At 35.4% G+C, this 72089-nt stretch overlaps 4 protein-coding genes and 1 pseudogene across 4 annotated transcripts in view; 4 read left to right on the forward strand and 1 right to left on the reverse strand.

Annotated features, from left to right (window-relative positions):
- Positions 1–30875: 30875 nt before the first annotated feature.
- Positions 30876–31777, reverse strand: LOC150036866 (uncharacterized; annotated as a pseudogene).
- A 1769-nt stretch (positions 31778–33546) lies between these two features.
- LOC120075504 (oligomeric golgi complex subunit-like protein) lies at positions 33547–53037 on the forward strand. The gene is made up of 12 exons (XM_039028954.2): positions 33547–34257; positions 35041–35247; positions 40562–40898; positions 41293–41454; positions 49585–49684; positions 49773–49988; positions 50085–50190; positions 50391–50591; positions 50715–50819; positions 51358–51483; positions 51567–51701; positions 52685–53037. The coding sequence occupies exons 1-12, from the start codon at positions 33802–33804 to the stop codon at positions 52796–52798; spliced, it is 2265 nt and encodes a 754-aa protein (XP_038884882.2). The 5' UTR covers positions 33547–33801; the 3' UTR covers positions 52799–53037.
- Positions 53038–54717: 1680 nt separating this feature from the next.
- On the forward strand, positions 54718–57290 carry LOC120075505 (elongation factor 1-delta 2-like). The gene is made up of 8 exons (XM_039028955.2): positions 54718–54880; positions 55346–55453; positions 55532–55648; positions 55770–55839; positions 55988–56105; positions 56200–56313; positions 56736–56897; positions 57043–57290. Coding segments are annotated over exons 2-8 (669 nt in total). The 5' UTR covers positions 54718–54880; positions 55346–55367; the 3' UTR covers positions 57045–57290.
- Positions 57291–60402: 3112 nt separating this feature from the next.
- On the forward strand, positions 60403–64316 carry LOC120075506 (DNA-directed RNA polymerase II subunit 4). Its single transcript, XM_039028957.2, has 7 exons — positions 60403–60751; positions 61713–61787; positions 63114–63222; positions 63331–63408; positions 63749–63782; positions 63861–63929; positions 64228–64316. The coding sequence occupies exons 2-7, from the start codon at positions 61739–61741 to the stop codon at positions 64303–64305; spliced, it is 417 nt and encodes a 138-aa protein (XP_038884885.1). The 5' UTR covers positions 60403–60751; positions 61713–61738; the 3' UTR covers positions 64306–64316.
- Positions 64317–72036: 7720 nt separating this feature from the next.
- Positions 72037–72089, forward strand: part of LOC120075389 (uncharacterized) — a 5063-nt gene continuing 5010 nt past the window's right edge. The window contains exon 1 of the mRNA XM_039028737.2: positions 72037–72089. This exon is cut by the window's right edge and continues 189 nt beyond it. The gene's annotated coding sequence lies outside the window, so the exon portion shown is untranslated.

The raw sequence follows: 72089 nt of genomic DNA on the forward strand, positions 1-72089 counted from the left end.
GAGCCACCCTCAAGTGCTACCTAAGCACGCGCAATGCGGAATCTGATGGAACACAAGACATACGCAGCGGAATTAGGATCTAATTATACTCTAATTGCTTTTGAACAGAAGGAAATAAGCATGCAAATCAATGGAAAAACAGTAAATAAAAGTGGATAGCAAACAACCTTTGTAGCTTCCGAACAACGCTTTTCCTCATCGAATCTCGATCCAAACTTTTCTGGACCACCACTAGAGTTGACCTACTATACTCTGGACTCAGAATCGGGTTGTGGGACCCGGTGGATGAAAAACCCCGAGAGAGAGAAAAGAGATGGAAAAAAAAGGAATGAATTTGGATTTTGGTTTGGGTTTTCTTTTTGAACTCCACACAAAGAAAAGAGGTTTTTTTCCAGCCCAAATTAGCAAACAAAATTGGCAAATTGTCAAAAAATTTTAATTTAAATTCAAAAGCCCATTTTATAGAAAAAACCATGCAACAATTGCATGAACCAAATCCATAAAAACCCAACACCTATAATCCACTATCTTAGTGGGCTCAATGTCTTCACTATAAGCTAACACCTAGCCCACTATTTTGTTAGTAGAATTATCTAACAAAAGTTTGGATTTTCCCACCAACTTTAGTCAAATGGCAAAATAGTCTTTTGGTCAAAGTCAAAATTTGACCAAAAAGTCAACATTTTGACATTTTATGATTTTTTTCTATGTTGACTAATTTTGACCTCCCGAACATGAATCCGCATTCATTTTCTCGAAATTCAAATCAAATTTGGATATAAGGTCGGTCAAAGTTTGACTTTTCAAAGTCAAAAGTCAACTCTTTGACTTTTTATATCTTTGGCCATTTCCATTATTTTCGAGCTTCCAAATATGAACATATTCATATTCTTGATATTTAAATCACATTTAAATATTAAAGTTGTATCTCTCAATTGAAAAATCGACCACTATATCACATATACTTAGTTTCTCTCTCTTCACCTAATTCAAACAATTTGAATTATTCTATCATACTGTTCTAAGTTTATTCCATATGAGCTAGTAGGAGAACCTAATGGACCTATAGATCATGGGCTCCAACGATCCGAGATTAGCTAGCTAAACTCTTTAGACGGAGCTAATCAACATTCGTTAACTAATGGGTCAGTCCACTATAGCCATGTAGTTGCATTCCCCTTACTATAGATATATTTGTGTCTATTTGATATAACCATGATTAGTAAGTTAATCCTTCACAGGTTGTTCGTAATCTCGGCTGGGTCATAAAAACCGTTTTACCCACAAGACTACATCTTGTTCCTTAAGTTCCACTGATCCTCTAATGAACAATTGGTTTAAGATGCAACCTATAAACCGAATCCCTCTCGGGCCAAGGAAAGGGTGGGGCCCTTTGTTCAAGACTTGGATTCGGTACTAAAGGGAACAACCTATCTACTATCCCTATAACGGATAGGAGTGAATTCCGTCTTGCACCCTATGTTCCCAACTATCCACCCGATCTTACCCCTTAAATGGGAGGCTTATTGGGCCAGCGATGATGAGCTGCCCTTATCTATGCAGATCTAAGGATAATTCCGAGTAAACAGGAGTTCATAGTTAGCTCAGGATTAAGATTAAGTTACCTAGGTCATCAATTAACGAAATAGTCAGTTTTATACATAAAATGGCATTTAGAACGTAAAAATTGACTATTTCATGGTTCAGTCTTATGCAAACTCATTGCATAGGATGCCCACACTCACATATCTCAATATGAACGATTCAAGATCACATCATTTGTACTAACTACAAAGTGGGCCGCATCCATAGTGTCCCCATAATAAGATGCCCAACCTTATTCATATACTATAGACCATTTTGGCTATATATTTGAACTTGATCCACATTTATGTCACTACATAAAGTTCAAACTACATTAACTAGCCTTAGGAACTTAGTTTATTGGATCAAGATTACTATTTCAATAACAACTTTATCGAAAAACAAAACAGAATATGCTTATTAATTTACAAACTACGAGTTTGAGGACATAAAATCCAATAGAATCTCTGTCTTGCATGTGTTGGCCCAAAGTCGTGTTGGTCGTACAATCATTCCCATAGTAAATCAACATTGGAGGTTTTCGTCCATACACAATTTGAAAAGGGGCCAAGCTAGTAGAAGCATTATTGTCACACCCCATCCCAGACCACCCTCTAGGAAAGGGCATGACTGCAACAGTTATCAACCCTTTTGTTAACACTTACTGCCTTATAACTCTTGTGAAATAACTCTGATACCAATATACAAATTCATACACAGCGGATCGATTAAGTCAAGGAGGCAAACTACAACGATCTAAGTATGCCCATTTTATTACAATGATATAATGTTTACTACAACTTCAAGACTTAACAACAAATTTACAAGAACAACTGTAAAACCCTCTGGAAGTGTAACTGTGGCATGTGGAGACTTTGACCTTAGCAGCACCCTGGAACTCCTCACCTTCTACTACTTGGGAAGAAAAAGAAAAACATTTGGAAAGCATGAGCTATAAAGCCTATTGAGTGACCAGAAAACTGATTTTTATCAAAAGAGCTACCCCACACTTGGGTACTTTTGCTCAGATACCTTCTCAACTGTGTCCTTCAGTATCAAGCTATTCAGATACCTTCTCAAATGTCCTTCGGTATCGAGTTTCAAGTAAAACTAGTCATATAAGGACTTTCTTTAATAAAACTTAAAAAACGTGTCTTTATCTGAAAGATCTTTCTTTAGCACATGGTTTCCTTAAAACATTGTAAATATTTTAGTAAAACATTTTAGTCACTCACCTTGATCGTTTAAGAACCTTTCTCTCTAGAAGTTCCTTTGTCACCTCGGGCTCCCTTTTGAACCCTAAAATCCAGATTCAATTTAAAGCTCAGATTACTCATAGTTATAGGATTTATCTAGAGATACTTCATTCTACACATATGCTCTAAAATATCTCAGAAATATTACCCTAAAATCTTAACTCAGAAATCCTCGTGGTTTTGCCGGAATCATCAAAACATCAAGACTGGCCCAGCTTACCCGATAGCTCGACCCTTCTGTATTTTCCTCATTCTCCAGCTCGATTCCTTGGAGCTTATTCTCTGGCAGCCCCACCATGAAAACTAGACTCTCATATCTTTCATATGGCTTTGGAATCACTCCAAACTCACGAGTAAATTGGGAGCAATTCTCGTCCCAAGTTGATGCTGTTTTCCAAACTTCACTGTCCAATGCGTCCTCTTTGAAGCTCTATGATCAACGCATGGATTTTGCTCTCAACGCAAGGTTTACTCAACTTTCCAGCTTTTTAAGATCTTTTTGAATTGTGATCTAAAAATTAATTCTTTTGGCCCTATTTATAGGCGTCCAAACCTTCTCCAAATTCGACACCTCCTACTTGGCTGCATGTCCAAGTGTTTCTCCCTCATACTACCAACATATCTTTTTGATCAACGCAATCTAAGTATCTTTCTCCTATGTAACCAACACATGAGCTTCAAATTTCATGTCCTCTGATGCAACCACCTTAAATGCTTAAGGCTTAAGGCTTCCTTTCAAGAAGACACATGGTTTGATGACATTTTTTAGGTGATCTCATCCTTTATATGCGTCCAACTCTTGGATGTTCAACGCATAGTCCACTACTCAACGCCTAGCAACCCAACTTAGCCATCGCAATCCAACTTAGCCATCGAAAGAGCCAGACATCACCAATGCATAGGATGGCCACTCATCCTCGACACATGGCTTGCTAGGTAATACCGCACGGCTTGCTCGGCATGGGCGCATGGTGTTTGGCATAGGCGCTGGCCACCGACGCATGGGCTTGCTGCATAGGCGCTGACCATCACTCGATGCATGGGCGTACTGCATAGGCGCTGGCTATCGCTCGATGCATGGGCGTACTGCATAGGCATTGACCATCGCTCGACGCATGGGCATGTTGCATAGGCGCTGGCCATCGCTCGACGCATGGGCATGGGCATTTGGTTGGCCGCTCGACGCATTGGGCTGCCTTCCAACGCATCACTTCACTTCCTTCAGCCGCATTGGTCCCTTCCAATGCATCATTTCACTTCCTTCAGCCGCATGGATGCATACCATCCTTCCAACGCATCCAACGCATCCAATGCATCCATCATATAGGTTTATACTTAGCCAATTTTCCAATTTTTCCCCATAAGTCAAGCTTCCAAATTCACACTTTTTCTTCTCCCTTTGCCCAAGTAATCTCTCCAATATCTTATGGCCAACGCATGGCAATGCCTAGTCCAACACTTAGTCAATTTTTCATCAATGAAAGCTTAACTCAAACTACTCAAGGAAAATCTATTCAACACCTAGAAATTTCCTTTACTTCAACATAGGATTTAACTTTTACTTAGTTAATTTCCTTAACCACCTGCTTAAGTAGGAATAATGGAAATCCGGGTTTCACAATTATATGTAGTGTCACTCTAATAGTTCGCGCAATGCTACCAATTCATCCATTCTTTCGATCGCTCACCACAGCAGCACCTCCCATTCATTTCCACGCTGCGATTCACCACCTCTGTTTGACCATCTGACTAAGGTTAAGAAACTGAGTTGTGATGGAGTTTGGTACCTGACAGTCGGAACGACTCTTGCCAAAAGTGATTCACAAACTCTTTGTCTTGGTCTGAGACAATGGACTTCGGCACCTCCACAGATCGATACACTTCCACAGTCGTTTCTTGTTTAGAAGTCACGAATTTTCCACAGATCAATCCCTTTCTTAAAGATCGGAATCGAGCCATCATTTTTTTTTAAGGCTTCCCAATCTTCGAACGGCTCTCTGCCTACCTTCAACCGGTACCAGTCTAATGCGATGCTGTCGAAATTCACAACTACCTCGGTCATTTTCTCAGATTCAGCCAACTTATGAACTTGAAAATCGCGGTCTGCTCTGTATAGCCACGCGACTGGATCACTTCCGCTAAACATTAGCATTTCCACTTTCTTAAACTCACTCCGGTCGCCATTCTCTTCTTCACCGGGTGCTTTCACCGAACTATTTGTTCTGTATACCTTTTTGGCATTCGATCCTTCTGCCTCTTCCGTCACCTTTGTTTTTTCTTTGGCCATTCCCGTAACATAAAAATCGAACATTTCTTGATGCTTCTCTGCTTGCAATTCCAATCTTTCAATGCTCTTAACTATCAATGCCAACTTCTCCTTTATGGTTGACACCTTCTGTATTCAAAGATTTCTTGTTCTAGTAACTCCAGTTTCTCTTCAAAAAGTTTTCGAACCATGTTTGCTCAAGTGATTGCTCTGATACCAATTTGTTAGGATACTGATTCTTGAGATTCTTTATTTTCGTAACGGGTTAGTACAATCTACCGGAATAGGAACTAGACGATGAACAACTTCTTTATTAAACGATAGGAATCAAACAAGACTAAATGGTCCCTTATAGTAGATACTCGATCGCTTACCAAATGCTTAAACATCGTTTAGAAGTTCTACATGATCGCTCAGTGTTACTAAACGATAGTTTACAAATTATTCCATGATCTCTCACAAACTCCTACACGAATGCATACAATTTATTACACGAACACTTACCAATTTTTAGACAATCGCTTACCAATTACTATACGATCGCTTACCCGATGCTACATGATCACTGAGCTCTACTACACGATTGCCTAGTGGAAGTAGATGATGAGTGGCGTACTGCGATGGCTTCTCCACGACAGCGTCTTCCGAACTCCCACTCTCGAGAGCTTCTCTTCCTCATTCCTCATAATTCACTACCTCCCTTTCTGTTTCCTCCTTTTAAACCTCAATTTCTCCCAATGGAATTGGAAGTCATCCTTAATCGATTCAACCACCTCTCCTTTATTCTTTCTTTTTTGATATTGCCACATAATTGGGGTCCTATCACACTCGTTGGAGACTAGGTTGGAATCAACAAAAAATTTCTAAGAATATAATGGAGCGAATAAGTAAAGGATGGAAATCTTGAAAACAAAGAATTTCTACCTTGATCTTGCTAAACTTTCTTCTTTAAGAAAAAGATGAGGAAGATGAAAAGGACAAGAAAACGGCTATAAATGGTTAGTTTCCAATGGCTACAAACAATTAGTTTCCAATGGTTATAAATGGCTAGTTTCCAACGGCTATAAAGAACTGGTTTCCAACGGTCATAAATGACTAGTTTTCCTACTTTTGTTTTTGCTATAGGACTTGGCCTAAAGTCATTTCCAACAATCCCAAGTGATTAATATAGCAAAGCAACAAGAGAAAAAACTTAAAAACCTTGAAAACTTTAAAAATGTTTTTGAGCAAAGATAGAGAACAAACTTGAGCATTAATATCTTACGATTTGAATTGATGCATAGTTAAGTAGGGCAATAACTTTATTAGAGAAAGTGAGTTACCTCTTGTACTTTCAATAACTATGGTTGAGACCCCACAACATGTTTACTCCTGAAATTTCTATCGATTTCGCGATAAAAGCATATTATTTAAGGCCATGCACATAGAATCTTGGGTCAACGTGAAAGCTCTGAAAAAATACCCTTAAACTTTTTCATAGAAAGCGACCACCCTGATGGAATACACAAGCAAGCAGTGGAAGGAAACAGAATCAATAAGCACTCTAATTACATGTAATTTGAGTTCTAAAGCATGCTTTTGTAGAAGATTGAGACGGTTTCAATTTGAACATACCTTTGATGAATTTTCCCAAATTCAAGGTACTCTTTACATGAATTCAGCTCCAAATTGATAGTGAACCACCAAAAGATATTTTCTACTATTCTTAGCCTTGAATTTGATGGGTGGAACTCAGATTTTGAGTGAATTTAGTGAAGGAAGATGTGGGTTTGTGTGAGGAAGAAGATGAATACAGCTGAAAGATTTTTCAACAATCAATCCTCCCTTCATCAGTCAAATTGATCAAGTTTTTATCATCCTCAACATGCAGGCTATCTTGAAGAATGCATAATCCACCTCAACCTTGAAGCTTAAGTGGGATATATGTGTTGATTTAGAAGGACACACTTTCTACTAAAAGAAAAGTGGGGTGTTTCCATTAAATCAACTATTTTCCATTTTTTTATTTTTTTCTTTAATTAATTCAGAATTAATTTTTTAAAAAAATCTTAATTTCAATTTTTGAAATTGAAATAAAATGAAAAATTAATTTGATTTTTAATTAATTAAATTTAATTAATTTAATATCAAATATCAAATTAATCACACATCTAATTTCCAACATGAATCTTATTTGTGTAATTAATATTTAAATCAATATTTAAACACTATAAACTCTCCAATTTTGTTTTCAACAAATTAAACGTTAATTATATAAAATATAATTAAACAAATTCTAATTTGATTTTGAACTTATTCAAATTCAAACAATTTCAATTTGAACATATTCAAATTATCATTCCAAATTCACTCAATTTAATAATTCAAGGTGTTCATATTTTACGAGCCAGTAGAGAGACCATATGGACCGACAGATCATGAGCTCCAACAATTAAGACCCCTGATATTACGTCTTGTTCCTTAAGTTCCCATTAATCCTCTAATGAACAATTTTTTTATGATCCAATCACTAAATCGGATCCCTCTCGGGCCAGTGAGAGGGTGGGCCCCTTCTTCAATACCTGGATTCAGTACTTAAGAAAAGAATGTTTCTCTTATCCCTAAATCGAGTAGGCATGAATTTCGTCTTACATCCTATGTCCCAGTTATCTACCTGATCTTACCCATGAAATGGGAGACTTATTGAGTCTGCGCTATTGAGCCAACCCTCACTCATGCAAATCTAAGGATAACCCCGAATTGACAGGAGTTCATAGTTAGCTCAGGATTAAGATCAAGTTACCTAGGTCATCTAAGCGAAATAGTCAGTCTTAAACAGTAAACAACATTATATATTCAGAGTAATTTATTTCTTGGTCCGATCTTATGTAAACTCATTGCATAAGACGCCCTACTTCTCATGTCAATTCATGGATGAATTGGATCACCTCCTTTGTAGTATCTTTACAACAACTTGTAACAACTATGGAGTAGGCCGCATCCAATAGTGTTACCAGAATAAGGTACCCAACCTTAATCATATACTATAGATCGTTTTGGCTATTTACTCGAACTTGATCCATTTTTATGTCTCTACATAAAGTTCAAGTATTCATATAATAGCCATGGATCTTAGTTTATTGGATTTAGATTTTATGAATACAATTAATAGATTCAATAACAACTTTATTGAAGAAATGTTGAATAACATCTTTATTGATAATAGAATATATTTAGGACATACAACCCAACAAATACCTTCACAATCACGTTAATTGCTTCATCAAATCTATCGCAATACACCACTAAATAACTGAACTATGAAGACTTCACATCTAGTCCATACCAGGACCAACTTCATGAAGTCTGTCAAAGATAAACCACTAAAAAACTGAGTTATGAAGATTTTACAATTATTCATCAAGTTCATTCCAGGACCACCCAAAAGGAAGACTGGAATTTTTAAAGGTTTTAGTTATATACATCCAATCTATACTAGGACAACCCAAATGAAAGACTGTGGACTTCTAAGTCTATTACTCTCCCTGTTAGGCATTTAGTGAGAGGATCTGCAAAATTCCTCTCAAACCTTGCAATGAAATAATCCTCTTTCTTTAATTATTTCACAGCTCCATGCCTGAGGTGTATATGTTGAACAAAATCAGACATGAGGATTTCCATGAGCAGCGGAATGATCGTTCCAAATTCCATTCGAAATTGAACACTAACAATTACAGTCAAGAAACAGACACTTATAGGTCATGCACAATACGAAATTACAAAATGCTTTAGATAATCAAAGGACAATAAATACATACCTTTGAAGACTCATTCTTCAAACTTCCTCGATCACGAATGCTCGTTCAGTCTCTAAGACAGCAACACAAGAATGATCGAACACAACGACCGCAACATAGCACGATCAACAGCAACCACCACGTGAACACTGCAAACACATAACGAACGGACTCCAAAACCTCGAACTCAATCGAGTTGAGTGAGGACACCACCACAAAAGTTACCCTGGTATTCTCAGTATGAGAATCCAGAAATGTGGGCTCTGTGTGGACTTGGTTAGTGGAAGAGACAGGAAGAATAACAATCGTGTAGACGATTGAGCAAGTGGGAGATGAGAAGTGTCTATCATATAAACGAATGCTCAATCGTTTAGAAGAAGGCAACCTATCATATAGAAAATGCCTTACGATCGTTGAGCTACGACCAACTAAGTGAACTATCGTATAGTAACACTCCACGATCGTTTAGTCTCTCCTTCAACTATTGTTTAGTAAAACAATTTCACTTGACAACATTCCATGAGTTCTTTTTCGAGAAAAGCAACTCTACAAATTTAGGAAAACCTTTTTCCTTTTATCTCATGGTTACCATAAAACCACCAATAACCTTCCACTCAATTGATTATTAGAGAAAAAGAGATAATCCATATTAATATTATTATAAATATATATGATAACCAACTTACCATATTATATTTATAACCTATAGTTTTAATATTTCATCTCATGAAACACATGAATCATAGTTCTTTTTCTATTTTATGGTACTTAATGTAAATCACATTTACATTAATCCTCCACTTGATGTATCTCATACATCATACCGATCATATCATATATAATCGAATTTCCTCTTGTCAATTTGAATATTTCAAATCAACACCAAGAACTGATTCTAAACTTGAATCCATTGAGCTATCGAGGGGAACTTATGAACCTGTAACTTAAAGCTCCAATAGTACGTGAATAACTGTCGGGCACTCCACTAAAAACTGACAACTGCACTCTCCTTACTACAAATATATTTTGTGTCCATATCAATCAATCAACAGTGTGATAACCCTTCATAGTTCGCTCGTAAGTACAACTAGGCCAATAACCGTTATGCCCCTGTAGTTACATCTAACTTCTTAAGTACCACTGATCCCTCTAATGAATATATGTCATAGTCTTATTATGACTGAATCCTTTCTTCCAAAGAGAAGTTGTGGCTACTATGTTCAAGACCTGAAATCAGTCCGTAACGGAGCAATCTATCTACTTACCCTTGATTTGGGGAAGGAGTGAGTTCCATCTTGTGTAACTAAGTTCCCAACTCTCAAATCAAACAAATCCCAAAAAAGGTAGGCTTGTTGAGGCCACTTTCACCCATACTAATCAAAGGCTCGCCCTCAAAGGCAGGAGTTACAAAACACTCAGGATTGAGGTCATGTCACCTATGGTCGTTTAGGTGAGATGTAAGTCTTAAGTATCAACGACGTTATAAAAGAGACTATTCATCTCGTGGTCCGGTCTTATACAAACTCTTTATATAGGACACCTCCGCTCGCATGTCTCCACGTGAATGGTCAGGATTTACCATCTGTAGTAGTTCACAACACTTATAAACCTTTACGAAGTGGGTCGTATCCATAGTGTCACCAGGATTAGGTATCCCTCCTTAATCCTTATATTACAGACCTTTTTTAGGTTATCACTTAATACATGATCCACTTGTATATCTCATATACATGCTTAAGTTTACATATAATTGTTGGGATTGGTGTCCTAATTCTCCCGGAGTCTCGTTGTTTGTAATTATACAAATTGTTTTATGAATAAAATAACTATTATTTCATTCTGACATTTACTCATATCCAATAAACAAAGCTCCATGGTTATCTTATGTAAACTTAATCATGTATATGTGATATACAAGTGGATCATGCCTTAAGTGATAACCTAAATAGGTCTGTAGTATAAGGATTAAGGTGGAATACTTGATCCCGGTGACAATACGGATACGACCTACTTTGTAGAGGTTTGCAAGTGTTGTAAACTACTACAGATGGTAGATCATGACCATTCATGTAGAGATATGCGAGTGGGGGTGTCCTATACAAAGAGTTTGTATAAGATCGGACCACGAGATGACTAGACTCTGTATATAACTAAAGGAACTCTTAAATAAGAGCATCTATGAGTGCGTTCAGATCTTTCTTATTTCATTCTAACCGAATTACCACACACACATTCTAACGAACAGATATGCAATTTTACACTAATTAATGGCATGTTTTGATAAATTAAATACAATAGATTGAGTATACGCACCAGTTGAAGACTCTCTTCACTTCGAACTCGACTCAACAAAAGCAAACCTCTACGTTCTTTATCGCCCAGTAAACAGTCGACTACCAGCAGCACGATCGTCTACATGAACGGCAGCGCACGAACAAGCAAGAGCGGGGACGACACCACCACTTAGAGCCCTTGATATTCTCGAAGTGAGAATCCAAAGTGTGGTCTTTGTTGGAATTGGTAGAGGAAGAAGGAATGGGATGATTGTGTAGAACGATAAGCAAGTGGGATAAGGCTATCGTATATCGGATGCTTATCGTTTAGAGAAAACTACATGATCGTGTACGTTTTACTAAGCGATCGTTTAGAAAAGTTTAGCGATCGTTTAGAGAATTCGTGCGATCGTTTAGACGTGGGGTGTGTGATCGTTTAAGCGATAGGGCGCTATCGTATAGACTCTCAGCTAAACGATCGATACGTTTTCACACATTTTACGATTTTTTTCAAACTTTTTGCAAAAATCAAACCAATTTTCATTTTATTCTTCAGTTACAATAACCAAATAAGATTTTCCCACTAACGCATGATTGAGGAGAAGTTTTCGGCCAATTATCACATAATTAACCAATTAATTAATAAAGGAATATAATCATATTATATTTTTAACCTATAGTTTGATATCATATATCTACTATAGTAATTTCTCCCCCACTTTATATAAATCATATTTATATCTAATTTCCTCCAAAATAATGTATCTCATAATTCAGTCAATTATATCATATATAATTAACCAGTTCAAGTATATCATATATAATCGAACTCCCTCTTGTCAATTTGAACATTTCAAACTGACCTAAAAACTGACTATTGACTTTATCCAAGCTACCTAGGGGACCTTATGGACCTGTGACTCGAAGCTCCAACGGTATATGAATAGCTAACTAAACTCTCATAATTATAATAAGTTGCAATGGATAGGAGGATGTGAATCGACTTTAACATGGCAACAGGTGCAAAAGTCTCCTCATAGTCGACCCCTCTACCTGGGTATAACCATTTGCACAAGTCGAGCCTTGAAGGTCTCTACCATCCCATCAGCACCCCGTTTGCGCTTGTCGATCCATTTACAACCTATAGGTCTTGCCCCATCAGGTTGATCTACAAGATCCCATACTGAGTGAAGTATATCGACTCCATCTTGAGATCCATGGCCTTGACCCATTCATCTCGGTCAACATCCTTCATTGCCTTCTGATAAGACAACGGATCCTCAACGTTGCCATCTGCTACCATAGCAAGGATTTTCGTGAAACTCAGATAGCGAACGGGCGGGTTCGCAACCCTCCCAATACGTCGAGGTTCCCTCAACTCTTGAGGTGGAACGACCTACTAGATGAACTCCCATCAACAACTCTTGTTGATGTAGCAGGCTCTTCAACAACTCTTGTTGAAGTTTCAGTAGTTTCATTGGAAAGCTCACGCAACACTACTTTACTTTGTGGACTGTGCTCCCATATATGATCCTTCTCTAAGAAAGTAGCATTCGTGGAAATAAACACCATATTTTCCGATCGATCATAAAAAGAACCTTCTCGTGTACCTTTGGGGTAGCCTACAAAGAGGCATAACCTCGACCGTGCTTCCAACTTCTTGGGATTTTCCTCAAGCGCATGTGCAGGGCAACCCCAAATGCAGAAGTAACATAAACTAGCTTTACGCCCATTCCACAACTTTAGAGGTGTTCTTGCAAAACTCTTGGAAGAAAAACAGTTGAGTATGTATACCGTAGTCTACACTGCGAAAACTCTAAAACGAGTCTAGTAAAGAAGCGTAACTCATCATCAAACGAACCATGTCCAACAAGGTTCTATTTCTCCTCTCCACTACACCATTTTACTAAGGTGTACCCAGTGCTGAGAGTTTGAAATGATTCCATATTCTATCAAATAATCCTGGAATCCCAAGTCCAAAAATTCTCCACCTCGATCCGATCAAAGTGTTTTAATCTGTCTATCCAATGCATTTTCAACTTCAGCCTTGAACTCTTTGAAATTTTCAAAGGATTTAGACTTCCGTTGTATAAGATAAACATACCCATACCTAGAGTAATCATCAGTGAAACTGATAAAATACTCATAGTTACCTCGGGCTTGCACATTCATAGGACCACAAAGGTCAGACTGTACTAACTCGAGAGGCTCTTTGGCTCGATAACCTTTCCCAGTAAAAGGTCGTTTAGTCATCTTACCTTCAAGGCAATATTCGTACACCGGTAAAGAATTTTCTACTAAATCACTTAAAAGTCCATTATTCACCAATCTCTCAATCTTATTGAGATTGATGTGCCCTAATCGAAGATATCAAAGATGGGCATTTTCTTTTGGAGAAATACGTCGACGTTTAGTTTGAGTTACGACAGTTATAAACAATTCTGTGTTATAGAGGGAATTAATAGCTAACGGTCTTAGCACATACAAATTACTTTCCATATAAGCTGCACAAATATTAACACAATTTTTATGAATAAACGTTTTATCTACATTGAAAGAAACAATGTATTTACATTGTAACAAGCACTTTACAGAAATGAGGTTCCTCTTAAGTTTAGGAACAATATATACATCATTCAAAACTAGAAACCTATTCTGTAAAGCTAACTGGAGCCCTCCCACTGCCACAGTTGAGATGACGTGCCCGGTGCCTACTCGCATCGTCATCTCACCAGCCTCCAATTGTCGATAGGATCTAATCCCCTGAAAAGAAGAACAATCGTGATTAGTGGCGCCCAAATCAATTATCCAGGCAGAATCATCATTCTCCACTAAACAAGTTTCAAGTACAAGAAAATCATATTTACCTTTATCAGCCTTGGCGGCCTTTCTTTCCTTCAGCCAGCGAGGAGAGTTCCTCTTCTAGTGTCCATCTTGGTTGTAGTGGAAACACTTTCCTTTTTTAACCGGTGGTGGATGCCTTATTGGGGTGACAGACGGCGGGTTAGCAGGCACCTTCCCTATTCCCTTACCACCCTTCTTCTTCTTCCCGTTTGCAGAGTTAAAAGTAAAAGGTGCACACTTCGTTCCTGAGGTTGAACCTCTATGGAATGTCCTAGAAGATGAAGCAACATTTGCCTCTCCCTTTTTCCTCTCTTTACTTTTCAGTAAAGATTGGTAGGTTTACAACTTGTTAAGGAGAGTTGTAAGGTTATATTTCACTTTGTTAAGAATCACATTGCTAACAAAGTGCAGGAAGCTCTCGGGAAAAGAATGCAGGATTATGCTAACCTGGCTGCCTTCATCGATGGTAGACCCATTCTACTCTACCACATTAAAGTGGACCATCATGTTAAACACATTTTCACGAACAAAGGTGCCTTCTTCCATTTTGGAGTTGAATATATACTTAAGAGCCTCGTGCATAAGTTGTTTAAACGGTTGTCCAAACATCTCCCGCAGGGACTCCATGATCTCACACGCTGAGAACGTAGGCTCATGTTTCTTGGCCAAGACTTCAGAAAGACTTTCCAAGATATAAGCTCGGGCCTTCTTATTCGTCCATGTCCATCACATGCCTCCCGAACATGTTGAGTGGCATTGGGAGCTGGAATAGAAGGACAGGCCTCTGTAAGGGCAAATATGAGATCCTCGATGATTAGTATCGTCGTGATCATGTGTTTCCATGTTGAAAAGTTATCTCCAGTTAACATTTTGGTGCTTAGCAAAGCTAAAGTGGTTGTGGCCATTTTGAAAAGATTGTTGCTGAAAAACGAACAAAAATCTTATTAGATTTTGCTAAACCACAATTTTAACCAATTAATTTTGCAAAACAGTTTCAAGTATCCTAAGTGAAAGATTTCTATTTTGCAATGATGCCCTAGTGAGGTAGGACAAATGTCACCGGTGGGGTGATCAGATGCCCCTTCGCTGAAATGAGACATTCTCAACCATTAGGCTCCTGGAACTCAACCTAACAGCCACCATTTATTTGGTCCAGAACTACTAACCTTTAACAATTTTGCGTAAGTATGACCCCTCGTTTTCGGTGCCAAAGTCCCGCCCTAATGAGCCCACCATAGGAAGAAGCAGATTAGGACAAGAGACTAAGTAACCTTATCCTTTTACAGGAAATCAAATAAAGAAATGCGCAAAACTGCCATCCTTTAGGGGGACACTCCCAGGGTGCCTCGAGGCAATGCACACTAACTTTATTCAATCCAAAGAGGGAGACCGAGGGATATGCTGACGCACTTCCCGCTCTCACTTACTATGAACACTCTCTCCATCCACCTTGATATTGACCTACCCAAATACCATCTGTTAGGGGGACACGCCAAAAGTGCCTCGAGGCCGAGGGTAGATCTCACAGTGTGAACTATATAGGAGAAACATGAAATGTTTAAGTGAAGCATCTTATGCCTCAAGTACCTCCCATTGAATGTTCTACCTAGGGGTTCATTAACCTAGACAATCCAGTTACTGATTTTAGTCTAAGTCATCTTTTTAAGTCCGCTCATAAACAACTTTTGTCTATGAAATATGAACAAGTTCAAATAGTCAAACTTAAACACTTTAATGGACTGTCCTTAACGTGCATGCATGCATCAAATTTATCTAATTCACTTTTCCAGGTAAGTTCCCTGGTAGGGTTGTTACGTTTCCGTCAACTTAAATACCCCAGCCTAGACAAAACCCGCCTTAGACAAAAGGTCTCTTATAGATAGATTTGCTACACTTTAACCTTTTATTAGTCAATTTAATCCAATTAAACTGATCAAAAGATTAAAGTCTTAGGGTTGCTAATCATATTAGAACCGTGATCTTAGGTTTACGTTATCCAAGTTTTAAACATTTTAAAACCGTGAATTAAACCTAAGTGAGCATGCATGTCTTTCTTATTGCTTTTAGTTCTAATTTCTCTTTAACCTTTAAAAAGAAACAACTAAAATACATCGCGCACAACTAGGTGTTTATAACGCTTATAAAGTAACTTATGTATCATACTTCATGCAATGTCTGGTCATTACTATACATAACTTTTATATACGCGTAATAACCAAGCATACATGCTTTCCATACACCCTTATACTATAACAATTATAATATAAAGATGATGCATGTCAATGCTTTTTATGTATGCATAAATATAACTCTTATATTATATGATGCATGAGCATGCTCTTACATAATTAAATCATGCTTCTCTTAATTATAACATTTACAATAAAGAGACGATGCATGTTTACTATATGTGCATAGCATATGACATATAAAAACCATACATCGCATGTAATAAACCAAGGATTAATGGACCGGGATGAACCTTTACAAGAAACCGGAATAAAATAACTCTATCTATTACATTTTTCATCGAGCAAACCGGTTCACAGGCGAACCGGGTCTTAAACCACCAGGAGGTCTCCATCGTGTAGTAAACTCCAGTAGGTAGACGATCGTTTAGCGCACACTAGATGATAGGAGCATAATTAAACGATCGCATAGACGACGACGAAGCTGCGAAGCTTGATGTTTATGTAATCGCGTAGCGCAACGAAGAGTAAACGATTTACTGTGCATTATTAAGTGATCGTTTAGTTAGTTACTAAGCGATGAAGCTTGCTGACCTAAACGATCGTCTAGTGTGCTTGGGTTAAACGATACGCAACCATCTCATCGTCTACATGACCTGATACTCTGTGATCGTGTACCCAATCGTCAAAACGATACGATCAACTCTTGATCGCATACCCTATCGTTTAACAGATGCGTTCAACTAGGTAAACCATTTACCTTGCGTTACTAATTGATCGTTTAGAAGAGACGAAGCTTGCTGACCTAAACGATCGTCCAGTGCGTGTGCAGATTAAACGATCCGCGAGCATCTCATCGTCTACATAACCCGATACTCCGCGATCGGGTACCCGATCGTCAACACGAACGATCAACTCTTGATCGTATACCCCATCGTTTAACTGATGCGTTCAACAGCGATCACGTACTCCGTCGTCTTTACGATGCAATCAACAGCTATCGCGTACCACATCTTCTGCACGATGTGATCAACCCTAGATCGCCTCCTTCCTTGAAGAACCGCAACGCTTGCCCAGAACTTCTTCGAACGACTCAAAACTTCAAACAAACTTCGAATACAGTCTCGATAACGATTATTAATGCCCATAACCGCAGGGGCCTTTAGAAATAATCACAAATATAAAAGGATGTAAATCAAACCGAGCTAATCATCCTGAAAACATCCATTAATCTGCACATCCACAGCAAATTTAACCATTAAATCAGTGTAGAAATGCACCCACCAAGAACTAAATGTCATTTCGTTGTAACAGATGAATCGGAGTATCAGAACCTGACTCTGATATCAATTGAACGATCTCTTATCGAAGAGTTCCATGAGCGTGTTCGGATCGTTCTGATCTTACCGTGATTGAAATACACATTATACATTCAAAACATACAGTTATACAAACAAAAAGTAATTATCGGCATGCTAAGAACAAGATATAACAAGGGAGAGAGTGTCATACCAGTTGAAGACAATCTTCAATCTTTGGAACTTAACGTAGCGTAAGCCTCCACCCGATCGTCAATGTAGTAGCACGCACAACCGAAAACTCACGACCGCAACAAGGATGACACCACCAGAAAAGAGCCCCGGGTATTCTCGGAGTGAGAACCTAAAGCGTGGTCTTTGGTGAATTCGATAGCGGAAGGAGGAAACACGGATCGTGTAGTCGATGAGCAAGTGGGAGGGAAAAAGACGTTATCGCATAGCAACATGCATATCGTTTAGGAGAAGCTACATGATCGTGTAGGTTTTACTGAACGGTTTTTTAGGAAATGGTATACGATCATTTAACAAAATCAGCACACTATACGATCGTTTAGAGAAGCTATGCGATCATGTAAAAAATAGTGTGTAATTATTTAGGCGCGAGGTGGACGATCGTTTAGGCGGAGAGAAGTTATCGTATAGGCTCTCGAAATGCTTAAGTGATTTTTTAGGATTCTACCAACTCACGCTCACTCTTTCTTTTGGACGATCTGAACCAACTATTCAAAATGAAATAATTTCATTTTTATTTCATCGGTTACAATAACCGTTGCTGCCCCACTAACCCACGTCCAAACGTGATTTTTTGGCTTAATTATCATATAATTAACCAATTAAAATATTAATAAATATAATCATATTATATTTTTACCCTATAGTTTGATATCACATATCTACTATAGTATTTTCTCCTCTTCTTGATATAAATCATATTTATATCTAATTTCCTCCAAAATAATGTATCTCATACATTTAGCCAATTATATCATATATATAATTAACCAGTCCAATTATATCATATATAATTGAACTTTCTCTTGTCAATTTGAACATTTCAAATTAACCCAAACACTGGTTCTCGACTTTATCCAAGCTACCCAGGGGACCTAATTGACTAAACTCTTTAGCCACGAGATCCACCATCCGTTAACTGTCAGGCATTCCACTAAAGACCAACAGTTGAATTCTTTTTACCCAAGATATATTTCTGTGTCCATCAGATATAACCAATTATGAGTACAATGAGCCTTCACAGATGCTCGTAAGTACAGCTGGGCCAAATTACCATTTTGCCCCTGTAGTTACATCTCACTCTTTAAGTACCATTAATTCCTCTAATGAACAATACAACATAGTTTAACTATGTGTGAACACCACTCGGGCCAAGACATTTCCTGGTTCATGGCTTTAACCCATTCATCTTTGTCAACATCCTCCATTGCTTTCTTAAAAGACAATGGATCCTCGTCCCCAGCATTCGTAATGATGTTTTGGGCTTCAGTCAAATCCATGTAGCGATTTGGTGGGTTCATAACCCTCCCACTACGTCGAGGTAGTCTTAACTCTTGAGCTGGTTGACTAGACGTTCTGACCTCAACAACTCTTGTTGATTTGTCGGCTTGTTCAAAAACTCTTGTTGAACCCTCAATAGTCTCAGTCTCACTAGAGATCTCACACAAAACGAGCTTACTCCATGGCTTATGATCCCTCGCGTGGTCTTCTTCCAAAAAGATAACATTTGAAGAAACAAACACTTTGTTCTCACTCAGATCATAGAAATATCCACGTATCGTTTCCTTGGGGTAGCCTACAAAGAGGCAAACCTTCGAACGTGGTTCCAACTTCTTTGGGTTAATGACTAGCACATGTGCCGGACAGCCCCAAATTCTGAAGTGGCGTAAAATACCTTTACGAGCTCTTTATAACTCAAAAGGTGTTTCAGAAACACTTTTCGAGGGAATGTTATGCAGGATATAACATGCAGTCTCCACTGCAAAACCCCAAAACGAGTCTGGAAGATGAGCATAACTCATCATAGACCGAACTATGTCCAACAAGGTTTTGTTTCTCCTTTCTGATACACCATTTTGTTGAGGTGTACCAGGGGCTGAGAGTTGGGACGCAATCCCATGTTCTATCATATAGTTATGGAATTGGATGTCCATATACTCTCCACCACGATTAGATCGTAGTATATTTATCTTCTTACCTAACAAGTTTTCAATTTCAGCCTTATACTCCTTGAACTCGTCAAGGGCTTCAGACTTACATTGCATTAGGTAGAGATACCCAAACTTTGAATAATCATCTATGAAAGAGATGAAATATTCATACCCACCTCGAGCTTTAACATTCATCGGACCACATAGGTCTGAATGTACAAGCTCCAAGGCTTCCTTGGCTTTGTAACCTTTTCCAATAAAAGGTTGTTTGGTCATGTTGCCTTCGAGGCACGATTCACATACCGGCAATAAGTTTTCTTCTAAACTCTTTAAAAGTCCATTTTTCACTAACTTCTCAATCCTATTGAGGTTGGTGTGACCTAACCTCAGATGCCAAAGATGGTCGTTTTCCTTAGGAGAAACCTTTGGTCTTTTAGCTATTGTTGCGGTACTGAACATTTCGGTGTTAAACAAGGCTTTTATGACTAACGGCCTTAGTACATATAAGTTATTTTCCATTTAACCATAACCAATCTCCATTCCATTCTTAAAAATAAACATTGTATTCTCAGAAAAGGAGACGGTATAGCCTTGTTCAATGAGAAAAGAAACCGAGATTAAGTTCTTTTTAATATGAAGAACTACAAAAACATTATCCAGTAAGAAATAACATTTCTTGTCAACAAATAACTTCAGCCTGCCTACAACAACAGCTGAAACAACCTCACCAGTACCAACTCAAAGAGCCATCTCTCCCTGTGGCAACGTTTGCTAGGAACTGAATCCTTGGTAAGAGAAATTAACATGATTGGTAGCACCTGAATCAAGGATCCAAGCAGAATCATCATTCTTTACCAAACACGTCTCCAAGACCAATAAATCAGATTTACTATTTTATCTACTCTTGTGGAGAGTAGTGGGATCGAGGTCGTTTGCCACGAAAGACGTTTCACGCGATTCTTTCCACTGTAAGTAATCGGTCATTTTAAAAGCTTTAAATGAAAATACTAACGAGTTGCTAAAAAGAAAAACACATTGACCTACGTTAGGTTTTAAGCAAATACCCATTGTAAAACAAAAACACCATCCAATAAGGTTTTAACAAAACTAATATGAACCCCGTGTGACATCTAGTTTCGTAATGACGCTTCAAAGGTTTAGGACAAAAGCCGCCGAATGGAGGTCAATTATCCCTCCTCTGAATTGAGAAGTTCTCAACCAGTCATTAATACTAGAACAACTCTTGCTCCTATAATGACTAGCCATCATTGATTTAGCCAAGAGATCATTAACTTACTTAACAATCTCCCGTAAGTGTGACCCGCCATTTTAGGCCCTAGGGAAAAAAATCCAATTGGGGCTAAACCTAAAGCGACCCTATCTATTTTTGGAGTTCACCTTGATCTTGACCAACTGCACATAAACCATCTGAAGGGGGATGCTCCCAGGGTGCCACAAGGGAGTACAAAATGATCTCATGGTGTGAACCAATGACAGAGACCGTAGGACATTTTGACACACACCCTTCACCCACTTACTACTCTTTGTCCATGTTGATATTGACTCATGCAAACACCATCCGAAGAGGGATGCTCCCAGGGCACCATGAGGCCAAGCATGAATATCACGGTGTAAATATTCAGGGAGAAACGTGAGTGGAATCATAGACATATTAGATACGCCTTCTCCTCTCACTGAGTATTTTATAACCTAGGGTTTAGCTTACTTAGAAAAAACATGACTAAGGATTTTAACTAAGTGACTTTTAGGTTTGCCCAAGAGTAACTTTTACCTTTGATAGTTAAACAACTTTTGATCATCATCCATTGAACTCTTTAACGGAGTCATTGACCAAATTATCGAATGCTTGTTGAAAATCTATCTAATTCACCTTTCCAGGTAGGTTCCCCGGTAGAGGTATCCGTCAACTTAAGAACCCCAGCCTAGCCAGAACCTGCCTTAGACAAAAGGTCTCTTATAGATAGGTTTACAACAAATTTAATCTTTTATTCCAACCAATTTAATCCTATTAACCCGATTTTAAAAGATTAATCTAGGTATCTAAACTCTTTAGAACCATTTGAACTTAGATCTATCTCAATCCAATCTTTAAAACCCTTTCAAAAAACTTGAGTTTATCCTAAGTCCACACGAAACTCTTTCTATTAATTTTAGGTATGATTTCCTTTATAACACTTATAAACGGAAACCACCAATGCTAAGCTAACACATGCAAGACATTCATAACGCTTATAAACAACCAAAGTGTCATGCTCAATGCATTTTCCATTCATTGCTACTTCTTTTATATAACACTTATACAAAATAACAATGAAACAAGCAAAACATGCTTCCATTTACCCTTAGACTAAAGCACTTATAATAAAAGGATGATGCATGATAATGCTCACTGCATGCAAAATATAACTCTTATATTTCATGATGCATGCACATGCTTTCAAGTAATTTTTCCATGCTCGATTATAACATTTATAATACATGATGCATGAATAATTGCACAACCTAATGTGAGTTTTAAACGATATGTAAAAAACTTTGGCATATAAGCATCATACATTCCAGTATAATAAATAAAGTAGATGAACTGGGTAAAATTGCCTTAAAAACACAAAATTAAAGCTAACTATTACAAATCAAGGAGTCTTTGGTTCAAATAGTCGAACCGGGTCTTGAACCACTCGGGAAAAGCATCGCGTCTCCAACCATCGTGTACTAAACTCCTCGCAATTATCTACACGATAAAACAAACACTTTGCTCTATCGCTTACCAACGCTCCCAGAACTAAACGATCGTTGAGCAATTACTACACGATCGTGTACCTTTTACTAAGCGATGAAGCTTGAGGTACACGATCGCTTAGCGTGCTTCGCACAACGCCCGCCTTCTGCAATCGTCTAAACGACTACGATGTCATAAAGCACCATCGTCTAAACAATCGCTTAGCTAGCACCTTCGTATCGTATACATGCAATCGTGTAGGTAGTAACTAAGAGATGAGGCTTGCTAACTACACGATCATCTAGCGCACGCGTTTTACTAAACGATGAGCATCACATGCTCCCACGACGATCGTCTACCTTCAGCGCCTACGCGATTGGGCAACCAACGCTACGCGATAGAGTAAACAATTTACCCCATCGCTTAGCATTAGCTAAACGATTGTTTAGTAAATACTACACAGTCGTTTAGAAAAATACAAACGATCGCTTAGTTAAATCCCAACGATCATTTACCTGAGGCTACACGATACCACTAGCGCTTGGTCTTCTTCTTCGTTGAGAACCGCATCTCCACGCTTCAAAACTTCATCACGAACGACTCGACTAACTCAAACTCTTTGAATTACAGATTTGATTGCAAAGTTAATTATGCCTAAAAAAACACAGGGGCCCTTACAATTAACACTTTGTAATTACATAAAGCTTTAACTAAAGGCAGTTAAACTCGAAACATTCATCAACTCCATCCACAAATGCACTTAACGATTAAACACAAATGCAGAAACCCACCATGACTATCAAATGAAGTTCAAAACAGAGTTGTAATTTGGAATATCAGAACAACCTGGCTCTAATACTAATTGAAAGAAATCGAACATGAGGATTTCCACGAGCAACATAATAGATCATTCCAAATTACAATCATGTATGAACATTACAAATTACAGACATACACAAAAACAAATGGTTATGCATTCATTACAGAAATTACAACATGATACAACAAGAAATCAAGGAGAAAACTCTACGCACGTTTGTAGACTCGTCTCCACGCTCCTTGATCACGAACGCTCGAACACAACAACCTCGAATGCTCAAACAACACGACCGCTACACAGCACGAACACTATACACTCTTCCTCTACGATCACCTCGGTCACGAACTCCTCAACAACACGAACAACCTCCACAAAACCTTGACGGTGTCGAGTTGAGTATGACACCACCAAGAAGGCTACCTTGGTATTCTTGGTGTGAGACTCCAGAGGGTGGACTCTGTATGGACTTGGTATGAGGCAGATGAAGAAGGATACAACAATCGTGTAAACGATTGAGCAAGTGGGAGAAGACTGGACCTATAGTATAGGTCGACGGCCAATTGTTTAGTAAAAGCTAAGCAATCGTCTAGCAAAAACTAAGTGATCGTTTAGCTCATCGCTTAGTTCTGTGTCTGTCGCTTACAAAACACTACACGATCGTCTAGCTCACTCAAGCTATCATTTAGTAAATCGTATTTACTTGACAACTTCTTTTCCGAGAGATAATTCACAAATTCAACATTTGCTAAACTTACTAAAATTAGGAAAACCATTTTCCTTTTATCTCACGATTACCATGAACTACCAATAACCTCCCACTCAATTGGTTATTAGAGAAAAAGATTTAATTATCCAATAATTATTATTATTATAAATATAAATGACAACCAACTTATCATACTATATTTGTAACTTATAGTTTTAATATTTCATCTCATGAAACATATAAACCATAGTTTTTTTTCTATTCCATGGCACTTAATGCAAATCTCATTTACATTAATCCTCCACTAGATGTATCTCATACATTATACCGATCATATCATATATAATCAAAATACCTTTTGTCAATTTGAACATTTCAAATCAACACCAAAAACTGATCCTCAACTGAATCCATTGAGCTACCAAGGGGACCTTATGGACCTATAGCTTGAAGCTTCAACGGTATGTGAATAACTGACTAAACTCTTTAGGGATCCACCATTCGTTAACTGCCAGGCACTCCACTAAAGACCGACAACTAAACTCTCCTTACCACAGATATATTATGTGTCCATCTTAACCAATCAGCAGTGCAACAACCCTTCATAGATCCCTCGTAAGTACAGCTAAGCCAATAACCGTTATGCCTCTATAGTTACATCTAACTTCTTAAGTACCACTGATCCCTCCAATGAACAAAAGTCATAGCCCTACTATGACTGAGTCATCTCTTCCAAAGAGAAGTTGTGGCCACTATGTTCAAACCCTGGAATCAGCCCTTAAGGGAGCAATTTCTCTACTTATCCCTGCTTTGGGAAAGGAGTGAATTCCATCTTGTGGATTGGGTTCCCAACTCTCAGATCAGACAAGTCCCAAAAAGGTAGACATGTTGAGTTGGAAATCTGGCCACTCTCACCCATACTAATCAAAAGATCGCCCTCAAAGACATGAGTTCTCAGAACATTCAAGATTAAGATCGTGTCACCTATGGTCATTTAGGTGAGATGCAAGTCTCTAGTATCAACGGCGTTATATACAGAGTCTAGTCATTTCATAGTCCAAGTCTTATACAAACTCTTTGTATAGGATACCCTCGCTCGCACGTCTCCACATGAATGGTCAGGATCTACCATCTGTAATAGTTAACAACAGTTGCAAACCTCTACAAAGTGGGCAGTATCCGTAGTGTCACCAGGATCAGGATCCCACCTTAATCCTTATATTACAAACCTATTTAGCTTATCATTTAAGGCATGATCCAGTTGTATATCACATATACATGCTTTAGTTCACATAAGATAACCATGGAGCTTTGTTTATTGGATATGAGTAAATGTCATTATGAAATAACATTTATTTTATTCTTCAAACAATGTGTATCTTTACAAACAACGGGACTCTGGGAGAATTAGGACACTAATCCCAACACATAGTCGGAATGATTCAAATGTTTATATCTCTTTATGACTCTTTCTGTAAATGTCTTGTTTTCTATTAGCATCGCTCTTGCTAATCTCGCTATTTAGCAACGTTAGATAACGTTTTATAACTCTTTATGACTCTTTCTTTAAATGTCTCGCTCTCTCTTAGTATCCCTCTCGTTATCCTCACTCTCTAATAATACTACTTAACATGTTTATATCTCTTTATGACTCGTTCTGTAAATGTCTCGCTAATCTTGTTCTCGTAATGTTACTTAACATGTTTATATCTCTTATGACTTGTTATGTAAATGTCTCGCTATCTATGGTAACGTTACTTAACATGTTTATATCTCTTTATGTCTTGTTCTGTAAATGTCTTACTCTCTCTTAGTGTTGCTCTCGTTAATCTCGCTCTCTCTAGTAACGTTACTTAACATATTTATATCTCTTTATGACGTGTTTTGTAAATGCCTCACTCTCTCTTAATGTCATTCTCACTAGTAACGTTACTTATCATGTTTATATCTCTTTATGACTTGTTCTGTAAATGTCTCCCCCTCCCTTATTGTCGCTCTCACTAATCTCGCTCTCTCTAGTAACGTTACTTAACATGTTTATATCTCTTTATCATCATTTCTGTAAATGTCTTGCTCTTCCTTAGTGTCGCTCTCGCTAATCTCGCTCTCTCTTACTCAACATGTCAGTAAAACTACACTGACAAAAAATCGAGTATCGTCTTTCGAACATGTGACAACCTTTCCTTTAACAAAGAAGCTAATTGAGTCCGCTCTCTACTTCTTCACTTCCCTCAACAACATATGGTGGATACGTGGGCCGTTGAATATGAGGTCAGTGTCTAAAAATCGCCCAAAAACTGTTCCCTTGAGCATTTCTAACTGCCCTTTGGTAAGCTTCTTCTTCACTATTTTGTTGGCATTCGCAATGTAGGCCAGACTCATTACTTGCTCGAGAAACCTATCAACTTCATGTATTTTCAAAGCTTTTGACATCTTAAATTACTCCTACATGATATGAACATTCAATCTATCAGTTAACAGGTTCTAAAAAAAAAAACCCCCAGTAACAATACATATTGTTAAAGTCTCGCTATAATTACTCTTGCTTGTCTCGCTCTCACCTATGATTCTCTCGTCGATCTCACTCTAGCTTGTCTCACTCTCACATATATCGCTCTTGCCCATCTCGCTCGCACTGATCTAGCTCTCCCTAGTGTCCATCTCACTGATCTCACTCTCGCAAAACTTGCTCTCACCTTATCTGGCTCTAACTATATCTTCTTTGTCCTCAACCCACACAGAACACATTGAAACCCAAAACAAAAACAGATGTAATCGATTACTAAACCCCGAAACCCACAGAATGTGCCAACCGATTCAACCCAACAAAATCTAAACAGACACAATACAACATGCATGACAAAGATTAAATTCACTTGTCCAAGAACTTCGATTGCGATAATAGATGGACGATAATTTTGCAAAGCGAGATCTGTTAGCATAAATACTCTATATCTATATTGAATAGATAAACCCTAGAATCATTCATGTCAAATTGTCAAGAATATATACATACCAGATTCCATTGAAAGATTTATGATGACTCTAAAGTGGTGGCTATTATCTTCCTCAACCAAAGCTCCAAATGCCCTAAGTGGGATCTCTCTTTAGATGGGATTCAAGAAAGACTGAGTGCTTATTGTTTTGGTATTTTGGGGACCATAGCCTAAGGTCTCTTTATATACTAGTTCAATTAGGGTTCTCATTAAACCCTAATTAATTAGGAATGAGCTTCTACCCATTAAGTCCATACTCAATTAGGAATCTAGGGCTTTAATTAATTAGATCACATAATTGGGCCCAATCTAATAAAATAACCCAATGTGATAAATTATTAATCCACATACATAGCCCATACTTTAATTAAACATATTATTATTTAAATATGTCTAATAATCTCCCACTTGGGCTATGTCTATGTACCTAACATAATTAAATCACATAAACCTTAAGTGCGCATAAACAGGTTATTTCAATAATAGAATTCCCTTTTAGTTTAATCTGGTCCATCTCCTGTATTAGCACGGAATCAAGGCGACTTTTGTCACTACCCTTGTAATTAAACCTTCCTTGATCACCAATTCCAATACATTCAATGACATAGATCAAGTATGGATGGATAGCATGGAAACTGCATGCAAAGTGATCTAGATCATGCCTGTTTCCAACTGGTCCAAATTCCTTAATGAGATCATTCTAAAAAACTTTATGCTAAACTGCATGCATGATAAACAAGTTCAGATAATAAAATATAAACCATCAACTTTATTCTATATAAAAAATAAACAAAATAAGGTCAAAGAAATCCTCAATAACAAACTTCCACTAAACCATGGAATCAGAAAAGTGACTAACACCCATGTGAGCAACATGCTCATGAAAAACTTTAGGTGGTAAACCTTTAGTCAATGGATCTGCCACCATAGAGTTTGTTCCTATGTGTTCTATCGAAATTTGACCATTTTGAACTCTTTCTTTAACAACCAGAAACTTCATGTCTACATGCTTTGACTTCGTATTGCTTCTGTTGTTGTTGGAATACATCACAGCCGGCTTATTGTCACAAAATAATTTTAGTGGTCTTTCTATGCCAACCACTATTCGTAGCCCAGTGACAAAATTTCGCAACCATATTCCATGATCGAATGCCTCATAACATGCTATAAACTCTGTAGCCATGGTAGAAGAAGCCATAAGTGTTTGTTTAATACTTTTCCAGGATACAGCTCCTCCAACCAACATGAAGATATAGCCTGAAGTGGATTGCAAAGTGTCTTGACATCTAGCATAATCAGAACCAGAATACCCAATGATCTCCAAAACTTTTGATCTTTGATAAGTGAGCATATAATCTTTTGTTCTCTATAAATACCTCATAACCCGTTTGGCTGCTTTCCAATGATCCATCCTTGGGTTACTCAAATATCTGCCTAACACTTTAACTATAAATGCAATATCTGGACCCGTACATACCTGGGCATACATTAGACTTCCAATGGCCAATGCATAGGGAACCTTCTGCATCTCCTTAGTCTTGAGTGTGGTCTTGGGGCATTGACCATTGACCTAAATGAAATTTATCACCTTTAGCGATCAGGGTATCTCCTGGCGCACAATCTTTCATGCCAAATCTACTCAAGATCTTTTCAATGTAGTTCTTTTGTTACAATCTCAAAATACCTTGAGAACGATCTCGTAGTATTTCAATTCTTAATACAAAAGAAGCATCACCAAGATCCTTCATCTCAAAATTTCTTTTGAGAAATCTCTTAGTGTCATGCAATAAACCTACATCATTACTAACTATGAGTATGTCATCGACATATAACACCAGAAAGATTGATTTACTCCCACTGAACTTGTGATATACACAATCTTCCACAATGTTCACCTTAAAACCAAATGAGGTTATCACTTCATGGAATTTGTGATACCATTGACGAGAGGCTTGCTTGAGACCGTAGATGGATTTCTTTAATTTGCATACCATAGACTTTGAATTACCAGACACAAAGTTTTCTGGTTGCACCATATAAATCGTCTCATCAATGTTCCCATTGAGAAACGTGGTTTTTACATCCTCTGGTGTAGCTCTAAATCAAAGTGAGCTACTAGTGCCATGATTACCCTAAAAGAGTCTTTCGATGAAACCGGAGAGAAAGTCTCTTTGTAATCAATGCCTTCCTTTTGAGTAAAACCCTTTGCAACAAAACGAGCCTTATATCTTTCGATATTGCCATGTGAATCCCTTTTGGTTTTAAATATTCATTTACAACCTATGGGTTTCACTCCTGATGGCAGTTCGACAAGTTCCCAAACGTCATTGTCTTTCATGGATTTTATTTCCTCTTCCATAGCACTTATCCACTTTTGAGAGTTAGAACTTTGTAAAGCTTGTTGGAAGTTGATTGGATCATCTTCCATTACGCCTACATCATCCTGTTGTTCTTGAAGAAACACAATATAATCATCTAAAATTACACTTCTTCTCTCTTTAGTAGATCTTCTTAATGGCATTTCTTGAGGTTATTGAGTTTGAACTTCAGGTTCAACAACGGGGACTTCAATGTTGTCTTGTTCTATAATTGGTTCGACAATGAAGTCAAGAATTGAAGCCTGAACAACATTTATAATCACTTGAGGAAAAGAAACCAATTCCTCTTCAAAGACAACTTTCCTTATATTATCTTCCCCCCCCACCCCCCCCTCCCCCAAACTCAACATCCTCAAGGAATCTAGCATTTTCTGTCTCAAACAATGATCTAGAAGTGGGAGCATAAAACTTGAAACCTCAAGAGTGCTCAGAATACCCAACAAAATAGCAGCTAATAGTTCTTGAGTCTAATTTTCTTTCATTAGGCCTATAAGGTCTAGCCTCAGCTGGACAACCCCAGATGTGAAGATGCCTAATACTAGGCTTCTTTCCTGTCCATAGCTCATAAGGGGTTTTAACTATTGCTTTACTAGGTACCCTATTAAGGATATATACTCAGTCTTTAGTGCCTCACACCAGAGGGATTCTGGTAGAGAAGAATGACTAATCATACTTCTTACCATATCCTTAAGTTTTCTATTTTGCCTCTCCGCTACACCATTCATGCTGAGTTTGCCCGGCATAGTGTATTGCGGGACGATTCCACATTCCTCTAGGTATTTGGCAAAGGGCCCTGAACGTTGTTCACCTGATCCATCATATCTACCGTAATATTCACCACCACGATCAGATTTGACAACCTTAATTTTCTTTCCAAGTTGAAGTTCGACTTCAGCTTTGAAAGACTTGAAAACGTCTAAGGATTTAGACTTCTCATGAATTAAATATAGGTATCCATATCTTGAATAGTCGTCTATGAACGTAATAAAATATTGTTGTCCATTCCAGGAGGCCGTAGGGAATAGACCACAAATGTCTGTATGTATTAGTTCTAAGACGTCTGAGCATCTGTTGGCACCTAATTTTCTTATGTTTGTCTGTTTTCCCTTAATACATTTCACACAAACGTTGAAGTTACTTAAATCAAGGGAATCAAGAATTCCATCTGACACAAGTCTCTGAATTCTCTGTTTAGAGATGTGACCTAAACGCTTGTGCCATAACATAGCGGAATTCTCATTTAATTTACGCTTTGTACCACATGAATTAGATAACAAGATCTTGTTAAATGAAGCAAAAGAATCAAGCATATATAGATTATCAATTAAAGAACCGGTACCAATAAGCTTAGAATCTTGAAAAAGACTAACTTTATTATTTTCAAAAGAACAAGAAAAACCAAATTTGTCCAAACTGAAAATAGAAACTAAATTTCGTCTAAATGATGGTACAACAAAAGTCTCATTCAGATCCAAATAACAACCATTTTTTAAAAGTAGTCTAAAATTTCCAATAGCTTCAACTGGAACTGCTTTGCCATCGCCCACATAGATGAATCTTTCATCATCACTTGGCGGCCGGCTCCACAGGCAACCCTGCATTGATATACTTATGTGAGTAATAGCACCAGAATCTACCCACTAAGTATCTGTAGGTACAAAAGCTAAATTAATTTCAGAACAAACCAAAGTAAGAAGTTTACCTTTCTTTACACGCCACTTGGCGTATTTGAGACAATCTTTTTTGAAGTGATCTTTCCTTTTGCATAAAAAACAAGGATTTTCAGTAGCTTGTTTCTTATTTTTATTCTGCTGAGATGTCCTTTCTGCAGCATCCACAATTTTCCTTTTCTTCTTATTACGAGAGCATGTTGCCAAATGAGTACTTTCTGTCCTCTCTCTTTTAATCCTATCTTTTTCTTGCACACATTGTGAGATAAGCTCATTAATATTCCATTTATCCTTCTAAGTATTATAGCTTATCTTAAACTGAGTGAATTGTGCAAGAAGAGAGATTAGTACCAGATGCACGAGTAAATTTTCATTTATCTTAATATAAAGTGCCTTTAATTTACCTACGAGATTGAACATTTCCATAATGTACTCCCTTATGTTTCCATTGCCCTTATACCTCATAGAAGTTAAAGAAGTCAAAAGATTACTTGCTTCCCCTTTCTCATTTTTAGTAAAATATTTCTCAATTTGAGCAAGAAACTTATTAGCATTTTCACTTTCTGTGATAGAGCCCCGAAAAAATTCCGAAATGGAGTGCCTAATGATCATCAGACACATGCGATTTGACCGTTCTCACTTCTCTATATTAGCCGTATTTGGCTGTTCTTCAGTAGAAGTAGGTTTATCGGTCCTTGATGCAAGGTCCAAATCCATACACCCGAGAAGTATCTCTAAGCTTTCCTTCCAAATCTTAAAGTTTGATCCATTCAACTTAGGGATTGAACTCAGATTTCCAGATATTTGAGTAAGACCAATTGAAACAATAAACAACAAAACATATGCTCACAATTAAAATATAACAAAATAATTTCACATATGTGGTGGGCCCCTTTAATAAGATACCTAACACAACATTGATGTCCAGCCTTTGGGCAAAAACACCAACTGTAAATGGTACTGTCAACGTAGTGATCAAAGTACTAACAATTAACTCTGTCAAAAAATATCCTTTCTTTGGACCGACTATTTTTCACATGAGCAATCCTTATATTGTCATATACTATTGCCACATGCATACTCACAATTTGGCCAAATAATTATCTTTCTTTGGGCCGATAATTATCCGCATAAATTTATGAATATGCACATCTTATATTTTAGAATTAAATTAATTTAGATAACAGAGGCTATTTTGGTAACATATTATTTTGACCAACTCAATCTAAAATATAAGACACAATAATATAATAATATTATTGTACAAAAATAAAAGAGGAAGACACCATATAGTCTTTACTAATATTCAATTAATAATTGCATACACATAATATAATTAAAGTAACACAAATATAAGAATATCGTCAAATATTATCAATCATATTTAAACTTAATCCACAACATGATTAATCAAATTTAACCTTAAATCATCAATATGCTAATTTAAATTAGATCTACTAATGACTATTCAGATACCCATTAAATTGTAAGTGGATGCAATAAATCAAACTAATTATTAAACGCAAATTCATAATTTTAACTTCAGATCAAGTAGTAGTCACCAAAACCATACTGAAAGCAAAATAGTTATAACATTGAGTTGTAGTAAGGAAACAAGAAATTACTTGGACTTCTGAAATCGGCAAGAACAATTAATTAAAAAAAACTTTCAGACCACCCAATTCCTTGAATTAAAAAAGCTATTGGCAAGCGACAATTGTTATGAAACCCACGCACGCACAGCTGACAAAACCAAAAATACTTTAAATCTTTGAATTCTTTAGACCAAAAATACTTTATCCCGCCGATGAAACCAAGATTTAAAGAATTAAAGATTCTATAAGTTCTTTACTGAAACCAAAATTATTAAAAAAAAATAAACCAATGGAAAATAAATTTAAGCCAACAATCCAACATGAAATTCAGGCTCTGATACCACTTGTTAACATAAATACTCTATATCTATATTGAATAGATAAACCCTAATTAACTAAAAATGGGCTTCTACCCATTAAGTCCATACTCGGAATCTAGGACCTTAATTAATTAGATCACATAATAGGGCTCAATCTAATAAAATAACCCAATGTGATAAATTATTGATCTACATACATAGCTCATACTTTAATTAAACATATTATTATTTAAATATGTCTAACAAGATCAAGCGACACTTCCAAACAAGAATTTCGAGCCTATGGGAGACAAAAGGAGGGACAATTTTGTGATTCTATATGTGATGACGTCAGCCGAAGGTCAATTGACATTTTTTTTAAAAAAAGGGGGTCATTTGGCATTATGGGCCTAGATTTTAAGTCATTGGCCCAAATTTCCTCACGACCTTCTCCGCCCACTGTCGTCAGTCACACCTCCGTCCGCCTCCCATCCATCTGCACCACCGCTTCGATCGCCAGTCATTGACGTGCAGCTGCTGAGTTGCCGTCGACTTCTCTCTCTTTAAAGTTTTGCTCTCTGCCTCGCATATCGTAAAAAAAAAAAAAATCAAATCAAATCAGATTGAACCAAAAATCGAACTAGTTCGGTTCGAACTGGTTCGGTCCGGCCGTATTCTCCGAAGAACGAACTCATTTTTCTATCCTCCTCAGAAAAAGGATGATTCTGTACTTGTAGTGACGGTAGTTGACGGTTTAAATTCCAGTCTCCTGCATGAACAAATCTTCTATCATCTTCAAAAATTGGTACATCGATCTGTGATCTCAGGCTGACGTCTCCATTTTCATTGTTCATAGTTCTTTTCTGATTGTTCCGGACGTTCACCACTATTCAAAGCGACCGGAGAACTACTAGGAAAGCCAAATACCATGGCGGATCTGATTCCACCACCACATAGATCAGCCAACGACTTCTTTTCCGATCCACTCGATTCTCATCCTCTCTGGTTCAAGCCCGACCTATTTCTCTCCCCGAATTTTGATTCCGAGTCCTACGTATCTGATCTCCGAACATTTGTCCCATTTGACACCCTCCGATCTCAGCTCCACTCTCATCTTTCCGCTCTGAACCGCGAGCTCATTGACCTGATCAATCGTGACTATACCGATTTTGTCAACTTGAGCACAAAGCTTGTCGATGTGGAAGCGGCAGTCGTGCGAATGCGAGCTCCTTTGGTTGAACTCAGGGAGAAAATTGAGCAATTCAGGGGTTCGGTGGAGTTTTCTCTCTCAGCTTTGCAGAATGGATTGCGGCAGAGATCAGAGGCAGCATCGGCCAGAGAAGTCTTGGAATTGTTGCTCGATACATTTCACGTCGTGTCGAAGGTAGTGTGTGTTTTCAAATTTCATTTTGATGGTAAATGGTATCCATGACTAGGGTAGAGTGCATTTCAGTTGGTATTTCGAATTCCAAAATGTCGAGAAGTTTTTAGAGAGTTGCACGGACTGGAATGTAGAGTGTCGACTACCAATTCAGTTCCTAGTTCTCCCGAATGTCGGAAACAAGTTTGTTTAGACTAGTAGTATTAATCGTGACCCGTGTATACACAAATAGGCCGTGTATGAGTTTTGCAGAAGGGAAGGTGTGCAAAAATTGGTAAAGTTTTAAAATATAATTCCCATATTTTTCTGGAATTTGATATGTATCAATGCTTCTCATGAACTTTGATGAAATTTTGTTGTGCATTTTGATGTCATCATTGTATGTGTTGTATAAATTCCAGACTTTCTAGGATTGGCCCCTTCTGGAGAATAGAATAGCAAGAGAATTGTTTAACATTTATAAAATTGTCTTGCGCCATTGTTGAAAGAGAACTTCACCCTAGAGAAAAGGCTGGATAAGAAAAGTGAAATTTCACAGGAAGTTTGTCTAACCTCTCTCACTCTCTGTTGATATGCTTATATAGTACATTCAGGTTAAGTAGGAAGATTGTGCTGTAAAATTCCATTTATGGCTATACTCATCTTGACCATTGTTAAGATTATTCGTTTGTGCCTTTATAAAGCTTTGATTCAATATAAGTTGATCTTGTTTTCCTAGATCTTTGTGCAGGTAGCTTCATACTTATTTTCTATCTGTCATACTCAGTTGGATCTTGATGGATGCAGGTTGAAAAACTGATCAAGGAGCTTCCAAGTGCACCTGCTGATGGCTCAAATGGAACCACGAATTTAACAGATAAAAGTGCATTAAGTAATGGTGCTTCTTTACCACACATGGAGAATGGAACAAATCTTAGAGAAACACAAAGCATGCTGTTGGAAAGAATCTCCAGTGAAATGAATCGGCTGAAATTTTACATCGCTCATGCACAGGTCTTGTCCTACACTCCTCATAGAACTCTCATGCCATCAAAGTGTACATTCTTGGAAAGATTTAGTGATAAATTGGTGCAAACCAAAGCTCTAATTTTGAATCAATATCAATTCTTTCTTTAAATGAGAGAGGTGTTTTATTTATAGGAAAATGGTTACAAGTAGGCAATAACAACTAACTAACAAGTAACTAACTGCTTACTAACTAACTTTTATTCTAACTTCTTTACATTGATTCTTGGTACACCATATTCCACCCCCCTAAAATTCAGACTCAATCTTGAGGCTATCAAGAAGCTACCCTGAATTCATCAGGGGCTTTCAAATTTGCTACATTGAATATTGGATTGATGTGAAGGTCAACCGATAGCTCAATGCGATAAGATTGGAACCATATCTTTGTAGGATTTTAAAAGGCCCCAATTGTCTATCTTTTAGCTTGTTGTAAGCTCCAGTTGAGAATCTTGTCTTATGTAGGTGGATCATTACAAGGTCTCCTTCTTTGAAATTGACCTCTCTTCTTGATTTGTCATTAGTTTCGTTGTAAGGCTGTGTGGTCTTCTCTAAATGGTCATGAACTTCTCGGTGCAATACTTCTATTCTTTCAATCATACTTCCAGCTTCAAGACTAACATCCACAGAAGAAGGTAAGTTGGCAAGATCAAATGTAAGTCTAGGAGGTTGAGTGTATACTACTTCGAAGGGACATCTTCCCGTTGATCTATTCTTCATGTTATTGAAAGCAAACTCTGTTTGAGTAAGGGATAAATCCCATTGCTTTGGTCATGAACCACTTAAACATCGTATAAGATTTCCCAGCATTCTATTAGTGATTTTTGTTTGATCGTCAGTTTGTGGATGTGAAGTGGTGTTGAACATCAAACTAGTGCCAATCTTCTTCTATAAGGTACGCCAAAAATGACTTAAGAATTTCACGTCCCTATTTGAGACAATTGATTTACGTACTCTATGAAGTCGAACTACCTCTCTAAAGAAGAGGTTAGCAATATAGACTGCATCACTTGTTCTCTTGCATGCTAGAAAATGACCCATTTTGCTGAAACAATCCACAACCACCATGACTGCATCATATCCCCTTCGTGTTCTGGGTAGACCAAGAACAAAATCAACATATAGGTTTTCCTTAATGGTTGTGGGGATCGGTAATGGAGTATATAATCTGGCATTTGTAGAAGTTTCGTCGGTTTTTTGACAAACAGCACACCTTCCGACAAAATTATTAACATTTTTTCGAAGTTGTGGCCAATAGAATTGATTGGATACTAATTCAAATGTTTTGTCTTGGCCAAAGTGTCTTGTTAAACCTCCGGAGTGAGCTTCTTTTAGGAGGGCTCCTCGCAGAGATGTATAAGGAATACACAATTGCTCTCCTTTGAATATGAAACCATCCATAATATGGAAGTCTTCAACATTCAAGAAATTAGTACACTTGTACCAAATATCAGGAAAGTCTCGATCATTTTCATATAATTCTGTTAGGTGAGAAAATGCACTTACTTCTGTAGCTAATGTAGTTAGAATCAGCCCTTTTTGACTAAGAACAGGAGCAACCATATTCTCCTTGCCTGATTGATGCTTGATCACGAATTCAAATCTTTGTATAAATGAAATCCACCGCGCATACATACTTGTATTCTTTTGAGATGGTAAGTATTTGAGTGAAAAGTGGTCTGTAATTAGGAGAAACTCCTTGGATAGAAGATAATGCTCCCATTGTTTGAGAGCACGAACAAGAGTATATAGTTCTTTCTCATATGTACTCCATTTCTGCCTTGAAGGACTGAGTTTTTCACTAAAATACTCAAGCAGGTGGCCTTGTTGAGACAGGACAGCTCCAATAGCAGAGGTACAAGCATCCACACCTACTTCAAAAGGTGAAGAGAAGTCTGGTAGCTTCAAAACAGGGCTGCTGCTCAGCTTGTTCTTGGTGTTTTCAAAGCTGATATTGTTTTTGGTGTTTTCAAAGCTGATATTGTTTTGGGCCCCAAGTAAAGCTCCCTTTCTTTAGACAATCAGTCAAGGGTGTTGTCATAGAGCTTAAGTTCTTGATAAATTTCCTATAAAAGGAGGACAAGCTAAGGAATGCTTGGACATTTTTCACAGAACAGGAGGTAGGCCATTGAGTGACAACGTCAATTTTCTTCGGATCGATTCTAATTTGACCATGGTGGTCGAAGACATTTGACTGGCTGGTCGAGCGCGTCTGGTGGCTCTTTGAACCGATCAGGGAGGCGCGACTGGCTTCGTTTGGCTAGGCAGCTGCGTCTGGGTTGGTTTTGGCTCCTGCTGAGAGCGCTGCCGGCTTAAGGAGATGCGGAAGCGTGGTCTGAAAATACCGTTCTACAACCGCCTGTACAACGACGTGGCGCCACTGATTCCTGCGGAGGCAGTGCTACTCGTTGGTGGAGACTATGACTCCACTGGTTGATTCTCGTCAATGACGGCTAGGATTTCATCTGATGGAAAAGGTAGAAGAAAAGAACACAACATTTACGTGGAAAACCCTAGAATAGGGAGAAAAACCATGATACTAGAACTCTTTTATTATTCTTTTTCTATATCACATACAAGCAAATGGCACATATATAAATAGATACGTAGGAAACCCTAATACAAATCGAGGAAAGATGAAATTACTAAAACGCCCTTAGGGTTCAAAGGTGAAGACCCTTTTACTTTCAATAATCATAATAAGAAAGTGGCTTGTCTTGAAATGTATGTTGATTTCTCTCAAACCAAATTTCTGCAAGGAGAGCTGTCTGTTGCATTAGCCCATAAAGTTTGAGCCTGTACTTTTAATGAAGGGCCCACTAAAATTTGAATGACAGTTGGACTTGAAATAATTCCTCCAAACATAATGAAGCTTAAATGAAAAAAAGAAAAAGCTTCGTCCAACATTCCATCAAATAACAGCGTCCAAAGAAAATATGAAGAGAATCTTCATTATCCATCAAAGAAAGAGGACAAACTGAGGGCAATGAAGGATGACTTGGAAGCTCTTTTTTAAGAGTTTTTGAGCAATCATAACCCAGATAATTACGCTAACTCTTCTTGGACAGCACGATTTCCACAAAGCTTTATAAAGCTTAACATCCATAGGAGGAGATGCCATCAGATACTTAAAAAGAGAGTTAACAGAAAAGAACCTGAACCTGAAGACAGAAAAAGAACCTGAACCTGAAGACTCCAATTTCCAGTGTCTAGAATCATGCCTATCGACCAACCTTTGACCAATGAGAGAAGCCAACAGCCCGACAAATCCCAACTACTGATATATAAGAGCCAAAACTGTTGAAACTCCAACATTTCTTCATCCTTCTAAATATCCTAAAATTGATTGACCAAGAGTGTGTGAACAGAACCTTTTGGGTTATTGCAATTCTTAGTAAACTTGGGAAAAGAGAACCCAAGGAAGAATTACTCAGCCTTGCCAAAATAAGATTATGCATCCATTACCAAGTTTAAAGGCATCAAGATTTTCCACTTGAAGCCAAGCTCTAGAAATGTTTATCCATGGGCTTCTAAGACTTCTTCCATAGTTACCCAAGGTCTGCCAGTTATGGGAACCATTTCCTTGAATACTCTCCAGTCTCCACCAATTTACGCCATAAAGCTTCCTTTTCAAAAAATAAATCTCCAACCCACTTTGCCAACAAAGCTAAGTTTCTGTTTTTAAATCCCCAAAACCAAGTCCCCCATTCTGTTCTTGTTTTGAAACCACAGTCCACTTAACCAAGTGATTACTGCCATTAACCTCTTCCCAAAAGAAATTTCTCATGATCTTTTCAATTTCCGAAATCACCTTTGGGGGCATTGCAAAGGAAGACATATAATAAGTGGGGAAGTTTTCAAATTAGAAAGAACTGCCTTATTCAAAGTGAGCCTTCCTCCTCGAGACAAATTAAACTGCTTCCATTTATCCAATTTCTTCAATTATAGGCTTCCAAAAAGATACTTGTTTCGGATAACTGCCAAGAGGGAGGCCAAGATACATAAAAGGAAGTGATTCATTCTGCCTTGCAATTCATTTGAGAAGCTGTGGTCAGCACTTTTTCTTCTTCCATGTTCACACCACACACCACACAGTGCACATTTTTCCCAATTGATTTCTTGACCTAAACACCACTTAAAAAGCTCAATGATCTTTGTAAGAGAGTTCAACATATTGTCATCAATCTTTCAAAACATCGCAGTGTCATTGGCATACTGGAGATTTGAAACATGGACCTTTTTCTTTCCAACTACAAAGCCGTCAAATAACTCTTTCTCATGAACAAGGTCAACAAGAGAACTCAACAGCTCACTTACCAAGAGGAAAAGGAAAGGAGAAAGAGGATCCCCTTACCTAATCCCTCTTGATGCATTTATTCTCCCACGTGGTCTTCCATTTCTAGAAACTGAGAATTTCGGATTCCTTACCGGTATTCTTGCACCAATTGAACCAATTACGTTTATATTCTTACACATTTGAAATTTACAGAACAAAGATGATTTTCTCATGGGTTAAAAGATGAGGTTATGGAACTTTCAGTTTTGTCATCCACACCATTTGTTCGGCAAGTAATTTCCCATGGAATATGTGGATGATCCTATAGTTTGTTTATAGTTTCATTCCCCCAAACTGATGAATTTTTTTTCCCACTCTGTTTTGCTTTCTTTATATTTTATTTTTTTAAAACAAATAGATATATTTAGTTATCATGACCATTTAGTGCAAGATCCAGAAAAGTAAAAATCCCCTACCATTACATGTAAAAGTAAAAATAAAAGAATTGAGTTAGCTCCCCCCAAATCAATGTCAAGGGGTTGGGAGACTGCTTATATTTCACCATGTTTGTGAAATCCCCCCAACGTCAGTAGACGATGCCCAACAAGTAGCTTATGCATCCTGTCCAGACTGTAAATTAATGAGTTGATTGTCGTTTATAATACTGCATTCCAAACATCTGTTAAATTTCGGAACTGCCAAGAGATCAAAATTTTCTCAAGTATCTCAATGGCTAAACATTGCAATAACACATCAGCCCATGTTGATGGTCCACCCATCTCAATTTCAACTACTGGGGATATTTGTAAATTGCAACCTTGCAACTCTGTCTTGCCATTTACTTTCTTTATCTTAACATTTAGTATAGGCCATCTTGGATAGTTCCTGATTCAATTACTAATTTAATGAATAATGAGAATGATAGTAGGGGAGAGCAAACTCTAATACCTTGTTAGCAGTCTTGGCTTCATCTTGAAGATACTTCTGTATCCATACCTATTGTTTTTCTGTGTTATGCCAGTACAGAATCTTCCCTTCATTCAAAATATGGACAAGAGGATTCAGAGTGCCAGCCTATTGTTGGACACGAGCTTGGGACATTGTTTTGTTGATGGACTTGCACATCATGATGAAAATGCTATTTACAACTGCCTACGTGCCTATGCTGCCATAGATAACACCACAAGTGCAGAAGAAATTTTTCGCACTACTATTGTATCACCAGCCATTCATAAAGTTATTCCACATAGAGTTTCTGGCCTGGATGCTGGATCATCTGATGATGATTTGGAGAATGATTACAAGCAAATGAAGCAATATATTGATAAAGACTGCAAATTTTTGTTAGAAATATCTGCTACAGGTTATTTTCCTTTTCTTTCCATTCTATTATCGTCAATGTACAACAATCTTGTTATTTTATGTTGCTTGAAAATATTCCATTTATCACTTTGGGTTGGTTCGATTCTTGTTTTAGTATGCATGTACTTCTGGTATACCATCTGTCAATAAACCATGCTTATTTGCTTTAGTCTTTTGAAAATTAGCACTTTCCAAGATCATCATTTTTGCGTTTGTTGACTATTGAAGTCAAATAAATAGCTTGGGAACTATTTCATGCGCTTACATTTTTTAGGTTCATTTTAATAACTCCTTTGGTGATTCTTTTGCACTAGATTGCTATATTCAATCTTTGAACGAACTAATATGTTATTGTTGGGATAATGTGATTAAGCTATTAATTTTTATTCCTTCAGAAAACTCAGGACTACATGTATTTGATTTCTTGGCTAATTCAATCCTGAAAGAGGTTCTCTCTGCTATCCAAAAGGCAAAACCAGGTGCATTTTCCCCAGGGAGACCTACTGAATTCTTGAAGAACTACAAGTCGAGCCTTGATTTCTTGGCATACTTGGAAGGTAGAAAACTAACTCTTTTTCTCTGCGTTAATTTTGTGGATTTAAGTAATCTTACGCACTAAACTTGGAAACCTACAATATTACCTTAGAACAACTGTTTAGAGATCATATTATTACTTCTTTCAAGAAGGTAAGCCGCTCTCTCCTGTCTCCTCCCTCCCCTCTCTTACTCTCTCTCCATCCTTAGCTCCGACGGCCTCCTTGGATCTAACCAGCTGCTACTACGACAACTCTTTTCACTAGCAATTCGGAGATCTTCTACTATGGAAATCAAAAGTTGTAGCATCAATAATCAGCATTTTTATTCTTGGCGAGTGGAATCTGACTTTTATGTGGAAGATGTGGGAAAAAAAACAGACTGTCTCTTTATCATCCCAAATGATGGAAGGCTTGAAAGTGAATTTGATCAACATTTTGAAGGAAAATCCTAAGGATTTTTTCTCCAAAAAGTGCAGAGTAGATCGAGGCATTCATCGTATTGCAAAGTTCAAAATTCAGAATAGATGGTTCGTTGAATATGCCTTTTGGCCTTCTTCTGGTGGAAGAAAGAATATTCACATCCGAGCAGGTTTAAACAAACAGGGCTGGCATTCTTTCGTAACAATAATTTCAGAAAGTCTAGAGCTTAACCCATGAATCCCTCCAACCTCTCAATCTAGGGCACAGCAGAATGAAGACTCTTCAGTCGATTCACATGTTAAGGATCCAACAAAATCATTTGCAGAAGTTACAAGATCAAACATGGCTTTGAACTCTCGGGGAAAGTCAGAATATGTACAACCCCACAGGTTTCTAGCTCAAGCTTCATCATATTGGATCAAAAGAGAAAAAGATATGCTAAATTTGAATCTTGATTCCATGCTAGTTGTGACAAGATTGATGGGGTATTACTCTTGGGCCGATATTAAGAACACTCTGGAAGAATTTTTTCAAGTCTCCATTGTAATCAATCCATTTTTGGATGATAAAGCCTTCATAAAATGCCACAAGGAAGTGGATTCTGAATTCACAAATGGACAATGGTATGAATTGGGAAATTTCATCTTAAACTAGAGCGTTGGTCAAAGTCAGAACATTCTTTACCAAAGGTCATCAGCAGCTATGGAGGTTGGATTTCTATTAAGAATTTGCCACTACCATTTTGGAAAAGTTCAGTTTTTAAAGCTGGGCTTCCATCTGGGAGGCCTTGTTCAGATTTCTTCACAAACATTAAATCTTTTTGATTGTTCATCAGCATTAAATAAGGTAAAAGAGAACTTATGTGGTATTATTCCAGCGTTCTTAGACATCGAGGGATGTAAGTCTGGGCAAATTTTCAATTTTCTTTGAAAATAAGGAAGATCTGAATTCACAGTAGAGCTTTTGTTCGCTCAGAGAATGTTTGGCTCACCAACATGAGTTGAGTTGAGTTGGTATAATATACCAACTCATTGTTTGACCCACCAACTTTAAATGTTGGTGGAGTTGAGTTGGTATATTTTACCAACTCACCCCAACTCTCTCTTCTTCCTATGTTTTCAATGGCTCCACCCATCGGCCATTATCACACTCCGAAAACTAACTTCGGGTTTCGAGAACCACCTCCGATGACAACTCCGACGACCAACTCCAGGCTCTGACAACCACCTTCGATGACAACTCCAACGACCAACTTTGGGCTCCGACAACCACCTTTGATGACAATTTCGGCAACGAAATCTGAACTCCAACAACCACCTCCGATGACAGCTTCGGCGACCAACTCTGAGCTTTGACAACCTTCGCATGACCAACTCCGACAACCACCTCTGGTGACCCAACTCCGACGACCAATTGGCTCCGACAACAAACTCCGACAACCACCTCCGACTACGAACTTTGATGAAAATCACCTTCGATGATCATCTTTGAACGAGAAACTTTGACGACTAACTCGAGGCTTCGACAACCACCTTCGACGACAAACTTCGACAACCAACTCTAATACTACCTTCATGCGACTAACTTCGAGCTCCGACAGTCACCTTTGACTACAATCTCCAAAGAAAATCATCTTAGATGATCAACTTCGACGACCACTTTCGCCCGACCAACTCCGGGATTCGAAAACCACCTCTGATGACAAACTTCGACAACCAATTCCAATACACCTTCATGCGACCAACTTCAGACTCCGACAACCACCTCCGACTACAAACTCCAGCAAAAATCATCTTCGATAATCAACTTCGAAACTACTTCCGACTACTATAAGACTGATGACTGTTAAAGTATATTGTAGGGTTGTCGATTATATAAAAAATATTATTTTGTCTACATTAAGTGCAATATTCATACGTAATGAATTCACATATCAAATGAGCGTTAAGAATATTTAGACGAAAAGTATGTATGAGTTAAAAAGTATGTAACATATAACAAAAAAAACCATAAAAATATTAATTTTTTTCTTGGAACATTTTCCAGTAAGAATTAGTGAAAATATAGATTTGTTCTTTGATGATCCTCCAAATTTAGAGGAAATGAAAGTAAAACTGTGAAGAAATGTGGTAACATTTCATTGGTTGTTGCAATGATGAGAGAGATTTAATTAAAAAAATTCATGACATAGTAAAAATATAGAGCTAACAATGGGAGGAAGAAGAAAAAGAAGGAGATGATAATGAAATGTATTGAGAAAAATTAGCTAGAATTAGAACTTTTGATTTCGCTTTAGTTTCTCATTTTATTTAACCATATTTCTACAAGAAATGTAGTGGGTTAATCGTTGTTCATTGCCCAAAAAGAAAGAAAGAAAGAAAGAAAAATTTTAAAAATTAAAAGAAAAAATTGCAATCCATATTTTATTCAAACAAAAATGGGTAGAGTTATTGAATAAAAAAATTTCAAAACAAAAATAGTAATCATAAAAGCATATTATTTAGAGTTCAAAAACTGAATCAGATACCCTTACATATGAACTCAACTCTGCACCCCAAACACAAACATACGAACTCAAATCAAATAACTTTGCACCCTAAACACAGACATATGAACTCCACATATATATGAACTTCACTGACATGAACACCAGACATCATATGTCAACTCAGAGCCCCAAACAGCCCCTTAAGGGTTGTTTCGTGGCAACGGACTTCACAAATCCATTGGACATAAACCAAATTAAAAAGGTTATGATTGATGAAGGATTTGAGGTAGATGTCTTGAATGAAGAGGCGGTCCAAATTCCAGCGGATATGGAGAAGGAATTGAACTATTTGATCCAAATTCCAGACGCTGTAGAGAACGGATTTTTAGAACCTTCATTAGCACTCGCAGCAAACATCTGGGGTTCTAAAAGTATTGATGAGCTGGCAGTAATCAATCCGGGCATTGAAAGGATAGATGAATTGGCAGCTGGCACAATAAATAAGGAGCATTCGATGTCCTCAAATATGGAATTATTACAAAACAGTTCACATGCCAATGAAAACATACCGGTGCAATTAATTCATTCCAATATCCAAACAACGAAATTCTAAGAGACAGTCCAAGAGGCATGGAAGATCAGGGGCTGATTGCAGAAGGCTTAGAAGTTGAAGAGTCTCTTCACTCTCGGTTACCTCAACCAACAGATTCAATTTTAATTTCCCAGCAGCCACATATTAGAAGATGAAGAGACAGACCTGCATACCTTGAAGAACTCAGACTCTGACAGCCCTGTACATCCATCTTCTCCGACTCTTTACCATACACGGAAATATTCATCTAATTTTCTGGTAAATCATTTGACAAATTCAGATTTCTTAAAGGAAAGTTGTACTCAAATTTTAATTCCTCATCAAAACAGTCCCACGAGAAAATGCCACTCTTCACCAATCATTGTTCATTTGGACCTCAATTTTCCAGGATCATCTATCCCCTTTGTTCATGGTACGTTCACTCAAGAGTATAACAGCAGCATCAAGATTCAGACGAGACTCCAATGTCAGTGTTAGTAGTGAGGAGATAGATCAGTACATTCCTGCACCAGATGAAGAAGCACCAATCACTGATAAAATAGGAGAAGCTTATAAGGTGTTATTCCTTCAACAACAACAACCCTTGGTACAAATTTCTCCCTTATCTCCTTCCCAAATTCCCTCCATATTTTCGTCTTTAGTTGCTGTTTTGGGTTTCAATTGCAGGAGATCACATCCCCCAAGGGGATTGCATAATCATGAAGATAATTACTTGGAACATGAGAGGCCTCAATGAAAAATCCAAGATAACAGCCTTGATGCATTTCTTACAATCTCACCATCTAGATATTGTTCTCATCCAAGAAACAAAGAAGCCAGACTTTGACCACCATTTTATTAAATCAATATGGAGTTCGAATGGGATCGGATGGACCTTTGTGGAACATATGGAAAATCAGGGGGCTTGCTTACAATGTGGGATGAAAGTAAGGTATCTCCATTGGAATTTCTTAAAGGTGGATACTCTCTATCTGTCAAATTCAGAACTTTATGTAACAATGATTGCTGGGTGATAAATATATATGGAGCCAGGGATTATAGAGAATGAAAATTTCTTTGGCCAGAACTCGCATCCTTATCTCACTATTGTTTGTGGAGCCTTGGTGTTTAGGGGGAGATTTTAACATTACCAGGTGGATTCACGAATGAATGCCTGTTGGAAGATTAACAAAAGGGATGAGAAAATTCAGCAAGTTCATCGAGGAAGTGGGTTTACCGGAAATTCCCTTATCAAATGGACAATACACATGGTCAAGAGAAGGAAATTCAAGATCTCATTCCCTTATTGATCATTTCTTAGTCAATAAGGATTTGGATGAGCTGTTTTCAAACTCCACTCTTAGTAGGAAAGCAAGAGTTTTTTCAGATCATTTTCCATTGCTTTTGGAAATGGGATCGATTCATTGGGGTCTTAGTCCATTCAAGTTTTGTAACAGCTAGATGTTGAATATTGCTTGCTCAAATCTCATCAAGAAAACATTGGAAGAAGATCAATCAAGCAGCTGGGCTGGGTTCGTCATTAGCCTAAAATTGTGCAAGTAAAGAAAAACACAAAGGTCTGGTTTTCACAGAATTCGAAAGAGAAAAGAAAAGAAAGGAGAAAGACCTTATTTCTGAGTTAGAGTTCTTTGATTTGAAAACTGAATAGGAAGCTCTCCCACCTTTGGAGGAAGACATTCGGTTAGCAATCAAAGGTGAACTTCTGAATTTGTATTCTATGGAAGAAATGAATTTAATTCAAAAAAGCAAACTGAATTGGCTGAAATTGCGAGGTGAGAACACTGCCTTCTTTCATCGTTTTCTCTCGGGGAAAAAAAAAAAAGAGAAGACAAAATCTGATTACTGAATTGATGTCAGCTGATGGAGTTTCTATACAATCATTTCGGGCTATAGAAGATGAGATTTTATGCTACTTTGCTTCATTATACAAGAAATGGCTGGGGCCTAGATCAATCCCCTCGAACATTAGATGGAAACAAGTAACAACCCTTCAAAATTCTTTCCTCACAGCACCATTTGAAGGAGAAGAAATCCTACATGCTATAAAGGCTCTAGGTAAAAATAAAGCATCCAGTCCTGACGGATTTACAATTGATTTTTTCCTGGAATATTGACAAATGCTCAAGGACATTTTCCAAAAAATGTTCAATGAATTTCATTTAAATGGAAAACTCAATGCATGTATCAAGGAAAGCTTTATATGCCTTATTCCAAAGGAAGTTGATTGCCTACATGTCAAAGACTATCGGCCAATAAGCCTTACTACATCCTCCAACAAAATTCTCACTAAAGTCCTAGCAGAAAGACCGAAGAAGGTTATGCCAACATTGGTGCCCGGCTCTCAAAGTGCTTTCATAGGGGGATGACAAATTCTTGGTCCGGTGCTCATAGCAAATGAGGCAGTAGAGGACTATCGGGCAAAAAAGAAGAAGGGATGGATACTCAAATTGGATATGGAAAAATCCTTTGATAGAGTAGATTGAAGTTTTCTGGAAAACATTCTTACTCGTATTAGCTTTCTTTCAAAGTGGGTAGAATGGATTAGTGGATGCATCTGCAATCCGAAATTTTCAGTTTACATCAATGGAAGACCTAGAGGTTGTATCTCAACCTCTAGAGGAATACGTCAAGGAGATCCGCTTTCACCATTTTTATTCCTCATTATTAGTGAGATCCTTCGTATTCTTATATCATAAAACACAAGAATGGACTGTTTGAAGGCTTTGTGATTGGAAAAGATAAAGTCCGCCTTTCCATTTTATAGTTTGCACATGACACCCTTCTGTTTTGCAAATGAATTTGCTTATACAAACAATTGGCTTTTATGAATGGTGCTCGGGGCAGAAAGTAAATTGGGAAAGATCAGCCCTTTATGGAGTCAACATTCAATAGTCTACTCTGATCTCTACTGCTGCACATTTGGGTTGTAAGGCTGGAACATTTCCATTCATTTATTTGGGGCTGCCTCTAGGGGGATACCCCAAAAAACATGCATTTTGGCAGCCTATAATAGACAAAATTCACTTGAAGCTTGATCGTTGGAAGAGATATAATTTATCTCGAGGGGACCGATTAACACTTTGTAATGCTGTATTGGCAAACCTTCCAACGTACTACATGTCAATCTTCCACATGCCCAGCTCAGTTATTGCCAAATTAGAAAGATTAGTGTGCAATTTTTTCTGGGAAGGACAAAAAGGCGGCAAGATAAATCATCTAGTCAAGTGGGATATAGCTTCAAAAGCATTGTCAGATGGTGGTCTTGGGATAGGAAATCTGAAAAACAGAAACTTGGCATTGTTTCTTAAATGGAATTGGTGGTTTATGAAGGAGCCTGATGCATTTTGGCGCAAAATTGTACAAAGTATATATGGTGTTGATACTTATCATTGGCATACAGCTGGAAAATTTGGATTGAGTCTACGCAGCCATGGATTAATATTTCAAAAATCTGGAACAGTTTCAATAAATATGCAGCTTAGATTTTGGGTAATGGCTTGATGATTTCTTTTTGGAGTGATCCTTGGTGCATGGATCGCCCTTCAAGGTAACATTTCCTCTTCTATTTCGGGTTGCCTCCACCCCAAATGATAATGTAAATGCTCACTAGGATACAACAACCTCCTCCTGGAATTTTCTCTTTCGTCAACCTCTAAAAGAAGAGGAGATTTCAGAATTCCAGCAGCTGTTAAGTAATTTGGAAAGGAAAAGATTATCCCAATCCCTTGATTCTAGAATTTGGTCTTTGGAATCATCATGCAAATTCACTGTTAAATCACTTTTTAAACATTTAATCGCTTCATCTTCTATGGATAAGGGCATTTTTCGGGCTTTATGGAAGTCTAAGAGCCCCAAAAGAATTAGTATTCTGGTATGGATCATGATCTATGACACCCTCAACTGTGCAGCCACGTTACAACATAAGTAGAAAAGTCATTATTTATCTCCTTCCATTTTCCCTCTTTGCTTAGCATCCAGTGAGGACCTACAACATTTATTTTTTCAATGCTCATTCTCTAGTAAGTGCTGGTGGAAGTTGTTCTCATTTTTTTAATGTATCTTGGGTTTTTGGGAATTCTTTTTGAGATAATGTTTTGCAATTGCTGAGTGATCCCTCATTTTCACGCAAAAGCCAAGTTTTATGGTCGAATGCAGTTCAAGCTATATTATCAGAACTTTGGTTTGAATGGAAAGAAAGAGCCTTTCATGAAAAACCCATTGATTGGTCAGAGCGTTTTGCTTCAGCACGGCTTCTAGCATCTTCATGGAGTTCATAATCCAAGTTCTTTGCTGATTACTCTACACAAGATATATGCCTCAATTGGAGTGCCTTTATTCTAACGCTTAATTATGTTGCTTATATTTTAAGTCTATGATGTTTTGTCAATGACTTATATGTCTCATTTTGAGGTTATTTTATAATAGGAAATGATGAGGGTGCTAAGATTGTGTCAACCTGGTTGTAATCTAGTGCATCTACTGATCCTTAGTTCTCTTGAGTTGTATGACTCTTTATTTCCTTGTAATTTGAGCACTTGTTTCTTTTCATTATATCAATGAAAAGTTTGTTTCCGTTTCAAAAAGAATATTATTACGTCTTCCATGAATACTTCTTATGCATTGCATTAACATTGTCCAATTGGCATCGAAGGCTATTGTCCATCCAGATCTGCTGTTGCTAAATTTCGAGCTGCATCTGTATATAACGAGTTCATGAAGCAATGGAATATTGGGGTTTATTTTTCTCTGAGGTAATCAATTCAATTTTGTATGATTATACTCTAAAAGAAACATCATATTCAATGGGTTCAACTCTCTAATAACTTGATTCAACATCAGGCTTCAGGAAATAGCTGGGGCTTTGGATTCGTCCCTTTCAGCACCCAATCTAACCCCCGTACAAACTTCATCTTCTAGCCGGGAAAATAATCAGGATCTAACATTAAAGCCGAGTGTAATGCTTTTAGACTGCCTGACAGCATGTTGGAGAGATGATGTTCTCGTCCTTTCTTGTTCTGACAAGTTTCTTCGTCTATCTTTGCAGCTCCTTTCAAGGCGAGTGTGTATAGTAATTTCGATAGAATGGACATGTACATATCCATTATACTGATTAACAACTTACTAGCTTGCACAGTTGCTTAATGTGAACAGATACTGTAACTGGTTGTCATCTGGTCTAGCTGCCCGTAAGACGGGTACAGGCTCCCATCCAGGTTCTGAATGGGCTGTAGCAGCTACCCCAGACGATTTAATATATGTAAGCATCTCTCCACCCACACCCACCCCCCCCCCCCCCCCCCCCCAAAAAAAAAAAAGAAAGAAAGAAAGAAAGAACGAACTTTTCTTTAAAAAAAAAAATAATAGCAGTGGTGGTAGAAAGAATGTAAAACATAGTCACGAGATTGGGGATTTAGAATAATCCCACACCCAATTTCTAAAGAAATATTCGATATGCAGATAATCCATGACCTTGGTTATCTAGCCATGGTGGTTGCTGGTAACTTCTTGGAAACCGTTCTTCAGCTCCTATCGTCATGCACTGCAGATGTTCTTGATTCAGTCAAGCAGAGCATTTTGCACAGTGGAAAGTCATTGAATAATTTAGTGCCCAAAGTTATCGGTGCCATAGTAGCTTCACTGGTTGAGAAGTCTGTCGAGGTAAATGGTTGATTCTCATGTATGCTAAGTGTGCACGAGCACGAGATTGAAAGTTTCTCTAGATTATCCTATATATCGGTTTTTGGATCTTCTAAGTTGAATACTTTTCTGAAATTAATGTAGGACTTGAGACAGTTGAAGGGTATAACAGCAACATACAGGATGACAAATAAACCACTTCCTGTAAGGCATTCACCCTACGTATCAGGGTTGCTACGCCCCCTGAAGGTATACAACAAACTATTACTGCATTCTTTGAAGTATCTTAGAGGAATCTGGTTCTTTATGGACACTACTTTAGGAAATGCACCCAAATACCTAAGCATGCACCTTCAGGGGCACTGTGCACTTGGGCACCCTTTCAGTGCCTCGGCTGACGCTGACTGGGCACCGGGTGTGGCAGCCTCTCTTTGGCAAGTGAGGCCTAGACAATTTTTCTGAAGATTTTTAAACGCTTACTATTATGTTTTTCTTTTCTTTCATAACTTTTTGTACAGGATCTTACATAATTCGCATGCATAGGCTTAAAAGAGCTTTTCTTAGAAAAATTAAATAAAAGTGATTTTTTAAAGTATGTGTATAACTTGGACTAGTCACCTTTGGATATGTATATATATATTGGTTTTAGCATCGATTGATGCTTGGATCGTGAGGGGTAGAAGTTTAATTTCTAGTTCCAAATCTTTAAGCTTCATATCCAAGCAAACTGAAGTGACTTTATGGTTCTTTATTTGTAAACTGAATGCTACAATGTAAACTCCATCAGGCCTTATTGGATGGAGAGAGGGCGTCAACTTTTTTGACAGCAGAAACAAGGAATGCACTACTGATTGATGCAGTGACAGAGATTACTGCTCGCTATTATGAGCAAGCAGCTGATCTTGTTAGCTTGGTTAGTTCGGATATACCAAACTTTAGTTTCGACCTAGTTATTGATCTTAAAAGTATATTCTGCTCACTAATGTCCATGTCCAGGCTAGGAAAACAGATTCATCACTCCAGAAAATCCGGCAGGGAGTTCAAAGACGAGCTGGAGCAAGCTCAGATATTTCAGACCATAACATCTCTGACACTGACAAGATTTGCATGCAACTCTTTCTTGATATTCAGGTAAGGTACCACTGTTTTGATTGTAATTGCTTGCTGGGTCAAAATGGTGATGCTTCAATAGGTTCTAGACATATGCAGAAGCAGTTATTTTCTGTGATTAATACAATGTAATGGAACCATATAACATATGCTTTACTTATTTATGAGTTATAAAGGCCTATTTGAGATAACTGTGCTTTACTTATTTGTGAGTTATAAAGGGTCTATTTGAAATAACTTTCCAACAGTATTTAAAAATGAATATATATATATATATATATATTAAACACTTAGGGGGCATTTGGGGCGCTTAATTGGTTATTATAATTAGTGGGTTATAATAATTTTAGGGTTATAATAATTTGTGTTTGGGGTGCTGACTATTTTAGTTTAGGATATAATAGTTTGTTTGAGTGCAAACTATTTTTGTTTGGATAGGAAATGGTAAATAGAAGGTTTTGAAATAGTATTTACTATATTTAATTGTAGGTTATGAATTGTAAACACCAATATTATATTTGTTGACCTATACATGGAGTGAGCTATAATAACACCCACTCACCAACTCACCAACTTCAAGTTGGTGCCTCAAATGCCTCCTTAGAAAGTCATTTCAAATTTGCTCAATGTCTACTGAAGCCATATTAGAGTATTTGATAAAATATAGGTTGATTAGTATTTTAACGTAGTATCAATGTAGGAAGGTCATGTGTTTGAGTCCTTATAATGTCAGTTTCTCTGCCATTAATATTGATTTTCACTCGTTGGACCTCACAAATGATAAAAGAGTATTAGAGAGTATTGATAAAATATTAAATTTACCGTAACTCAGAAGCTTAAGCATTTTGAGTTGATTGGTGATATAACAAGCAAAATGTTCAATTTTTTTTTCCTTAGGTTCTACATCTTCAAAATTTTCATATTGAATCAATATACAACAAAGAGAAAGCCACCTAAAATCCATGGACCTTATACCAATTATGTGTGTCAATTTTCATTTGCAGGAGTATGGTCGCAACCTTTCAGGCCTTGGGGTTGAAGCAGCGAGTATTCCCACATACCGTTCATTTTGGCAGTGTGTTGCCCCTACAGATAGGCAAAGCTCCATTACTTTCTGATGTTCAATCATTTGGATGCATATACGTTGGCTTTGTGGATGTATTTTTTTTTTCTCTCCCTCTAAATTGGTATTTTGTTTTTTTTTTTGTAATCTTTTTTTGAGAAAGGTAAGTTGTTGCCTGGGTAATTAGTTACTTATCATACATTATTTGCCACACCTATTGGTCGCAGGCGATAGATGATCATAATGAGAATCAAAAAATTTTGTAGAATCAATCGAGAACGAAGCTTCCATGGACATGGTTTGATACAAAGATTTATTCAGTAGTCTTGAGTATGTTAGAAATTAGAATACTCCCTCTTTTATATTACAGTTTTTTTAGTGATAGACTGTTATAGACATCTATCTATGTTAGTGATGAAAATCTATCGCGGTCTAGCACTGATAAATGACGACATTTTAGTATATTTAAAAATATTTTCAGCAATTTAACTATTTAAAATAATTAATTTTTTTAAGCAAGGGAATGAATTCTAATTGACCGAGCTATGTTTAGGTTAATCTCATCTTGATTTTGGGAAGTGTTAAAGAATATTTTTTTTTCTATAGTTATTTTGGGGATGAAATGTCTCAATGTTTTATTTTACAGAACTTTCAAGCTTAATAACAATAGAGAAATAAAGGACGATATTTAAAAAGGTCAATTTCAACAATAAAAAAGTGTTTAAATACTAGTTTCATACATCAACTTTTAATCTTGTCACTGTTTGATCACCTTTCAAAATGTCTATCCCCCCTCCCCTCTTACAGAGTCTGTTTAAGTTTTTAAGCTTGCAAAATCAAAGGAAGAAACAATTGTTTTGCCCTTGCTATGCTTTTTCTCTTTTTAATACCTTGTTTGTATCTTATATAAATGACTAAAAGTGATGCTACCATTTAATTGACTTAAAACATGTTATCTCTGTCGGTCGGAGGTTTTAATTTCTCACTTTATATAGTTGAATTTAAAAAAAAAAAATCATGTTCATACGTACACATTCATAACTATGTCATTCATTTGTTAAAAAAATAAACATAAAAACAAGAATTGTTATTATTTGAAAGTTCAATAATTAAAATAAAGTTAAATTGCAAAAAGATGCTTTTAAACATTATCATTTATTTCAAAAACCCCCTTATATTTTTAAAAGTTGCAATATTACTCTTGAATTTTTAAAATCGTTTCAAAATTACCTTTAGAGAAGAAATCATTTAAAATTTCGGATAGAATTGTGACATGAAATATTGTGACATTAAGCATTCAATGCAAATTTGAATCATCCACATCATTTAAGATTATCTCCACATTGTTTCAATTTTGATTTTTCTTCCAAATTTTAAAAGAATTTTATTCTAATGATAGTTTTGAAACATTTGTGAAAATATAGGAGCAATATTGCAATCTTTAATAGTATTTAATGGTTCAAGAGCATTCTTTTTACCTACATAGAAAAAGAACATTTTTAAGGAAAAGTTCAAGAATATTTGTTATAATTTTAACCTTAAAATAAACATGTTAAAAGTTCATGTATCGAAATATAACAAATCTCAACATCAAATGATGAAAAATGGAGGAAAAACTGGGAAGTAAAATTAAAGAAAAAACTAGATAGTTAAGGATCTGTTTAGTAATCATTTCGTTTTTAAAAAATTGAGTATATTTTTTTCCAATTTTTTATCATGATCTGCATCTTTTAAAAAATACTGGTTGAATTCTTAGTCAAATTCTAAAAATAAAAACAAGTTTTAAAATGTTAATTTTGTAATTTTCAAAATTTGACTTGGTTTTATAAATTATTTATAAAAAATAGATAATGAAAGAAGAAATTTGGAGGTCAGCCTTAATTTTAAAAAATAATAAAATGATTACCAGATGAGGGATAAGAGATAAAAGTAAAATTTACACTAATTAAATACAAAAAAAAAATTGGATTAATTAACCTAATATAGGAAATCAATTGGCGTGGAGCTCAGTAACATAGCATAAATACGGCGCACCGGACCATGCCCTTCTTCCTCCTTTAAATATCAGGGCACAGCCGAAAACCCTAACAAATCTCAACCTTCGCCGCTACGCTAACCTGCAAAACTCCATTTCGAGGTCTGTCAATTTTTTTCTTCTCCTCGGTTTTTCTTCATCTACAATATGATCATGAATAAAACGATGATTACTTTCTTTAAATGCATATATTCCTCTAGCTCAAGAGGCCTGTTACTCAGTCCCTGGGTCGAATTCGAATCTTCAACGTTGTCTTTGGTATCTTTTGAAGAATTTATCCTAATTTTTTAATCGTATGTTTCACAATTTTCTTGATTTTATTGTAAGTTTAGTGTGCTGAGCCATTTAGTTAGGACCCAAATGCCACTCTTTGTTCCCCATAGCTGCCGGCGATTGAGGTTTTTTTTTTCTTTTTTTTTTTTTTTTGGTGTTCATGATTATTAGGATAGTGTAAACTTGATTTGGGTTTCATTTAAATATGAAATCCATCTAAGAAAAATAGAAAACTAAAGATTAACCATGAACGAGATTACGGACATATAACTAGACATTTGAATTTTGGCACAGAGAGAATTCGCATCACTTTGAAATGGCGGTCGCTTTCCATGATGTCAAATCAGCTGCCGGTTTGAAAAAACTCGATGAATACTTGCTCAGTCGTAGCTACATTTCCGGGTTAGTGGAACATGTATTGGGTTTAAATGTTATTGTGTGGATCTGGTTTTTGTGTGTTTGACAAACGATCATTCTCAGGTATCAACCTTCAAAGGATGACGTTACCGTTTATGAAGCGCTCTCCAAACCCGTATCCAGCGAATATGTTAACGTGTCTAGGTGGTTTAATCACATTGAAGCACTCTTGAGAGTTTCGTAAGTCATCAAAATTCAAAACTTTTTGGCTTGGTTTTACAGAATTCTTAATTGTGAATTTATGCTTATGGTTTCATTAACTATTTGTTCTGTAACCACTGGGTTTGATATTGGTTTTTAGCGCTGTTTTTGGAGAGGGTTCTGGCGTTAAGTTGGATGCAGTTGCAACCCCACCGGCTGCGGATGCAAAGGTGAAAACTTTACCTAATGTTTCCTTCTTTCTATATGTTATGTGTGCTGAGATGAGACATTGTCTCTTGGTGTATGCTCTATGCTATTGTTAGATTTGCTATAAATTTTTCATCTAAATTGTAGCTGGTATACACTGAATTTTATCAGGCTGCCGACGATGACGACGATGACGACATGGATCTATTTGGTGAAGAGACCGAAGAGGAAAAGAAGGCTGCTGAGGAGCGTGCAGCTGCCATCAAGGCTTCTGCAAAGAAGAAAGAGAGTGAGTTTCATTTACAATCGATCTTGGACTCATTTTAAATTGTCCAGTGATTTTAATGATGTGTAGTGCTTGTTCTCTTGGGTGTTTGTTTTAGGTGGCAAATCATCAGTTCTCATGGATATCAAACCTTGGGATGATGAAACTGACATGAAGAAACTTGAAGAGGCTGTAAGAAGTGTTCAGATGGAAGGCTTGCTTTGGGGAGCATGTATGTGTTCTGATATCCATCCTAGCAGTTTATAGGGGCATGATATTGCTTCATAGTGTTGGAAGGAATCTGCACTCCTTTTTTCTTTTTTTTTTTTGTTACCGTGACTTCACTATAATTGAAGGAGAATCTCCGTTTCCCTTCACTGCCCTCAAATCTAATTAAGATTCGAGTGCTTAATTGATTCAAGTTTTCATGATTTTATATGCTTATTTCTCCAGCACGTCAGTTGACTTTTTATCAAGAGGAAAATAGAATAGAAAATAATCATTTAAAAAAGAAAAAATCTCTGTAGTTCTCTAAATCGTCTTCTCTTGCCAGTGTTATTTGTCATCAACCATTTAAGTATTTTGTAATGTGTAATGTAATTAATTGTTATACCTTACGTGGATATGTTCTCATCCTTGTGGTTTAAATTGCAGCGAAACTCGTCCCAGTTGGATATGGTATTAAGAAATTGCAGATAATGCTCACAATTGTTGATGACCTTGTGTCTGTTGACAATCTCATTGAGGAACATCTGACAGCTGAACCCATAAACGAGCATGTTCAGAGCTGTGACATCGTGGCCTTCAACAAAATATGTAAGTCCCATTTCTATTAAGTTGCACTTGCACATAAGTTATTTGAATTTCATGTTTAGATTGCGTTTGATAAAAGCTACTTGACTCGTTCTGCTATCATCTTCAGACCTTCATTTTCTAAACCAACTATTGTTTCTGTTTGCAGAATTTTTGAGCTTTTCGTCAGAACCAAAGACTGGTTTGGAAGATGTTTATGAGTTTGGGGAAGATGTCTTAGAGCGTCTGTTTCTCATTTCTACTTCTTCATACTTGTTTCGTCTATGTTTGAAGTACTTTTCTTTCCCGCTTTTAATCGCGGTGTAGTCCCTCAGTTTTGTTTCTTAAATTGATTTGAAATGAGCTTCTAAAAATAATATTATTATAATTAATTATCATGTTTTGTTCTAGTATAAATGAATTTTGCTAATTTAAATGGGTAGGTTTAAATGGATTTTGCTAATTTAAATGGGTAGCTTTTGGCATGTATTTCGCTCTACTTTGAGTTCTTAAAAAGCGACAGCTTGGAGGAAGGATGCAATTAACTAGGGTGTTCAACTCGGGCTACTTAACTCAAAATATAAAAGTTGGGTTGGGTTAGTTTTTCTTGGATTAGGTTCGACTTTTTCTATTTTTAATTCATTTAGTTAAACAGCGTCTAGTGAGGTTCTTTTGGATTGAGTTGGATGGGATTGTGAGTTGGGTTAATTCATATAGTTAAACAGCGTCTAGTGAGGTTCATATATATTTTGTATGGGTTAATTTGTGAATTTTTAATAAATGTTTTTTAAAAATTGTTATATTTATCTTTGTTTAAAGTTTGTAATAAATATCATAGGTCTCGTTTGGTAATTATTTTGTTTTTGTTTTTGAAAATTAAGCTTATATACTACTTATACTTTCAAATTTCTTCATTTTTATCTACTTTTTATCGATAGTTTAAAAAATTAAGTCAAATTTTGAGAATTAAAAAGATTAGCTTTAAAAAAATTGTTTTGTTTTTGGAATTTGATGACACTTAAGAATGACGTGAGTCATTGTAAGAGATGTAGATGAAATAGGTTTAATTGTCAAAAACAAAAATAAAAAAGCAAATGATTATCAAATGTGGACATAGATATTTGGTATTTAGCATTTAAATTTTATGAGATTTTAGTTATTAGTCATGTTGTTTATAAATTTACATATTTTTAATTAAAAATAAAAAATAAGTTATAAAATCCAACAATCCAAATCGAATTTTAAGGATTGGTTGAGTTAGAGACTTTATTTGAATTTTTTGGGTTGTCAATTCAACTAACCCTATAATATTGTCGGGTTGGTACAAAAGACATACCTCCACAATTAACCTTTGAGATGCAAGAAAGTGAGAAGAAAGGACAAATGGTGTAATATTAATTGCTTAATGATCTACATTGAATCATAATTTATATACATACATGTAGAAACAAACACTTGGGGAAGAACAAAAGCCTACTAAGATATCTTTCTAGACCTAGGATGACCTACAAGAGGAAGTTAAGTTGTGGGCTATTTTCTTCTCCTCTGTAGAAATCCTAAAAAAAAGGAAAGATATTTATATAAAAGGCTACGAGCTCCTTTCACAAAAATATCAATGTTAGACAACTCAGAATCTATATGATTCAACAAGCTAAGAACATTAGAGTTATAATTGTTGGATTTATTCATGATGAAATGTTATTACCGTTGATGGTCAATTAGTGTTGAGCATGTTGGATTTGAATGTAGAGTAGGTCATGTTCAATAACATTCACTAGTTTAATCACTTTGAATTATTGATCATATTAATGAATATTTGGTTTTGATTATCAGGTACTACATTTGAGATTAAAGGATTTGGGATTATAGTAATATGAATTTGAGGAATAAAATGACGATGAGATGGATGAAAGGATCGTTGATGAATAGATTCTAACACACTCAAGTCTAACAAAGAGAATTAAAACTATGATAATTGCTATGGTACAACACAACACACTCGTATTAACTTTAACTTAATTCTTCAAGTTTCAATTGGTTTGTACAAGAAACCATGGGAGCCCTGGTTGACAGCATTACTTTTTAGTAAGTGGTACATACATCAAGTAACCTTCCTCTGGTAGTCATGCATTATGAGCCCCCTATGACTTCTTGTAATTCAGATCGGTCATAGAAAATTTAAGAATAACGTTCCGTCTTCAGTTACTTATTTCTTATCTTCTATTTTCTAAAAATTAGAAATAGTAATATGTTTGATAACTATTTCTATTTCTTATTTATTAGAAAAAAAAGAAATAAAAACACAATCAGAATTTTAAGACTCGTTTGATAACGTTCTTGTTTCTTGTTTTGTAAAAATTAGGAACAAAAATATGTTAACCATCTATGTTTCTTGTTTCTTGAAAAAAAATAATAATAAACAAAAACGTTTTTTATAACTATTTATTGTATTATTTTCTTTTTTTTTAAGTATTATTTTATTTTATTTTATAGTTCAAATATAATTTAATTAGATAAAATAAAAAAAATACCATGCATTAAAAATATTATAAAAAATTATATAAAAAAAAAAGTACATTATCGAATACAAATAATTTCTAGAAAAAAATCATCATTTTTCTTAGGGAGATTGAAAAATTACAACAAACACTCTTGAAATTTATACTTTGTTTTGTAAGTACCCATAGATTTTTAAAAGTTACGATATTAAATCTCAATTTTTATAAATGCTTCATAACCATGCTTAAGAGTATAAAATTTTTAAAATTTTGAACACTAATCAAAATTTAGAACCATGTGATGATAATCCAAGATGATGTGATAATCTAAACTTTTGTTTTAGGCCACCATCACACCATTTTTTTATAGTTATAAACACATATCATAATAATTAAAAAATCAACGTATTGAATCGTAATCATAGTATTAAATTTTCATTGGCATGTTAATATTTCCATGTTTTCAACCTAGTTTCGATATCTCCATGAGGGGTGGGTCTATATTTTCATCATGTCGTAGAAATATCCACGAAACATAAAAAGTAAACATCAAAATGTCATTAATAAAAATATAATATAAATAATAGACATATTTACTTATTTGAAAATAATAAAAAGTTTATTTACAAATTCAAATTTACTTTTTAGTTTGTTTGTTTTTATAATTTTTTTCAAAAATATCCATTGAAATCGACATTTTATCGATATTTCTATCGAAACTTTTATAAAATTAAAACCTCGATATTTTCATCGATATCAATATTTTAAACATTGATCGTAATTACAAGGTTTAAAATGTCAATTTCAATGCATATATTGAATTCTTAATTTTACGGAAGCTTCGATTGAAATATCAATTAAAATGTTGATTTCGATAGATATGTCTAAAAAAATTATAAAAATAAAAAGTTCGAAAAAATAATTCAAATTAGTAACATTTTATATTTTTTTAAAATAAATTAACATGTCTACTATAATTATATTAGCGATATTTTGTTAGATTAATCATCATTCCTATCTTTTTGTCAAATAATAAAACAATATCTCATTTTAAAAAAAATATTTTATTATATATTTATGTCTGAAAAGAAAATATAAATTCTAGGGCTTCACACTTCGTTCGTATTCTTTGTTTCTGCACCAATCCATAGTGAGTAAGGTTTCTTCCTTCTCCCGCACTACCGAGAAGCGCGGCAGCCAAACCCGCCTCTTGCCGCTCGCCGTCACCGACCTCACAACCGTCTTTGATTTTTCTTTTCTCCATTCTTCTTCTCCAACGGTTCCATTATCGATCCCTGGCACGCCTCTGTAGTTAGTTTTCTCTATTTCCCCCTGGTCGCCGGCGCGTTGCTACGCTAACCTGCAGAACTCCACCTCGAGGTCTATCGAAGTTTTCCTTTTCCTTGTTTTTCTTTATCTTCTGATCATGAATAGAACGTCGATTACTTTCTTTAAATGCACAGATTCCTTTTAACTCAAGAAGTTTTTACTCTAAATCACACGGTCGAATTTGAATCTCCAACCGTTGACTTTGATATCTTTTGAAAAATTATTATATGTGTCACAATTTTCTTGAACTTATTGTAAATGTAGTGCTAAGCCATTTAGTTAGGGCTCAACTACCACACTCTGTTCCCAAAAGTTGCCGACCATTAGGGTTTTTTTTTTTCTTTTTTTTAAAAAATTTGTTTAGAGTTCATGGTTATTGGGTTAATGTAAAATTGAATTGGGCTTCATTTAAATATTAAATCCATCCATCATTATCTTAAATAAAAAATAAATAAGATTAACCATGAACAAGTGGAATAGAGTTTTCGTATCTAGGCTCACAAAATATACTACGAAGTTACTTGCTGATTAATGGAAGACAATTATTAAAACTATGAACCATAAGAGTGCCTTCAAGTATTTAATAAGTTACACTTACATCATGAGGACAATTCTTAGACTCATGACTTGAGGAAAAAGTATTTTTCAAAAAATTCATTTTTATTTAAATATTTTTGATAAAAACTGTTTAAAATATACTTCAAAAGCTATTTTAAGCCGTTGCCAAAATGACTTATTTTTTAAATTTAACAATTGAAAATGTAATCCAAACATACAAGTCTAAAACCATTAAAAGTGAATGGGAGAATCTTTTGTGTCATACTGTTCAAAGTCTTCTTTTCATCGATTTAAATTTTATCTATTATTAGTTTTTAACTCGGGCCTTCAAATTCCGTTGCCTTGTAATTTTGTAGGATGAAATTTTGATTTATTAGTCTAGTTGGGCAAAGGTAACTTGTTACTTTGTAGGTTTAGTTGTAATCTTGATGTACACTTTTTCCAAATTCTTTAGGTTGACACAAAACTCCAACTTCAAGCATGTCTGGGGAGGAGGAAGAAAATGCTGCTGAGCTTAAAATTGGAGATGGTAGAAATCTATCTATGAATTTATGATTTTCCATCTATATTCAATGAGCTTTTAAGTTGCTTGTACTTCTATGGCGGTGGGATTTCTTCATAAATTTGTAAAATTAGAATTTGCTAAGCAACTGACGTATTTAATCTTTTATTTTGCTAAAAAAGTTAGAACTCCATTCATTATGTTATTCCCCATGTCTTGTTATATGTATCATTATTACAAAATCTTGGAACCTTCTAGTAGCCAATAAGAAGACTGTACTTATGTTTATAACAATGCGTATAGTTATAGTTTAGACTGGGTATTTGGAGTTAATGTACTAATTTATCTTCAAGCGGCTCTGTGGGTAGTGTGGTAATGTTCTCTTAATCCTGAGAGAAGAAAGGTACTAAACTTCCGTGGTTTCTCAAATATTGTTTGGTAAGTCGTAGTGTAAGAAGCACGGACACTTTAATTTGACTACCGTGTCCATGTTCGACACTTCAACATTTGTTAGACACGTATCAAAAACTTGTTAGTGTAATAGATATGTCAGATACTAGTTGTACAAAGCCAAAACTGGACCAACATTTGGCAGACATGCATCGGACTCTTCTTACATATACTAAGTCAGCATGTGTATGACAAAAATAATAAAATTTGAGAGTAAAATACATCGAATTAATTTTTTAAGCATAGAAATAAATAAACTCATTGACTTTAAATTTCCTTCTTGTTTAAAAATGATATATATGTAAAAGTGTATGTTTTAATAAATGTGTCCCTGGCATGTCTGTGTCCTAAACTTTTTTTAAAAAGGACGCGTCGTTGTGTCATATCCGTACTTTTTAGGTCATAGTCATTTGATGTAGTGCCTTATAGGTAGCCGGACATGTTTATCAAAAGAAGTTTCTCTTGTACCACTTTCCATTTTTTTTTTTATGATATAGTGTTATTATTTTTCATTATGCGTTCTCAATATTTTGAGCTAGGTCATTTACTACATCAAAGGAATACTTCCGTAATCTGTTGTTAAAGGTTCAAATGGCTGAATGCTTTTAGTTTTTTATATGTTGGATTAATATTATATTGGTTCTTAGGTTTCTAAAATTTTAGATGAAGATGTATGATCTATGCAAAATCTAAATTCTTACCTATAATTAATTATTCTGGCAAACAATATTCAACTATTGTAAGCTTTTTCTATGATAATGCAGACCCAAGAGTAGCCAAATCATTGGTTTTCATAGATATGTAATTGTGCAAAATTCAAGCTATTGCACCCAAATCATTTTGGTGTATATTTTAAGCTTTGTAGGGTGATAACTTCCATTTACTTTCTTCGGCTGTTTGCAGAGTTCTTAAAGGCTAAATGTTTAATGAATTGTGAAGTTTCCCTAATCCTTGAACATAAATATGAGCAACTTCAACAAATGTCCGAGGATCCAACGAATCAAGTTTCCCAGTGAGTTTTTATGTACATCCTTTATTGATTCATGAGTCTCTTGGTTGATATTCATTTTGTCTTGACATAATACGACAAGAGATTTTTAATTATGGTCTTATTGTGCAGAGTGTTTGAAAAGTCACTGCAATACGTGAAACGCTTCAGCCGTTATAAGAATCCCGATGCTGTTAGACAAGTTCGAGAGTATCCTTAAAAACTTTATACGTTGATGTTTTTCATTTTATGGAAGGAAGGCGGTTTTCATTTTACAGGATGATGGAATGAAGGGCGCATATCCATCATATGCTATAACTAACTCCATTTTGCACTATTACTCCACAACTACCATTTTCTTATTAACCAAGGACTCTTTGGTTATATATATATATATAATTTTTTTTGGAAATACTTAAATTAGCTGAAGTTCATTATATCTCGACAACAATACAATTTACCACCTCAATTATGAATTGAAAATTTGGGTTTAATTGTTTAGAAGTGCATCAAATAATGGTGTGACTAGAAAATCTTAACTGACGAACAGAATTCTAAGTAGGTATCAGCTGGCTGAGTTTGAGGTATGTAATAGACACTTTGGTTTAATTAATCGATATACCATTAGAAAAGATTTATCTCATCAGTCTTGAAATTTGCAGCTTTGTGTTCTTGGCAATCTTTGCCCCGAAACTGTGGAAGAAGCCATTGCCATGGTACCATCTTTGAAGGTATTTTTTTCGTTTTTTTTGTGCTTATATTTTATAGCAAGTATCGATCGTTTTTATGCTGCTTGTAACCGGTAGTATATTTATTGATATTTTGCTTATCATAAATAGGTACAACTATTTTGGAAGTTCACTATTATAATAATCTTTCAACATTGAACATGCATCAGATATTAAAATTGTAAAAACTTTAAAACTAAGATATAATCTCCTTTTTCTTTTTCATTTTTAATTTGAGAAAGATTTAAAAAATGTTTCGATCAAAATTATTTATGAATGTTTTTGTTTTTGTTGGTTTTAGACTAAGGGAAGGGTTCATGATGATGAAGCAATCGAGAAGATGTTGAATGATCTTTCATTAATCAAAAGATTTGAGTAGTTACCTCTTAAATATGTGTAAATTCATTTCTAATGCAGAATTATTGTACTCTTATCTAATATAAAATTATGATTTTATGGGTGATTTTGTAATTAGGATCCTAATTCGACTTAAGGTGTGGAGTGATGACATTTTTGTCATGGTTTTATAATGTACTTAAGCCACGTTTAACTTCTTCATTGTATTAATCATGAACTTTCATCTTTATGAGGATTTCTTTGATATGTGTTTGCCCTCTAGAAAAAATTTGAGTGGTTATTGAATATTTCAATCTTTTTATTCTTATTTTTTAAATCATTTGGATGGTTCATTTTTAGAGATTATCTAATCTAATTTTGGAAAGATTTTATTAATTTACTTGGTCAAATTTATAATACAGAGGCATACTAATTATTGTGCCAAAACCAATTTAGCAATTTAAAGTTGGTTTTTTGTAGTGTTGTAAATGTTGATGAATGAATGTTAAATGTTTTGACTAAAGTAATTTTGAATTATTTTCAATTGAAAAAACAATCTAAAATACCAAAACAGCATCAGATTGGCACTCATATTTACGTGGACAATGACAATTGTAAATCGGTCCAATTAGCCTAACAAATGGGCAAAGGTGTGTGGTGAATTGAAAAAAAAACTTATAGAAGAAGAGATTTTATGTATAATTATTTTTGGGATTTTTGTATTATTATGTTTAGTTTCAAATGGAATTTTAGAATTATCAAATTATGGTTTTTTTTCTAAAGAAAAAATGCTGGAGATCTATGACATTTCAATAAATAATGGAAACAAAATTTATTTTAAATGACAAAATTATTAAAAATATTTATAAATAAAAGTAAAATATTATGCAATAGATTATCTAGGTCTATCATGACCACAAACAGATAGTAGTTCATTGCGGTTAATTGTAGATAGATAGTGAAATTTTATTATATTTGTAAATATTTTGATTCATTTTTCTATATTTGAAAACATCTCGAAAGGAAGTGAGAATAAAATTTTGGAGTGATTTCTTGTCTAGCATTCCACTAAATAATTATTGAAAAATTAATTTTAAATGATTTTAGATACTTTCAGTTCCAACTCCCTGAATATCAATATTGAAAAAAAAAAATATTTTTTTTTGAAAAAATATATTTGAAAATAAAAGTGATATTTCCCACAGAAAATCCCTTGCAAACATACCATAACAAAATAAAAATACATAAACCAAAAGTGAGTCAATAATCCAGTTAATTAAACTATAAAATCCGGAGAAATTTCCAATTTTTACTCCAATACTTGCTACATTAGATCAAATTTCACCACAAGCCTTCTACTACAACAATTGGATCTTATACTTAATTAAATACTGCAAATCTTCCTATCTAATCAATTTTGACTAATTCCACTGACTTTAGTAAACAGCAATGATTTTATTTTGACTTCTAATTTTAATAATATCAAGTGCACATTTAAATTTGATCAATCAACCAATCAATCACTAAAATGTCATAGTGAAAACTTACAAATTTCAACACAAATTCAGTCTCAATATCGTTTGTTTTCAAAATATTATCAAATCATAACGTATATGTGTTTAATAAGTCATTGAAACCATATGAAAATATTTCTTTTGAAACCATATGAAAATGTTTCTTTTGAACGAATTTCCAAGCAAAAATTTGTATCATACATATGTTTAATAAGTTGTATCTATTAGGAAAATAAATTGTAATCAATCATCGTAATTGTTTATATTGTGTTTTGTATTTATCATATAAAATTACTCTAACGCAGTAGATTGACAATCTTACCCTTGTATCCATATATACAGCCATTGATTAATTATCTTCTCTGCTCGTCTTCTTTGTGTTATGGTATTAGATCTTCTTTGCTTGAATGAGCATTCTTCCGATTTCTCATTTTTCTTCTTCTCTACCAATGCCTCTCAGTAACAACTATTAAATGTGTGATTACTAGAGATGTCCAAAAAATCCATGGAGATGGGACCCCGCGGGGACCCGCCCCGAATGGGACGGGAAATCTCCGAATACACGGGGAATGGGGGAGGAAGTGGGGAATTTCTTTCCCCGCCCCACTTCCCCGTCCCGTCCCGACTTTGTATATAAAATATAAAATTTTAATATATATATTATATAATTTATTAAGATAATTATGGATGTTTTAATTGTTTAAGTTCAAAATTTTTATTATTTCAATTCTTTAGATGTTGTAATATTTAAGATAGGATACTCTAAATGTTGAATTTTTTTTTTTTTTTATAAATTATGAGAATTTAACATTTTAATTATATTTTTTAAATTGCATGGGTAAGAATTGTAAAAAAATATATATATTTAATTAAAATTTAAAAAAATGTTATAAAAAAAATAAAGGCGGGAAATTCCTGCCCCGTTCCCCACGAGGAAATTTGCGGGAACAGGGGATGGAATAGGGGGCGGGGTCGGAGACGGAGAAGGCTTCACTGTCCCCATCCCGCCCCGTAGACATCTCTAGTTGCTGCCAAATCTCCCTCAAACTCACCCTAAAAAGTTACATAACCTAGAATTGCTAATCTTTCTACATCCTCTTCTCCTTTTATTTTGCAGGGATGTCTTATGTGTTCCTGACATGAAAATGAATTTGCTCTGTCTCAAAATTTTGTACGGGGAAACATGAGAGTGTATGAATGGCCAACCAAAGCGCCATCTTCATCTCCTTCAATGCTTGCTCTTGTTGCTGTCGAAACCTCCGCTCAAGATTGGCACAGTCGTTTAAGGCACCCTTCTTTAAGAATTTTGCGCCATGTTCTTCATACATTTGATCTTCCTCTTTCTTCCTCCTTAAAGAATTTTGTAAACTGCAATTCTTACAAATGTAATAAAATGCATAAATTGCCATTTTTAATATCTTCATTGACCAGTTCAGCCCCTCTTGAACTCATTTATTCTGATGTTTGGCGTCCATTCCCAATTCAATTTTATGATGGTTTCAAATACTATCTCATATTTGTTCATCATTTTACCAAATACATTTGGTTAATACCCAATGAAACAAAATTTAGAAGTGTTTGTTATTTTTTTCAAGTTTAAATCTATTGTGCAAAAATTGTTTCAGTGCTCATATATCTCTTTAAGAGTGAATTTCAAAATATGCAAACTTTTTTTATTTTTTATTTTTATTTTTAATAATGGCATTTCTCATTTTCTCACGCCTTCTCACACTCGTGAGCACAATGGGACTATCCAACGTCGACATGGTCACATTTTATGTCCTAGTTTATTATTTTTTGTGTACTCTTATATTAGTATGACTTTTATATTGTACACTCCGCTAGCTTTAGAACAAGTAGAAGATTATTGGGGTTGATGTCCTAAATTTCGTGGGTCCTGTAGTTTGTAATTGTAATATATAAAAAAAATTATTTATTTAATAAAATATGAGATATTTTATTCGACATTTAGTACCATTAACCTATATTTGTAATGCGAAGAGTTGGTGGTCTTTAGTGGAGTGACTGATAGTTAATGAATGTTAAATAATTTAATTAAAGGAGTATAATTAATTATTTAAGTTCCATTGGAGTTTGTCTATAAGGTCCCTAGTAGCTCAATAGAGATTATTGAGAATTAATTTTGGATTCATTTGAATTATTTAAATTAATTGAGGGAATTAATTATATGTGATATAATTAATATAATGTATTTGACATTATAATATAAAGTTCATTTTGCGAGGAATTAAATATTTGAATATGATTCAAATACTAATTATATGGATTAGATTCATATAATTGCATATAGTATTAATGTGATTTATATCAAATATCACAAATGTTTGAGAGAATTTAAAACTATAGGATATATTGTATTTGATACAATATAAAAACTATAAGTTATGTATTATATTTGATATAACATATAGTTCAATATATATATTATATGATAAGGTAGTTATCATGTATATATTAAATCATTAAATTAAAGTTTATTTAATTTATTGTTTGAATTTAATATGGGGAGGGAGTTAACTCTCAAGAACGTGAGGATGTGGGAGTTAGTTTTAACACTTCATCATCTTCCTCACAATTTTTTTTTCCTTACTCAGAAGGTCTGTGAATTTTTTTTTGCTCTCTCAATGTATTCTCCAAAGAAAATCTCTTCTAAAAAGTCTCCTCCCTCTTCCAAAAAAAAAAAAAAAATAGTAGAGCCCACACCTCCTGCTAATTCTCAATCCCTAACCCCTATCCCTAAGGAGAATACAGGAGGTTCACTGGTGAGTTTTGCAGTTCTTGGGAGATTTCGAAGAGTTCATGACCAGATTAAGGAGTGAATTCGTGAAGAAGAATGGTTCTTCAAGGGTAATCTTTCTTGAAACCCTAACCTTATTCCTCCAATTTTATTAACATGTTGTAAATTCTTCATTAATGTATAATTGTTTGTACTGTAATTTATTATTCTGTGAAAAATGAAAATTTCGACCGATCCCTCTTCTACAGTGGACCTCAGGGTTTCTTCAGTTACATCTAACTCCTTAAATACCACTGATTCATCTAATGAACAATTAGTTATACACCAACTCTGTACTTGGACAAATCCCCAAAATGGAAGACTTATTGAGTTGGCGAATCTGACCACTCTCACCCATACAAATCATAGACAGAAGTTCATAACTCACTCAGGATTAAGGTCGAGTCACCTATGACCATCCTATTGAGATGTTAATCTCTTCAAGTAATGTCGTTATAAAGAGAGTCTAATCATTTCGCAGTTCGATCTTATACAAACACTTTGTATAGGATCCATCCACTCATATGTCTCCACATGAATGATTAGGAGCAAATCGTTTGTAATACTTTACAACTATTGTAACAATTAAAAAGTGGGTCATATCCGTAGTGTCATCAGGATAAGCCACCCAACCTTATCTATATACTATAGACCATTTAGTTTATCACTTAAACATGATCCACTCGTATGTCAATCAAATACATGTTTAAGTTACATAAAATAACCTCGGATCTTAGTTTATTTGATTGAGTTAATGCACAAATTTAAATAACTCTTATTTTATTAATAACAATTCATTTATACATATTTACAAACCACGAGAACCATGAGATTTAGGACATCAATTTGAAAAATTGAAAATTCTTTGGGCTTGATTAACAAATTTGTGCAACAACTTGGTTATCGATTCTCCATTAAAGATTTTAGCCTAGTTCATTGTTTTCCTTGTGTTAAGGTCACTGCTAATGCAAATGGGCATTTTCTTACTCAACAAGTATATTCAATGATGTTCAAACACCATTATCAACATCTTCAATCCTGTCCTTGTTGGATGGTTTAATGTTACCTGATGTCACTGAGTATCATCAAGTTGTTGGTAGCTCACAATATCTTTCTTTCACTCGATTGAATATCTCTTATATTATTAAAAACTATCTCAATTTATGTATAAACTTGCAACTATTCATGTCCTTCGATACTTGAAAGGCATAATAACACATGATATTTTCTTGGATAAAAAGTCAACTCTAACTCTTCATGCCTTTTTAGATGCTGATTGTGCAGGTCATAAGGATGATCGAACATCCATAAGTGCATATATTTTCCTTGGAAAAAATCCAATCTCTTGCGTTCGAAAAAGCAAAAATGGTTGCAAGATCATCTATAGAAGCCAAATATCGGTCTATTGCTTCTGCTATTGCTGAGTTTGGCATTGTTTCATGCCAACCTCCAGTTATTTATTGTCACAATGTTGGAGCTACATATTTATGTGCAATTCTAGTATTCCATTCATGGATGAAACACATTGCACTTGATTTTCATTTTGTTTGTGACAAAGTACGAAATGGTCAACTCCATGTCACATATGTTGCCTTGCTTCCAAAGATCAGCTGCCTACCTTGCCTACAAAGATTAGCTGGCAAATGCTCTCACCAAACCTATATCTCTCCATCAATTTCATCTTCTAAAATCCAAGACTGGTGTAGCTTATGGGATCCACCATTTCGAGGAGGCATATAGAAAAATAAAATGTAATTAATCACCATAATTGTCTATTATTGTATTTTGTATTTACCATATAAATTTCTCTAATGTAACAGATTGACAATCTTATCTTAATAGGCAATTGACCTTGTATTTATATATACAACCATTAATTAATGAAATAATTAGTATCATTTACAACACTTAAGTTTTAGGATTACAAAACTAATCTAAGTTTGACCTTCAATATGATGAAAAACTTGATGAAATTGAAGGATGGGGATATGAATAACAAAAGGATACAACTTGATAAATTTAAGAGTAAAAAGAAAAAAAGATTTTATTCTTTTTTATTTGAAAAAGAAAATAGTTGGATTGGCTTAATGGATTCAATTAATATCCATGGATTTAATTGTCAATTTAGTCCATTCACTTAGGTCCACGATTTCTATTTCCACAAGTTAGTTATTATTATTACGATTATTAAAATATATATTTTGAAGTAAGAATTATGTAATATTCTAAGTTATAGACTTTAATCACAACTAGATTTGTCGCTAAGCAACCAAAAATTCCAAACAATCTTTATCATTTTTTTTTAATAGTAATGGGAACGCTATTCTTACCTGTACTCTTTTTCCTGTCTCTTAATCTTATCTACCTGTCTTACACTTCTTTTAATTTTATAAACAATTTTAAAATGAGAATGTGGTCCCCACTATGATGTCACCCCACCTACATTTCCAATAACATAAACTATGGTAGTAGGAAAATTTTTAAAAAATTACGCAAAACCCATCCATTAAAATAATTTAGGAATTATTTTAAATATTATAAAATGAACCAAAATATTTATAAATAATAATAAAATATCACAGTCTATCTTGATAGACTGTAATAGATAGTAATAGACTAGTATCTATATCTATTATGATATAAATAGATACAGATAGACTTCGATATTTTAATATTATGTGTAAATATTTTTAACACTTTTTTAATTTAAAATAATTTACCATGATTTAGGTTAAAATACCATTAAGTTGTTTAATTTTAATTTTTATACTAGATAGTCTAATTTTAATCTATATATCAATAAATCTTAAATTCAATCTCGTGAAATTATTTTTTTTTATCAAGATTAGTTAAATAACAAGAATAAATTTCATGCAAATAATAATAATAATAATAATATGTGAATATATTATCAAAATTTACAGTAAAAATGTTAATAGATGACAAAATATTTTTAAAAAATCAATAATAAACTAGTTGTGAAGACGAAATTTAAGATATTAAGACTATGTAATCAATCCATCCCAATATAAAAAGTGAGGTTTGCTTCCAAAAATTTGTTAAGAATATTATGTGAATTATAAATAATAAAAAAGACCCTTACAATTGCAACAAATTTGATTGCTCAAAATTAAGATTCGTTTGGATTGATTTGAGAAAAAAAATGTTTTTTAAAAAAAAACTTATTTTTTTGAAATACTTTTGACAAAAAATTTTAAAAATACACTTCAAAATCTAATTTGATTGATTGTCCAATATTTATTTTTCTAAAATAATTTATTTTTTAAAATTAAACACTTAGAAAATATATATATATATATATATTTTTTAAAAAAAACAAAATGCTTCATCATATAATACAATAATATTATTAAAAGTCTAGAATCTGCGGCATTTAACATTCCTCCACAGAGTTTAATTTTGCCCTTAAGACAAGGGCAAATTTACTAATATCTTTTTCCACGTGGCACAAAACAAGTGGCTCCTTCGGTCCAGTCAACCCCATTTTTAATTTTT

Source organism: Benincasa hispida, chromosome 4, assembly GCF_027475165.1.
Source record: "Benincasa hispida cultivar pf3 chromosome 4, pf3_genome.v1.1, whole genome shotgun sequence".
NCBI classification, from domain to species: Eukaryota; Viridiplantae; Streptophyta; class Magnoliopsida; order Cucurbitales; family Cucurbitaceae; genus Benincasa; species Benincasa hispida.

Bases quoted from the DNA above. Each gene is read 5' to 3' on its own strand.
- LOC120075504 (XM_039028954.2), top strand. From the start codon at position 33,802: ATGGCGGATCTGATTCCACCACCACATAGATCAGCCAACGACTTCTTT. The intron at 34,258-35,040 runs GTAGTGTGTGTT...TGATGGATGCAG, and splicing joins CATTTCACGTCGTGTCGAAG to GTTGAAAAACTGATCAAGGA. The intron at 35,248-40,561 runs GTCTTGTCCTAC...ATGCCAGTACAG, and splicing joins TTTACATCGCTCATGCACAG to AATCTTCCCTTCATTCAAAA.
- LOC120075506 (XM_039028957.2), top strand. From the start codon at position 61,739: ATGTCTGGGGAGGAGGAAGAAAATGCTGCTGAGCTTAAAATTGGAGAT. The intron at 63,223-63,330 runs GTGAGTTTTTAT...CTTATTGTGCAG, and splicing joins CCAACGAATCAAGTTTCCCA to AGTGTTTGAAAAGTCACTGC. The intron at 63,409-63,748 runs GTATCCTTAAAA...ACTGACGAACAG, and splicing joins GCTGTTAGACAAGTTCGAGA to AATTCTAAGTAGGTATCAGC.
- LOC120075505 (XM_039028955.2), top strand. From the start codon at position 55,368: ATGGCGGTCGCTTTCCATGATGTCAAATCAGCTGCCGGTTTGAAAAAA. The intron at 55,840-55,987 runs GTGAAAACTTTA...GAATTTTATCAG, and splicing joins CACCGGCTGCGGATGCAAAG to GCTGCCGACGATGACGACGA. The intron at 56,106-56,199 runs GTGAGTTTCATT...TGTTTGTTTTAG, and splicing joins TTCTGCAAAGAAGAAAGAGA to GTGGCAAATCATCAGTTCTC.